The following is a 72089-nucleotide window of genomic DNA, read 5'->3' on the forward strand; positions in this document are numbered from 1 at the left end:
CAATATGTCATCCACATATAATATCAGAAATGCTATAGAGCTCCCACTCACTTTCTTGTAAATACAGGCTTCTCCAAAAGTCTGTATAAAACCATATGCTTTGATCATACTATCAAAGCGTATATTCCAACTCCGAGAAGCTTGCACCAGTCCATAAATGGATCGCTGGAGCTTGCACACTTTGTTAGCACCTTTTGGATCGACAAAACCTTCTGGTTGCATCATATACAACTCTTCTTTAAGATATCCATTAAGGAATGCAGTTTTGACATCCATTTGCAAAATTTCATACTCATAAAATGCGGCAATTGCTAACATGATTCGGACAGACTTAAGCATCACTACGGGTGAGAAGGTCTCATCGTAGTCAACTCCTTGAACTTGTGGAAAACCTTTCAAGACAAGTCGAGCTTTGTAGGCAGTAACATTACCGTCAGCGTCAGTCTTGTCCTTGAAGATCCATTTATTCTCTATGGCCTGCCGATCATCGGGCAAGTCAACCAAAGTCCACACTTTGTTCTCATACATGGATCCCATCTCAGATTTCATGGCTTCATGCCATTTCGCGGAATCTGGGCTCATCATCGATTCCTCATAGTTCGTAGGTTCGTCATGGTCAAGTAACATGACTTCCAGAATAGGATTGCCGTACCACTCTGGTGCGGATCTTATTCTGGTTGACCTACGAGGTTCAGTAGTAACTTGATCCGAAGTTTCATGATCATCATCATTAGCTTCCTCACTAATTGGTGTAGGAATCACTGGAACTGATTTCTGTGATGAACTACTTTCCAATAAGGGAGCAGGTACAATTACCTTATCAAGTTCTACTTTCCTCCCACTCACTTCTTTCCAGAGAAAACTCCTTCTCTAGAAAGGATCCATTCTTAGCAACGAATATCTTGCCTTCGGATCTGTGATAGAAGGTGTACCCAACAGTCTCCTTTGGGTATCCTATGAAGACACATTTCACCGATTTGGATTCGAGCTTACCAGGTTGAAGCTTTTTCACATAAGCATTGCAGCCCCAAACTTTAAGAAACGACAGTTTAGGTTTCTTGCTAAACCACAGTTCATATGGTGTCGTCTCAACGGATTTAGATGGTGCCCTATTTAACGTGAATGCAGCTGTCTCTAATGCATAACCCCAAAACGATAGTGATAAATCGGTAAGAGACATCATAGATCGCACCATATCTAATAAAGTACGGTTATGATGTTCGGACACACCATTACGTTGTGGTGTTCCAGGTGGCGTGAGTTGAGAAACTATTCCACATCGTTTCAAATGGAGACCAAACTCGTAACTTAAATATTCGTCTCCGCGATTAGATCGTAGAAACTTTATTCTCTTGTAAAGATGATTTTCCACTTCACTCTGAAATTCTTTGAACTTTTCAAATGTTTCAGACTTATGTTTCATCAAGTAGGTATACCCATATCTGCTCAAATCATCTATGAAGGTCAGAAAATAATGATACCCGCCGCGAGCCTCAACACTCATCGGATCGCATACATCAATATGTATTATTTCCAATAAGTTTGTTGCTCGCTCCATTGTTCCGGAGAACGGAGTCTTAGTCATCTTGCCCATGAGGCATGGTTCGCAAGCATCAAGTGATTCATAATCAAGTGATTCCAAAAGCCCATCAGCATGGAGTTTCTTCATGCGCTTTACACCAATATGACCTAAACGGCAGTGCCACAAATAAGTTGCACTATCATTATTAAACTTATATCTTTTGGCTTCAATACTATGAATATGTGTAGCACTACGATCGAGGTTCAATAAACCATTCACCTTGGGTGTATGACCACAGAAGGTTTTATTCATGTAAACAGAATAACAATTAGTCTTTGACTTAAATGAATAACCGTATTGCAATAAACATGATCCAATCATATTATGCTCAATGCAAATAACATTTATTTTAGGTTCAACACTAATCCCGAAGGTAAAGGGAGTGTGCGATGGTGATCTTATCAACCTTGGAATCACTTCCAACACACATCGTCACCTTGTCCTCAACTAGTCTTTGTTCATTTTGTAACTCACTTTTCGAGTTACTAATCATAGCAACTGAACCAGTGTTAAATACCTAGGGGCTACTATGAACACTAGTAAAGTACACATTTATAACATGTATATCATATATACTTTTGTTCACTTTGCCATCATTCTTATCCGCCAAGTATTTGGGGCAGTTCCGCTTCCAGTGACCATTGCCTTTGTAGTAGAAGCACTTAGTTTCAGGCTTGGGTCTAGCTTTGGGCTTCTTCATGGGAGTGGCAACTTACTTGCCATTCTTCTCGAAGTTCCCTTTCTTTCCCTTGCCCTTTTACTTGAAACTAGTGATCTTGTCAACCATCAACATTTGATGCTTTTCTTGATTTCTACCTTCGTCGATTTCAACATCACGAAGAGCTCGGGAATCGTTTTCGTCATCCCTTGCTTATTATAGTTCATCACAAAGTTCCAGTAACTTGGTGATAGTGAATAGAGAACTCAGTCAATCACTATCTTATCTGGAATATTAACTACCACTTGATTCAAGCAATTGTAGTACTCAGACATTCTGAGCACATGCTCACTGGTGGACCTATTCTCCTCCATCTTGTAGGCAAAGTACTTGTCAGAGGTCTCGTACCTGTCGACTCGGGCATGAGTCTGAAATACCAATTTCAGCTCTTGGAACATCTTGTATGCTCCGTGGCATTCAAAACGTTACTGAAGTCCCGGTTCTAAGCCGTAAAGCATGGTGCACTAAACTATCAAGTAGTCATCATACCGAGCTTTGCCAACGTTCATAACGTCTGCATCTGCTCCTGCAATAGGTCCGTCACCTAGCGGTGCATCAAGGACATAATTCTTCTATGCAGCAATGAGGATAGTCCTCAGATCACGGAGCTAGTCCGCATCTTTGCTACTATCATCTTTCAACTTATTTTTCTCTAGGAACATATCGAAAATAAATGGGGAGCTACATCGCAAGCTATTGATCTATAACATAGATATGCAAATACTATCAGGACTAAGTTCATGATAAATTAAAGTTCAATTAATCATATTACTTAAGAACTCCCACTTAGATAGACATCCCTCTAATAATCTAAGTGATCACGTGATCCATATCAACTAAACCATGTCCGGTCATCACGTGAGATGGACTAGCTTTCAATGGTGAACATCACTATGTTGATCATATCTACTATATGATTCACGCTCGACCTTTCGGCCTCAGTGTTCCGAGGCCATATCTGCATATGTTAGGCTCCTCAAGTTTAACCTGAGTATTCTGCGTGTGCGAAACTGGCTTGCACCCGTTGTATGTGAACGTAGAGCTTATCACACCCGATCATCATGTGGTGTCTTGGCACGACGAACTGTCGCAACGATGCATACTCAGGGAGAACACTTGTACCTTGAAATTTAGTGAGAGATCATCTTATAATGCTACCGCCGTACTAAGCAAAATAAGATGCATAAAGGATAAACATCACATGCAATCAATATAAGTGATATGATATGGCCATCATCATCTTGTGCCTTTGATGTCCATCTCCAAAGCACCATCATGATCACCATCGTCACCGGCTTGACACCTTGATCTCCATCGAAGCATCGTTGTCGTCTCGCCAACTATTGCTACTACGACTATCGCTACCGCTTAGTGATAAAGTAAAGCAATTACATGGCGATTGCATTGCATACAATAAAGCGACAACCATATGGCTCCTGCCAGTTGCTCAGAACTGTTACAAAACATGATCATCTCATACAACAATTTATATATGATCATGTCTTGACCATATCACATCACAGCAAGCCCTGCAAAAACAAGTTAGACGTCCTCTACTTTGTTGTTGCAAGTTTTACGTGGCTGCTACGGGCTTCTAGCAAGAACCGTTCTTACCTACGCATCAAAACCACAACGATTTTTCGTCAAGTGTGCTGTTTTAACCTTCAACAAGGACCGGGCATAGTCAAACTCGATTGAACTAAAGATGGAGAAACAGACACCCACTAGCCACATGTGTGCGAAGCACGTCGGTAGAACCAGTCTCATGAACGCGATCATGTAATGTCGGTCTGGGCCGCTTCATCCAACAATACCGCCGAATCAAAGTAATACATGCTGGTAAGCAGTATGACTATTCTCGCCCACAACTCATTGTGTTCTACTCATGCATATAACATCTACGCATAGACCTAGCTCGGATGCCACTCTTGGGGAACGTAGTACTTCAAAAAAATTCCTACAATCACGCAAGATATATCTAGGAGAAGCTTAGCAATGAGCGGGGAGAGTGTGTCCATGTACCCTCGTAGACCGAAAGCGGAAGCAATTAGTAACGCAGTTGATGTAGTCGAACGTCTTCGTGATCCAACCGATCAAGTACCGAACGCACGGCACCTCCGCGATCTGCACACATTCAGCTCGGTGACGTCCCTCGAACTCTAGATCCAGCTGAGGCCGTGGGAGAGTTTTGTCAGCACGACGGCATGGTGACGGTGATGATGAAGTTACCGACGCAGGGCTTCGCCTAAGCACTACGACAATATAACCGAGGTGGAAAACTGTGGAGGGGGGCACCGCACACGGCTAAAGATCAACTTGTGTGTCTATGGGGTGCCCCCTCCCCCGTATATAAAGGAGGGGAGGAGGAGGCCGGCCGGCCCTAAGGGACGTGCCCAAGGGGGGAATCCTACTCCAAGTAGGAATCGCCCCCCCCTTTCCTAGTCCAAGTAGGAGAAAAAGGAAGGAGAGGGAGAGGGAAAGAGGGGCCGCGCCCCCTCCCCTAGTCCTATTCAGACTCCCCTGGGGGGACGTGGACCACCTCCTCGCTGCCGCCCTCTCTCCCCCTAAGGCCCGCTAAGGCCCATTACTTCCCTGGGGGTTCCGGTAACTCCTCCGGCACTCCGGTTGTATCCGAAACTATCCGGAACACTTCCAGTGTCCAAATAACATGGTCCAATATATCAATTTCTATGCCTCGACCATTTCGAGACTCCTCGTCGTGTCCGTGATCTCATCCGGGACTCTGAACAACCTTTGGTACATCAAATCACGTAACTCATAATACAAATCATCATCGAACTTTAAGCGTGCGGACCCTACGGGTTCGAGAACTATGTAGACATGACCGAGACACATCTCCGGTCAATAACCAATAGCGGAACCTGGATGCTCATACTGGCTCCTACATATTCTACGAAGATCTTTATCGGTCAAACCTCATAACAACATACGTTGTTCCCTTTGTCATTGATATGTTACTTGCCTGAGATTCGATCGTCGGTATCATCATACCTAGTTCAATCTCGTTACCGGCAAGTCTCTCTACTCGTTCCGTAATGCATCATCCCGCAACTAACTCATTAGTCACATTGCTTGCAAGGCTTATAGTGATGTGCATTACCGAGAGGGCCCAGAGATACCTCTCCGACAATCGGAGTGACAAATCCTAATCTCGATCTATGCCAACTCAACAAACACCATCAGAGACACCTGTAGAGCATCTTTATAATCACCCGATTATGTTGTGACATTTGATAGCACACTAAGTGTTCCTCCGGTATTCGGGAGTTGCATAATCTCATAGTCATAGGAACATGTATAAGTCATGTAGAAAGCAATAGCAATATACTAAACGATCATAGTGCTAAGCTAACGGATGGGTCTTGTCCATCACATCATTCTCAAATGATGTGATCCCGTTCATCAAATGACAACACATGTCTATGGCTAGGAAACTTAACCATCTTTGATTAACAAGCTAGTCTAGTAGAGGCATACTAGGGACACTCTGTTTGTCTATGTATTCACACATGTACTAAGTTTCCGGTTAATACAATTCTAGCATGAATAATAAACATTTATCATGATATAAGTAAATATAAATAACAACTTTATTATTGCCTCTAGGGCGTATTTCCTTCAGAAATATCTTTGCAAATGGCTGACAAATCAATTGTCATACCTATTGGTACTTGTTAGGATGTGGCCGTTGTTGTTGCAAATGTTACTATCTTAACATACTTTGTTATACTTGAGATGCCCGAGGATGACAATATGTCGATTATCCTTGGTAGACCCCTTTTGCGTACTGCAGGTGATGTTATTGATTGCAGTAAAAGCAAGGTCACTTTTCATATCAATGGTAATGAGCATACAGTGCACTTTCCGAAGAAACAATTCCAAGTGAATGGGATTAATGTTATCAAAAAATTTCCGACACTCACTATTGGAAGTTTTCAACCACCTCTACCTACCGCCAAAAATAAATATGATATACTTATTGTCGGGGACATGCATATCCCCGTTCAGGTAACTTAGTGTTTTACAAAAGTTCTTCGCTTTCATGCTAATCGAAGGTGGTTGTTAATAAAACTTGATCAACCTTATTAATGGATCATTTTTGAGAGGTATGAAGTTGATGAATTTAGTAGGCGCTACCTTCTGCCCTTACTTATTGTTTTTTGTTTTCTTAGTTAAATAAAATGAAATGCCATGTTTATCCTATTTTCTGGATTTCCCGTGCAATAAAAAAATGACCCAAAAATAAAAGTGCCTAGAATGTCATAAAATTTAATACAATTTTTTCTGAATATTTCTGAATTTTTGGTACAAATAACATCAGGGGGTGCACCAGGTGGGCACAACCCACCTGGGCACGCCAGCAGTCCCAGGCGTGCCCTGGTGGTTTGTGGTCCCCATGTGGGCCCCCTCACTTATCTCTTTAGCCCACATGATCTCTTACCTCCAGAAAAATCACCATTGCTCTCTCTCTCTCTCTCTCTCTCTCTCTCTCTCTCTCTCTCTCTCTTTCTCTCTCTCTGTCTTTGCTCGAAGCTCCGTTTCCAAAACTGTTTTGGAGGATTGCTACTTGGTATGTGACTCCTCGATTGCTCCAATTAGTTTTTTCTTTAGTGGTTTGTATTTTTGAATAATTAGCTACTCTTGGTGCTGTTGTAGATGAGCTTGCATGTTGAATTCTTAGAGTTCTAAGTAGTTTGAATGCTCAATATAGCCTATATGCCTCCTTATGAGTAGTTGCAATCGTTCTTGTTATGTTTTGTTGACAAAATTTTGTGACCCAAAAATTTAAGAATTTGTACGCAAATAAAATGTACTTGTTTGGAAGGAGTTCTACGAGGAGGAGGTCCTCGGAGGCATCGTCTAGCAGTGGCTCAAATCGTCGGTCTTATGTTGAACCATGTGCAAGTTCAATACGGGATGCCACTATCAAATCGTGCTTATTGTCGTGCGACGATTTCATGGTGAGTGCAGGTATTAAAGAAAAATTTGAGCAATATGTTCACAACGCTGAGCTCGGTCCCTACATTGAAGATAAGTGCATCCGGCATCTCAATCTCATAGAAATGTTCACTAAAGAATTTAAATTCCATCCTCGTGAGTCTAGAATTTAGTTTATACTTTATGACCGTCCAATTACCATGCCTCTAGACGTGTTTAATGGTGTGTGTAAAATTCCATTTTAGGGTTCGCTGGACGAGCCACCAAGATGTGAGTATGAGTTATTCTTGATCAATCTTTGTTACGGCGAGGACAGAGGAGTGACACAAGGTAGAATAAAAACTATTCATTTCCCATCAATTCAATACTTTGCACTGTTTAATGGCAAGCATCGTAGGCAAACATGACTGTAGTACACTATGTGCTCCTGACTTGAGCCTCATACACACTATTCTCACCGGTATTAAATGTTACAACCTTGGAGCAATTGTTGCACGCAGATTGCAACACAACACTAGTAGTGGATATTTTTATGGTGGGATTTATGATTCATGTTTAGCAAAGGAGCTGGGTGTATCACCTTGGCCTAATGACCCTATCCTACCTACTCAGTACTTAGACTTTGACGCCATGAAGCTCCATAAGTTTCTTAAGGGCAAAATCAATGATTATACTTATAACTTGCGGTTCAATAAAGAATCCATCGTGCATACCTTTTTGCCTGCGCCTGCTCTCTTTGATTTTTGCAGCAAAGGAAGATATTATGTCTTTTAGAGCTAGGCCCGCGCGCACAACGCAGAGGTCGTGGCTGCTCGGTAGGCTGAGGAGGATGCACCAAAAGCCTATGTGCTCTACCACTCTGACTATTATGCAGGACGCGGGTAGTGATTACCAAGCTAGGCCAAAAGCCTAAGCTTGGGGGAGTGCCTATTTCCACCGACATTACATTCATGTTCACACATTTCATTTCAGTTGTCGGTGTTCATACTTTTTGTCGGTGTACAAAAGTAGGGGCCTTCTGTACCTCTTTACTTGTGCACGGGCAGTTGTAGCCACACCTGCGGCCACGCTTGGCGGGGCAGAGGAAGCAAAGATACAAGACTACTAGGGCAGCACTCAAGCGAGAGGCATGAAGAACAAAGGGGCGAGATGGGTCTCCCCCGGCAACACCCTTGCCAGGGCGGCCTGTGTAGCCCCGGCAAGAGCCTTGTCGGGGCAACCTTCCCAACACCAGCAAGGCCACCACCCTTGAGCTTGAGAGTTCCGACACCATCGACAACATTTGGAACCAAGGCTCGGGAGGCGCCAGCATGGTGGCATGCAGATCTTTGTGAAGACCGAGGCCTGAAAGACTAGATGAGAAACAGAAGACGGAGGCCCCCGGCAAGACCCTTGCCGGGGACGCCCACGAGACCCCCAGCAAGACCCTTGCCGAGGACATCTGTGGGGCCACAAGTAGGCCCGCACCTACCAAGATTTCGCTGCCCCATGGCCGTTCCAACACAGCGGCTAGCCTGTCAACTAGGCGCGCACCTACGTGGCAGCATGCAACTTCTAGGCCAACCAGCCAAGCACCTGCGTGGCGGCATGCAGATCTTTGTGAAGACCCTGCCACCGCACCAGCTCAGCAGCCAGCCAGCGTGGCACTGCATGCCTCGTCAGCTCGGACACTTGTCAAAGCGAGGAGAGGCGGCAACGGACGAGATGAGCTTCTTTGCCGTCCCCGATAAAGCAAGGGGACACATAGGCGGCGCATTAAATGCGCTTGTCCTATGATGTCAGGAGATAAACTTGTACACTGTAGATACTTTCCACCTCTTGTGTGCCACTGTGGCGACCCCTTTGACATATAAAAGGAGGCCCGAGGCGTACTGAGGAAGGATTCGGACTTTTTGGGCTAGGCATGCACCACAGCTAGTTTGAGAACTCAAGAACACCAAATATACACAAAAGCAGGACTAGGGTATTACGCATCGCTTGCGGCCCGAACCTGGATAAAATTCCCACGCATTGATCTTATAAACCCGCTCTTTACACAGCCCCGCGCCCAACCAACCATAGTAGGGATTCCCTGTGATCCCATAGGTGTCGTTTCCCCGACATCTTTGGCGCGCCAGGTAGGGACGCAAGCTGTGAAAATCCGGTTTTGAAGTCAACTCACCGACTCCTTCGTCGCGATGGCTCAAGAGAAGAAGGCGATGTCGATCAGCCACGCTCTGGTGCCATCAGCTAGGCGAGGCGGTGCTGCCCGCGACCACAACGACCCTCCGCATGACGATGGAACTCTAAGTCACGCAAAACCTTGAGCAATTTCTTCTTTTTACAAGGTTATCCTCCTCGAAAAACCTTGCCCCTTGTATGGAAAACTTGTACGCAATGGATCCCTTCCGCTATTGGCAACGCCCTTGTTCTGTTTCAAGTCCACTCAACAGTTCAAGCGGCCGCGCTGAGAACGGCAAGGTGGCTTGCCCGGCGGCAAGCGCCCCCCGGCGGGCTGCTAAGGATCCGTTCCTCAAAGTGCCATAGCATGGGTTTACGCACCGGCAAACCTATCCAACTAGGCGTGAGGTGTGTACATACAAGGAAAGATCGAACAGGAAGATATCATGCTTCATTTCAAAGTACTGCAGAGTTATATTACATCAATAATTGCCGCGGTTCTAACTTAAGATGAATTGTCTTGGGCATGAACCCGCAGCGGCAAGGAGAAACGGGGTGGCTAGTCCCGGCGCTGGCCCTCCACCCTCTGGACTCCGTCGATGCAGCTGATGATGGGCTCGATACGCTCTTCGAGCACCGCGAGGTCCGTCCCCTCCGGCAAGCTCTCCAGCGCGTCAGCGAAGTCGACGCTGGGGTTCCAGAACGCCACCTTGGTGAGCACCTTGGTCAGGGCGCCACGGCAGAGCCTTCGGGACTCATTGGCCAGATGAGTTGCTCAATTGGAGCAGAGCTGTTCCAGGGCGTCGAGTCCGCGCTCAAAGAACAAGGTCAGCCTGGCATTGGGGCTCACGTTCGGCACCTGGGAGTACCTGACATCCGGCATGCCCATGACGGCTAGCTGCGCGGTGATACTCCCCGCGACGTCGACGAGGCGGCTGATCCACAGATTCACGCTGCCCACATATTCGTTGTGGGCAGCGGCATCGTCCTTCCGCAGCTGCCTCTCATCCTCAAGGGTATTGTTCAGGGTGTCCTCACGGGCCCTGAGCTCTGAGAGCGTACGCTCCAAGCCGTCCAGTTTCAGCTTCAGGTCATTGATGGAGTCGTTGGCCTCGGAGAGCAGCTTGGACTTGTCGGAGATGGTGACCTGCGAATCCGCCAAGGTGCGGTTGGTCGTGTCCCTCTCTGCCGTCACTGCCAAGATCTCCTTCTTCAGCTGCCCCAGCTCCAGCTTCTCCACCTTGCCGGCATGGTCCAGGGCCTGAGCATCGAGTGCCTCCTTGTGCCTCTACTCCAGCTCCTGGGTCCGCTGCGCGACGATCTTCCAGATTTCTTCATCCTTGCCATGGAGCGTGGCGGCAAGCGCTTGCTCATGGGCAACGAGGTCTTCCTCCTGGCTGTTCAGCAGATCCTGCTGCTGCTACCGAGCAGCCTCGTCCTTGGCGGCCTGATCCTTCGCCACCTCTTGAGCCTTCTCGATATCGGCCTGCTTCAGGATGAGCTCTCGCTTGCGCTCATCCAGCTCACCCTGGGCAGCCCTCAGTTCATCTCGGGCCTCGCCAAACCAGACCTGCGTCTGAGCGACGCGCTCCTCAAAATCCACCTCCGCCTTGTCCACCGCCGCCATCCTATATTTCACTTTGTCTTGGCGGGCACGGTGGAGCGCTTGGAGCTTCTGGAAGTTGGCGCTCATGGCTCGGAGGAGCTGCTCTTCTTGGGAACCGCCGCTCCTGGCGCTCGGTTCATCGACAACCTGGAGCCCAGCAGTGGCGAGTGCCTCATCATCGAAGACCTCCCCCTCGGCAGGCGCCCTGGTGACTGCCGTCCCTGGGAGGCAGACAAACAGGTCGTCGCCCACCCTCAGGTACTTCCCTGGGGCAGGGGCTGCAGGGGAGGAAGGTTGGTCGTTTGCCACCTCCTCCTCGGCGGGCTCCGCGGCAGCCTCCCCGGCGGCGGCCTTGCCGGGCTCCTCGGCAGCGGCCTTGCCAGGCTCCCCGGCAGGCCCCTTGCCGGCCTCCCCGGCAGCGGCCCCACCGGTTTCCCCGGCAGGCCCCTTGCCGCCCCCTCGGCGGCAGACTTGGCGGCTTCCTCAGCCGCGATCTTGGTGGCCTCAGCTTCGGCATCCTTGGCGACCTCCTCGATGACATTGTCGATGTCCTCATGGTCCATCGAGGGAGGGTCTGGAAACCAGAAAGGAGAATGAAACGAGGCCAAGGACAAAGTTCAGAACAAAAGAAAAAAAGACAGGGACGGGAGGCAGGCCGCTTACCCGTGCCAACCTGAGAAGCGATTCCCTCCCCGCCAACATTCGTTGCCGGGACGGAGCCACCAGCACCCAAGCTCGCCTCCTCCTCCTCCATGTGTGTGGGCCTGGCGGTGGATGCCCTTGTCCGGGATGCCCCTCTGGGCGTCGTGGTCGATGGGGGCGGCGTGTTGGGAGTGGCCCTCAGCGGCTCCTCCTGCTGGCGCTCTCCTCCTACAATCCCGACAAGGTCAGCACCAAGGATTCGTGCCCCAACGCCCATCGATGGGGAGCGAGTAATGAACTATGCGGGGGGCTAGAGCGGGGGCTGCATCGAGGGCTGGCATCCGGGCCGATCTCCACCACCACCGGCATGCGCGGAGTGTTCGCCGGGGGCTTATCGCCCGTCGAAGCCTTGGCCCTCTTCGCCACCCTCTAGGCCAGCGTCTCCGTGTCGCTGCAAAGACAAGATCAAGTCAGGGAAAATGGCATAGGCTGAGGGTCAAAAATGATGAGGGGCAAGATACTTACTCGTCCTCCTCCGCCGGCCTCCTCTTCTTCTTTGGGCTGAAGGACCCAAGATCGAAGTTAACCTCTGGGCCGTCGTCCGAGGGAGGAGGGGAAGGCGAAGGCGTCCTATGCCGCTTGGACGAGGAAGAAGCGGTGGCCGCTGCCATCTTCTTCGCTACCGCGGCCCTCGTCTGGCGCACGGGCTGCGCCTGGCCCTGTTGCCGCTGCGTGGTCCTGCCGGGCTGGAACAGCTTGCCAGAGCTAGCACGTCGCAGGACGTGGCTCCTCCCCAGCAGCGAGGAGTCGTCTTCCTGGGTCTCCTCTCCGGTCGACTCCTCGACCTCGTCTTCAACAAGGGGGGCCTCGGCGCCGACGCCGCTGGCCTCCTCGGCAGACCCCGCCCACTCGGTGAGCTCTTTCACCTTTACGGCCGTGTCGGCCTCATCCTCCATGGTGCCGACGCTGTCGGCATCCTTGCCGAGTACCGCCACCTCCGCCCTGGCGGCAATGTATGCCAACTCCTCCCGAGTGGTGTCGTGGACGAGCAGTGGCTCGTCACGAACATACTGTTGGGGAACGTAGAAATTTCAAAAAAATTCCTACGCACACGCAAGGTCATGGTGATGAATAGCAACGAGAGGAGAGAGTGTCGTCCACGTACCCTCGTAGACCGTTAAGCGGAAGCGTTATGACAACGCGGTTGATGTAGTCGTACATCTTCACGATCGACCGATCCTCAGTACCGAACGTACGGCATCTCCGCGTTCAACACACGTTCAGCTCGGTGACGTCCCGCGAACTCACGATCCAGTAGAGCTCGAGGGAGAGTTTCGTCAGCATGACGGCGTGGTGACGATGTTGATGAAGCTACTGTCGCAGGACTTCGCCTAAGCACCGCTACGATATGACTGAGGTGGATTATGGTGGAGGGGGGCACCGCACACGGCTGGGGGAGATCAATGATCAACTTGTGTGTTCTAGGGTGCCCCCCTGCCCCCGTATATAAAGGAGCTAGGGGGAAGGCGGCCGGCCAAGGAGGAGGGCGCGCCAAGGGGGGAATCCTACTCCCACCGGGAGTAGGACTCCTCTTTTCCTAGTAGGAGTACGAGAAGGGGGAAGGAGGAGAGAGAGGGGAAGGAAAGGGGGGCGCCGCCCCCCTCCATGTCCAATTCAGACTAGAGGGGGAGGGGGCGCGGCCTGCCCTGGCCGCCCCTCCTCTTCTCCACTAAGGCACGTTAGGCCCAATATACTCCCCAGGGGGTTCCAGTAACCCCCCGGTACTCCGGTATATGCCCGAAACCTCCCGAAACACTTCTGGTGTCCGAACATAGTCATCCAATATATTGATCTTTACGTCTCGACCATTTCGAGACTCCTCGTCATGTCCGTGATCATATCCGGGGCTCTGACCTACCTTCGGTACATCCAAACATATAAACTCATAATACCGATCGTCACAGAACTTTAAGCGTGCGGACCCTGCGGGTTCGAGAACTATGTAGTCATGACCGAGACACGTCTCCGGTCAATAACCAATAGCGGAACCTGGATGCTCATATTGGTTCCTACATATTCTATGAAGATCTTTATCAGTCAAATCGCATAACAACATACGTTGTTCCCTCTGTCATCGATATGTTACTTGCCCGAGATTCGATCGTCGGTATGTCAATACCTAGCTCAATCTCATTACCGGCCAGTCTCTTTACTCGCTCCGTAATTCATCATCCCGCAACTAGCTCATTAGTCACATTGCTTGCAAGGCTTATAGTGATGTGCATTACCGAGAGGGCCCAGAGATACCTCTCCGACGATCGGAGTGACAAATTCTAATCTCGATCTATGCCAACTCAACAAGTACCATCGGAGACACCTGTAGAGCACCTTTATAATCACCCAGTTACGTCGTGACGTTTGGTAGCACACAAAGTGTTCCTCCGGTAAACGGGAGTTGCATAATCTCATAGTCATAGGAACATGTATAAGTCATGAAGAAAGCAATAGCAGTAAACTAAACGATCAAGTGCTAAGCTAACAGAATGGGTCAAGTCAATCACATCATTCACCTAATGATGTGATCCCGTTAATCAAATGACAACTCATGTCTATGGCTAGTAAACTCAACCATGTTTGATCAACGAGCTAGTCAAGTAGAGGCATACTAGTGACACTATGTTTGTCTATGTATTCACACATGTATTATGTTCCCGGTTAATACAATTCTAGCATGAATAATAAACATTTATGATGATATGAGGAAATAAATAATAACTTTTTTATTGCCTCTAGGGCATATTTCCTTCAGTCTCCCACTTGCACTAGAGTCAATAATCTAGATTATACAGTAATGATTCTAACACCCATAGAGTCTTGGTGCTGATCATGTTTTGCTCGTGGAAGAGGCTTAGTCAACGGGTCTGCAACATTCAGACCCATATGTATTTTTCAAATATCTATGTCTCCCACCTGGACTTAATCCCAGATGGAATTGAAGCATCTCTTGATGTGCTTGGTTCTCTTGTGAAATCTGGATTCCTTTGCCAAAGCAATTGCACCAGTATTGTCACAAAAGATTTTCATTGGACCTGATGCACTAGGTATGACACCTAGATCGGATATGAACTCCTTCATACAGACTCCTTCATTTGCTGCTTCCGAAGCAGCTATGTACTCCGCTTCACACGTAGATCCCGCCACGACGCTTTGTTTAGAACTGCACCAACTGACAGCTCCACCGTTCAATGTAAACACGTATCCGGTTTGCGATTTAGAATCGTCCGGATCAGTGTCAAAGCTTGCATCGACGTAACCATTTACGATGAGCTCTTTGTCACCTCCATAAACGAGAAACATATCCTTAGTCCTTTTCGGGTATTTCAGGATGTTCTTGACCGCTGTCCAGTGATCCATTCCTGGATTTACTTTGGTACCTCCCTGCTAAGCTAATAGCAAGGCACACATCAGGTCTGGTACACAGCATTGCATACATGATAGAGCCTATGGCTGAAGCATAGGGAACACTTTTCATTGCTCTCTATCTTCTGCAGTGGTCGGGCATTGAGTCTGACTCAACTTCACACCTTGTAACACAGGCAAGAACCCTTTCTTTGCTTGAACCATTTTGAACTTTTTCAAAACTTTGTCAAGGTATGTGCTTTGTGAAAGTCCAATTAAGCGTCTTGATCTATCTCTATAGATCTTGATGCTCAATATGTAAGGAGCTTCACCGAGGTCTTTCATTGAAAAACTCTTATTCAAGTATCCTTTATGCTATCCAGAAATTCTATATCATTTCCAATTAGCAATATGTCATCCACATATAATATTAGAAATGCTACAGAGCTCCCACTCACTTTCTTGTAAATACAGGCTTCTCCAAAAGTCTGTATAAAACCATATGCTTTGATCACACTATCAAAACGTTTATTCCAACTCCGAGAGGCTTGCACCAGTCCATAAATGGATCGCTGGAGCTTGCATACTTTGTTAGCTCCCTTTGGATCGACAAAACCTTCCGGTTGCATCAGATACAACTCTTCTTCCAGAAATCCATTCAGGAATGCAGTTTTTACATCCATTTGCCAAATTTCATAATCATAAAATGCGACAATTGCGAACATGATTCGGACAGACTTAAGCATCGCTACGGGTGAGAAAGTCTCATCATAGTAAACTCCTTGAACTTGTCAAAAACCTTTCGCAACAAGTCGAGCTTTGTAGACAGTAATATTACCGTCAGCGTCAGTCTTCTTCTTGAAGATCCCTTTATTCTCTATGGCTTGCCGATCATCGGGCAAGTCAACCAAAGTCCACACTTTGTTTTCATACAAGGATCCCATCTCAGATTTCATGGCCTCAATTCATTTTGCGGAATCTGGGCTCACCATCGCTTCTTCATAGTTCGTAGGTTCGCCTTTGTCAAGTAACATGACCTCCAGAATAGGATTACCGTACCACTCTGGTGCGGATCTCACTCTAGTTGACCTACGAGGTTCGGTAGTAACTTGATCTGAAGTTTCATGATCAATATCATTAGCTTCTTCACTGATTGGTGTAGGTGTCACAGAAACCGGTTTCTGTGATGAACTACTTTCCAATAAGGGAGCAGGTACAGTTACCTCATCAAGTTCTACTTTCCTCCCACTCACTTCTTTCGAGAGAAACTCCTTCTCTAGAAAGGATCCATTCTAAGCAACAAATGTCTTGCCTTCGGATCTGTGATAGAAGGTGTACCCAACAGTTTCCTTTGGGTATCCTATGAAGATACATTTCACCGATTTGGGTTTGCTTATCAGGTTGAAGCTTTTTCACATAAGCATCACAGCCCCAAACTTTAAGAAACGACAACTTTGGTTTCTTGCCAAACCACAGTTCATAAGGTGTCGTCTCAACGGATTTCGATGGTGCCCTATTTAACGTGAATGCAGCCGTCTCTAAAGCATAACCCCAAAACGATAGCGGTAAATCAGTAAGAGACATCATAGATCGCACCATATCTAATAAAGTACGATTACGACGTTCGGACACACCATTTCAGTGTGGTGTTCCGGGTGGCGTGAGTTGCGAAACTATTCCACATTGTTTCGAATGTAGACCAAACTCGTAACTCAAATATTCTCCTCCACGATCAGATCGTAGAAACTTTATTTTCTTGTTACGATGATTTTCCACTTCACTCTGAAATTCTTTGAACTTTTCAAATGCTTCAGACTTATGTTTCATTAAGTAGATATACCCATATCTACTCAAATCATCTGTGAAGGTGAGAAAATAAGGATACCCGCCGCGAGCCTCAATATTCATTGGACCACATACATCAGTATGCATGATCTCCAACAAATCTGTTGCTCGCTCCATTGTTTCGGGGAACGACATTTTAGTCATCTTGCCCATGAGGCATGGTTCGCAAGTACCAAGTGATCATAATCAAGTGATTCCAAAAGTCCATCAGTATGGAGTTTCTTCATGCACTTTAGACCAATATGACCTAAACGACAGTGCCACAAATAAGTTGCACTATCATTATCAACTCTGCATCTTTTGGCTTCAATATTATGAATATGTGTATCACTACTATCGAGATTTAATAAAAATAGACCACTCTTCAAGGGTGCATGACCATAAAAGATATTACTCATATAAATAGAACAACCATTATTTTCTGATTTAAATGAATAACCGTCTCGCATCAAACAAGATCCAGATATAATGTTCATGCTTAACGCTGGCACCAAATAACAATTATTCAGGTCTAAAACTAATCCCGAAGATAGATGTAGAGGTAGCGTGTCGACCGCGATCACATCGACTTTGGAACCATTTCCCACGCGCATCGTCACCTCGTCCTTAGCCAATCTTCGCTTAATCCGTAGTCCCTGTTTCGAGTTGCAAATATTAGCAACAGAACCAGTATCAAATACCCAGGTGCTACTGTGAGCATTAGTAAGTTACACTTCAATAACATGTATATCACACCTTTGTTCACCTTGCCATCCTTCTTATCCGCCAAATACTTGGGGCAGTTCCGCTTCCAGTGACCAGTCTATTTGCAGTAGAAGCACTCAGTCTCAGGCTTAGGTCCAGACTTGGGTTTCTTCTCCTGAGCAGCAACTTGTTTGCTGTTCTTCTTGAAGTTGCCCTTCTTCTTCCCTTTACCCTTTTTCTTGAAACTGGTGGTCTTGTTGACCATCAACACTTGATGCTCCTTCTTGATTTCTACATCCGCAGCCTTTAGCATTGCGAAGAGCTCGGAAATTGTCTTATCCATCCCTTGCATATTATAGTTCATCACAAAGCTCTTGTAGCTTGGTGGCAGTGATTGAAGAATTCTGTCAATGACACTATCATCTGGAAGATTAACTCCTAGTTGAATCAAGCGATTATTATACCCTGACATTTTGAGTATATGTTCACTGACAGAACTATTCTCCTCCATCTTGCAGCTGTAGAACTTATTGGGGACTTCATATCTCTCAATCCGGGCATTTGCTTGAAATATTAACTTCAACTCCTGGAACATCTCATATGCTCCATGACGTTCAAAACGTCATTGAAGTCCCGGTTCTAAGTCGTAAAGCATGGCACACTGAACTATCAAGTATTCATCAGCTTTGCTCTGCCAGACGTTCTTAATGTCGTCAGTTGCATCTGCATTAGGCCTGGCACCCAATGGTGCTTCTAGGACGTAATTCTTCTGTGCAGCAATGAGGATAACCCTCAAGTTACGGACCCAGTCCGTGTAATTGCTACCATCATCTTTCAACTTTGCTTTCTCAAGGAACGCATTAAAATTCAACAGAACAACAGCACGGGCCATCTATCTACAACAACATAGACAAGCAAAATACTATCAGGTACTAAGTTCATGATAAATTAAAGTTCAATTAATCATATTAGTTAAGAACTCCCACTTAGATAGACATCCCTCGAATCATCTAAGTGATCATGTGATCCATCTCATCTAAACCATGTCCGATCATCACGTGAGATGGAGTAGTTTTCAATGGTGAACATCACTATGTTGATCATATCTACTATATGATTCATGCTCGTCCTTTCGGTCTCAGTGTTCCGAGGCCATATCTGCATATGCTAGGCTCGTCAAGTTTAACCCGAGTATTCTGCGTGTGCAAAACTAACTTACACCCGTTGTATTTGAACATAGAGCTTATCACACCCGATCATCACGTGGTGTCTCGGCACGACGAACTTTCGCAACGGTGCATAATCAGGGAGAACACTAATACCTTGAAATTTAGTGAGAGATCATCTTATAATGCTATCGTCAATCAAAGTAGAATAAGATGCATAAAGGATAAACATCACATGCAATCAATATAAGTGATATGATATGGCCATCATCATCTTGTGCCTTTAATCTCCATCTCCAAAGCACCGTCATGATCACCATCGTCACCGGCGCGACACCTTGATCTCCATCTTAGCATCGTTGTCGTCTCGCCAACTATTGCTTCTACGACTATCGCTACCGCTTAGTGATAAAGTAAAGCAATTACAGGGCGATTGCATTGCATACAATAAAGCGACAACCATATGGCTCCTGCCAGTTGCCGATACTCTACTACAAAACATGATCATCTGATATAATAAAATATAGCATCATGTCTTGACCATATCACATCACAACATGCCCTACAAAAACAAGTTAGACGATCTCTACTTTGTTGTTGCAAGTTTTACGTGGCTGCTATGGGCTGAGCAAGAACCGTTCTTACCTACGCATCAAAACCACAACGATAGTTCGTCAAGTTAGTGTTGTTTTAACCTTCTCAAGGACCGGGCGTAGCCACACTCGGTTCAACTAAAGTTGGAGAAACTGACACCCGCCAGCCATCTGTGTGCAAAGCACGTCGGTAGAACCAATCTCGCATAAGCGTACGCGTAATGTCGGTCCGGGCCGCTTCATCCAACAATACCGCCGAACCAAAGTATGACATGCTGGTAAGCAGAATGACTTGTATCGCCCACAACTCACGTGTGTTCTACTCGTGCATATAACATCTACGCATAAACTAGGCTTGGATGCCACTGTTGGGGAACGTAGTAATTTCAAAAAAATTCCTATGCACACGCAAGATCATGGTGATGCATAGCAACAAGAGGGGAGAGTGTCGTCCAGGTACCCTCGTAGACCGTTAAGCGGAAGCGTCATGACAACGCGGTTGATGTAGTTGTACGTCTTCACGATCGACCGATCCTCAGTACCAAACGTACGGCACCTCCGCGTTCAGGACACGTTCAGCTCGGTGACGTCCCGCGAACTCACGATCTAGTAGAGCTCAAGGGAGAGTTTCGTCAGCACGATGGCGTGGTAACGATGTTGATGAAGCTACCATCGCAAGACTTCGCCTAAGCACCGCTACGATATGACCGAGGTGGATTATGGTGGAGGGCACCGCACACGGCTGGGAGAGATCAATGATCAACTTGTGTGTTCTAGGGTGCCCCCTGCCCCCGTATATAAAGGAGTTAGGGGGAGGCGGCCGGCCAAGGAGGAGGGCGCGCCAAGGGGGGAGTCCTACTCCCATCGGGAGTAGGACTCCTCTTTTCCTAGTAGGAGTAGGAGAAGGGGGAAGGAGGAGAGAGAAGGGAAGGAAAGGGGGCGCCGCCCTCCTCCTTGTCCAATTCGGACTAGAGGGGGAGGGGGCGTGCGGCCTGTCCTGGCCGCCCCTCCTCTTCTCCACTAAGGCCCATTAGGCCCAATATACTCCCCGGGGGTTCCGGTAATCCCCCGGTACTCCGGTATATGCCCGAAACCTCCCGAAACACTTCCGGTGTCCGAACATAGTCATCCAATATATCGATCTTTACGTCTCGACCATTTCGAGACTCCTCTTCATGTCCGTGATCATATCTGGGACTCCGAACTACCTTAGGTACATCAAAATATATAAACTCATAATATCGATCGTCACAGAATTTTAAGCGTGCGGACCCTAAGGGTTTGAGAACTATGTAGACATGACCGAGACACGTCTCCGGTCAATAACCAATAGCGGAACCTGGATGCTCATATTGGTTCCTATATATTCTACGAAGATCTTTATCAGTCAAACCGCATAACAATATACGTTGTTCCCTTTGTCATCGATATGTTACTTGCCCGAGATTCGATCGTCGGTATCTCAATACCTAGCTCAATCTCGTTACCGGCAAGTCTCTTTACTCATTCCGTAATGCATCATCCCGCAACTAGCTCATTGGTCACATTGCTTGCAAGGCTTATAGTGATGTGTGAAGGAAATATGCCCTGGAGGCAATAATAAAGTTATTATTTATTTCCCTATATCATGATAAATGTTTATTATTCATGCTAGAATTGTATTAACCGGAAACATAATACTTGTGTGAATACATAGACAAACAGAGTGTCACTAGTATGCCTCTACTTGACTAGCTCATTGATCAAAGATGGTTATGTTTCCTAGCCATTGACATGAGTTGTCATTTGATTAATGGGATCACATCATTAGGAGAATGATGTGATTGACTTGACCCATTCCGTTAGCTTAGCACACGATCGTTTAGTATTCTGCTATTGCTTTCTTCATGACTTATACATGTTCCTATGACTATGAGATTATGCAACTCCCGTTTACCAGAGGAACACCTTGTGTGCTACCAAACGTCACAACGTAACTGGGTGATTATAAAGGTGCTCTACAGGTGTCTCCGAAGGTACTAGTTGGTTTGGCGTATTTCGAGATTAGGATTTGTCACTCTGATTGTCGGAGAGGTATCTCTGGGCCCACTCGGTAATGCACATCACTATAAGCCTTGCAAGCATTGCAACTAATGAGTTAGTTGCGGGATGATGTATTACAGAACGAGTAAAGAGACTTGTCGGGAACGAGATTGAACTAGGTATTGAGATACCGACGATCGAATCTCGGGCAAGTAACATACCGATGACAAAGGGAACAACGTATGTTGTTATGAAGTCTGACTGATAAAGATCTTCATAGAATATGTGGGAGCCAATATGAGCATCCAGGTTCCGCTATTGGTTATTGTCCGTAGACATGTCTCGGTCATGTCTACATAGTTCTCGAACCCGTAGGGTCCACACGCTTAAAGTTTGATGACAGTTATATTATGAGTTTATACGTTTTGATGTACCGAAGATAGTTCGGAGTCCCGGATGTGATCACGGACATGACGAGGAGTCTCGAAATGGTCGAGACATAAGGATTGATATATTGGAAGCCTATATTTGGATATCGGAAGTGTTCCGGGTGAAATCGGGATTTTACCGGAGTACCGGGGGTTACCGGAACCCCCCCTGGGGTTTAATGGGCCTACATGGGCCTTAGTGGAGAAGAGGAGGGGCGTCCAGGGCAGGCCGCGCGCCCCTCCCCCTCTAGTCCGAATTGGACAAGGAGGGGGGGCGGCGCCCCCCTTTCCTTCCTCTCTCCCTCCTCCTTCCCCCTTCTCCTACTCCAACTACGAAAGGAGGGAGTCCTACTCCCAGTGGGAGTAGGACTCCTCCTGGCGCGCCTCCTCCTGGCCGGCCGCCTCTCCCTCCGTTGCTCCTTTATATACGGGGGCAGGGGCACCCCATAGACACAACAATTGATCTCTTGATCTCTTAGCCGTGTGCGGTGCCCCCCTCCACCATAATCCACCTCGATAATATCATAGCGGTGCTTAGGCGAAGCCCTGCATCGGTAGAACATCATCATCATCAGCACACCGTCGTGCTGATGAAACTCTCCCTCAAAGCTCGGCTGGATCGGAGTTCGAGGGATGTCATCGAGCTGAACGTGTTCTAAACTCGGAGGTGCCATGCGTTCGGTACTTGATCGGTCGGCTCGTGAAGACGTACGACTACATCAACCGCGTTGTGCTAACGCTTCCGCTTTCGGTCTACGAGGGTACGTGGACAACACTCTCCCATCTCGTTGCTATGCATCACCATGAGCCTGTGTGTGCGTAGGAATTTTTTTGAAAGTACTACATTCCCCAACAGTGGCATCCGAGCCTGGTTTTATGCGTAGATGCTATATGCACGAGTAGAACACAAGTGAGTTGTGGACGATATAAGTCATGCTGCTTACCAGCATGTCATACTTTGGTTCGGCGGTATTGTTGGATGAAGCGGCCCGGACCGACATTACGCGTACGCTTACGCGAGACTGGTTCTACCGACGTGCTTTGCACATAGGTGGCTGGCGGGTGTCAGTTTCTCCAACTTTAGTTGAACCGAGTGTGGCTACGCCCGGTCCTTGAGAAGGTTAAAACAACACTAACTTGACAAACTATCGTTGTGGTTTTGACGCGTAGGTAAGAACGGTTCTTGCTCAGCCCGTAGCAGCCATGTAAAATTTGCAACAACAAAGTAGAGGACGTCTAACTTGTTTTTGCAGGGCATGTTGTGATGTGATATGGTCAAGGCATGATGCTATATTTTATTGTATGAGATGATCATGTTTTGTAACCGAGTTATCGGCAACTGGCAGGAGCCATATGGTTGTCGCTTTATTGTATGCAATGCAATCGCCCTGTAATGCTTTACTTTATCACTAAGCGGTAGTGATAGTTGTAGAAGCATAAGTTGGCGAGATGACAACGATGCTACAATGGAGATCAAGGTGTCGCGCCAGTGACGATGGTGATCATGACGGTGCTTCGGAGATGGAGATCACAAGCACAAGATGATGATGGCCATATCATATCACTTATATTGATTGCATGTGATGTTTATCTTTTATGCATCTTATCTTGCTTTGATTGACGGTAGCATTATAAGATGATCTCTCACTAAATTATCAAGGTATAAGTGTTCTCCCTGAGTATGGACCGTTGCGAAAGTTCTTCGTGCTGAGACACCACATGATGATCGGGTGTGATAGGCTCTACGTTCAAATACAACGGGTGCAAACCAGTTGCACACGCGGAATACTCAGGTTAAACTTGACGAGCCTAGCATATGCAGATATGGCCTCGGAACACTGAGACTGAAAGGTCGAGCATGAATCATATAGTAGATATGATCAACATAGTGATGTTCACCATTGAAACTACTCCATCTCACGTGATGATCGGACATGGTTTAGTTGATTTGGATCACGTGATTACTTAGAGGATTAGAGGGATGTCTATCTAAGTGGGAGTTCTTAAGTAATATGATTAATTGAACTTAAATTTATCATGAACTTAGTACCTGATAGTATTTTGCTTGTCTATGTTGATTGTAGATAGATGGCCCGTGCTCTTGTTCTGTTGAATTTTAATGCGTTCCTTGAGAAAGCAAAGTTGAAAGATGATGGTAGCAATTACATGGACTGGGTCCGTAACTTGAGGTTTATCCTCATTGCTGCACAGAAGAATTACGTCCTGGAAGCACCGCTAGGTGCCAGACCTGCTGCAGGAGCAACACCATATGTTATGAACGTCTGGCAGAGCAAAGCTGATGACTACTCGATAGTTCAGTGTGCCATGCTTTACGGCTTAGAACCGGGACTTCAACGACGTTTTGAACGTCATGGAGCATATATGATGTTTCAGGAATTCAAGTTAATATTTCAAGCAAATGCCCGGATTGAGAGATATGAAGTCTCCAATAAGTTCTACAACTGTAAGATGGAGGAGAATAGTTCTGTCAGTGAGCGTATACTCAGAATGTCTGGGTATAACAATCACTTGATTCAACTGGGTGTTAATCTTCCGGATGATAGCGTCATTGACTGAATTCTTCAATCACTGCCACCAAGCTACAAGAGCTTCGTGATGAGCTATAACATGCAAGGGATGGATAAGACGATTCCCGAGCTCTTCGCAATGCTAAAGGCCGCGGAGGTAGAAATCAAGAAGGAGCATCAAGTGTTGATGGTCAACAAGACCACCAGTTTCAAGAAAAAGGGCAAAGGGAAGAAGAAGGGGAACTTCAAGAAGAATAGCAAACAAGTTGCTGCTCAGGAGAAGAAACCCAAGTCTGGACCTGAGCCTGAGACTGAGTGCTTCTACTGCAAACAGACTGGTCACTGGAAGTGGAACTGCCCCAAGTATTTGGCGGATAAGAAGGATGGCAAGGTGAACAAAGGTATATGTGATATACATGTTATTGATGTGTACCTTACTAATGCTCGCAGTAGCACCTGGGTATTTGATACTGGTTCTGTTGCTAATATTTGCAGCTCGAAACAGGGACTACGGATTAAGCGAAGATTGGCTAAGGACGAGGTGATGATGCGCGTGGGAAATGGTTCCAAAGTCGATGTGATCGCGGTCGGCACGCTACCTCTACATCTACCTTCGGGATGAGTTTTAGACCTGAATAATTGTTATTTGGTGCCAGCGTTGAGCATGAACATTATATCTGGATCTTGTTTGATGCGAGACGGTTATTCATTTAAATCAAAGAATAATGCTTGTTCTATTTATATGAGTAATATCTTTTATGGTCATGCACCCTTGAAGAGTGGTCTATTTTTGCTAAATCTCGATAGTAGTGATACACATATTCATTATATTGAAGCCAAAAGATGCAGAGTTGATAATGATAGTGCAACTTATTTGTGGTACTGCCGTTTAGGTCATATTGGTGTAAAGCGCATGAAGAAACTCCATACTGATGGACTTTTGGAACCACTTGATTATGAATCACTTGGTACTTGCGAACCATGCCTCATGAGCAAGATGACTAAAATGCCGTTCTCCGGAATTATGGAGCGAGCAACAAATTTGTTGGAAATCATACATGCAGATGTATGTGGACCGATGAATGTTGAGGCTCGCAGCGGGTATCGTTATTTTCTCACCTTCACAGATGATTTAAGCAGATATGGGTATATCTACTTACTGAAACATAAATCTGAAACATTTTAAAAGTTCAAAGAATTTCAGAGTGAAGTTGAAAATCATCGTAACAAGAAAATAAAGTTTCTATGATCTGATCATGGAGGAGAATATTTGAGTTACGAGTTTGATCTTCATTTGAAACAATGCGGAATAGTTTCGCAACTCACGCCACCCGGAACACCACAGCGTAATGGTGTGTCCGAACGTCGTAATCGTACTTTACTATATATGGTGCGATTTATGATGTCTCTTACTGATTTACCGCTATCGTTTTGGGGTTATGCTTTAGAGACGGCTGCATTCACGTTAAATAGGGCACCATCAAAATCCGTTGAGATGACGCCTTATGAACTGTGGTTTGGCAAGAAACCAAAGTTGTTGTTTCTTAAAGTTTGGGGCTGCGATGCTTATGTGAAAAAGCTTCAACCTGATAAGCTCGAACCCAAATCGGAGAAATGTATCTTCATAGGATACCCAAAGGAAACTGTTGGGTACACCTTCTATCACGGATCTGAAGGCAAGACTTTTGTTGCCAAATTTGGATCCTTTCTAGAGAAGGAGTTTCTCTCGAAAGAAGTGAGTGGGAGGAAAGTAGAACTTGATGAGGTAACTGTACCTGCTCCCTTATTGGAAAGTAGTTCATCACAGAAACCGGTTCCTGTGACACCTACACCAATTAGTGAGGAAGTTAATGATGATGATCATGAAACTTCAGATCAAGTTGTTACTGAACCTTGTAGGTTAACCAGAGTAAGATCCGCACCAGAGTGGTACGGTAATCCTGTTCTGGAGGTTATGTTACTAGACCATGACGAACCTATGAACTATGAAGAAGCGATGGTGAGCCCAGATTCCGCAAAATGGCTTGAGGCCATGAAATCTGAGATGGGATCCATGTATGAAAACAAAGTGTGGACTTTGGTTGACTTTCCCGATGATCGGCAAGCCATTGAGAATAAATGGATCTTCAAGAAGAAGACTGACACTGACGGTAATGTTACTGTCTATAAAGCTCGACTTGTTGTGAAAGGTTTTCGAAAAGTTCAAGGGATTGACTACGATGAGACTTTCTCACCCGTAGCGATGCTTAAGTCTGTCCGAATCATGTTAGCAATTGCCGCATTTTATAATTATGAAATTTGGCAAATGGATGTCAAAACTGCATTCCTGAATGGATTTCTGGAAGAAGAGTTGTATATGATGCAGCCGGAAGGTTTTGTCGATCCAAAGGGAGTTAACAAAGTGTGCAAGCTCCAGCGATCCATTTATGGCCTGGTGCAAGCCTCTCGGAGTTGGAATAAGCGCTTTGATAGTGTGATCAAAGCATTTGGTTTTATACAGACATTTGGAGAAGCCTGTATTTACAAGAAAGTGAGTGGGAGCTGTGTAGCATTTCTGATATTATATGTGGATGACATATTACTGATTGGAAATGATATAGAATTTCTGGATAGCATAAAGGGATAGAGTTTTTCAGTGAAGGACCTCGGTGAAGCTGCTTATATATTGGGCATCAAGATCTATAGAGATAGATCAAGACGCTTAATTGGACTTTCACAAAGCACATACCTTGACAAAGTTTTGAAGAAGTTCAAAATGGATCAAGCAAAGAAAGGGTTCTTGCCTGTGTTACAAGGTGTGAAGTTGAGTAAGACTCAATGCCCGACCACTGCAGAAGATAGAGAGAAGATGAAAGGTGTTCCCTATGCTTCAGCCATAGGCTCTATCATGTATGCAATGCTGTGTACCATACCTGATGTGTGCCTTGCTATAAGTTTAGCAGGGAGGTACCAAAGTAATCCAGGAGTGGATCACTGGACAGCGGTCAAGAACATCCTGAAATGCCTGAAGAGGACTAAGGATATGTTTCTCGTTTATGGAGGTGACAAAGAGCTAGTCGTAAATGGTTACGTCGATGCAAGCTTTGACACTGATCCGGACGATTCTAAATCACAAACCGGATACATGTTTACATTGAACAGTGGAGCTGTCAATTGGTGCAGCTCTAAACAAAGCGTTGTGGCGGGATCTACGTGTGAAGCGGAGTACATAGCTGCATCGGAAGCAGCAAATGAAGGAGTCTGGATGAAGGAGTTCATATCCGATCTAGGTGTCATACCTAGTGCATCGGGTCCAATGAAAATCTTTTGTGACAATACTGGTGCAATTGCCTTGGCAAAGGAATCCAGATTTCACAAGAGAACCAAGCACATCAAGAGATGCTTCAACTCCATCCGGGATGTAGTCCAGGTGGGAGACATAGAAATTTGCAAGATACATACGGATCTGAATGTTGCAGACCCGTTAGACTAAGCCTCTTCCACGAGCAAAACATGATCAGCACCAAGGCTCCATGGGTGTTAGAATCATTACTGTGTAATCTAGATTATTGACTCTAGTGCAAGTGGGAGACTGAAGGAAATATGCCCTAGAGGCAATAATAAAGTTATTGTTTATTTCCTTATATCATGATAAATGTTTATTATTCACGCTAGAATTGTATTAACCGGAAACATAATACTTGTGTGAATACATAGACAAACAGAGTGTCACTAGTATGCCTCTACTTGACTAGCTCATTGATCAAAGATGGTTATGTTTCCTAGCCATTGACATGAGTTGTCATTTGATTAATGGGATCACATCATTAGGAGAATGATGTGATTGACTTGACCCATTCCGTTAGCTTAGCACACGATCGTTTAGTATTCTGCTATTGCTTTCTTCATGACTTATACATGTTCCTATGACTATGAGATTATGCAACTCCCATTTACCAGAGGAACACCTTGTGTGCTACCAAACGTCACAACGTAACTGGGTGATTATAAAGGTGCTCTACAGGTGTCTCCGAAGGTACTTGTTGGGTTGGCGTATTTCGAGATTAGGATTTGTCACTCCGATTGTCGGAGAGGTATCTCTGGGCCCACTCGGAAATGCACATCACTATAAGCCTTGCAAGCATTGCAACTAATGAGTTAGTTGTGGGATGATGTATTACAGAACGAGTAAAGAGACTTGCCGGTAACGAGATTGAACTAGGTATTGAGATACCGACGATCGAATCTCGGGCAAGTAACGTACTGATGACAAAGGGAACAACGTATGTTGTTATGCGGTCTGACCGATAAAGATCTTCGTAGAATATGTGGGAGCCAATATGAGCATACAGGTTCCGCAATTGGTTATTGACTGGAGACGTGTATCGGTCATGTCTACATAGTTCTCGAACCCGTAGGGTCCGCACGCTTAAAGTTTGATGACGGTTATATTATGAGTGTATATGTTTTGATGTACCGAAGATAGTTCGGAGTCCCGGATGTGATCACGGATATGACGAGGGGTCTCGAAATGGTCGAGACATAAGGATTGATATATTGGAAGCCTACATTTGGATATCGGAAGTGTTCCGGGTAAATCAGGATTTTACCGGAGTACCGGGGGTTACCGGAACCCCCCCGGGGGTTTAATGGGCCTACATGGGCCTTAGTGGAGAAGAGGAGGGGCGGCCAGGGCAGGCCGCGCGCCCCCTCCCCCTCTAGTCCGAATTGGACAACGAGGGGGGCGCGCCCCTATCCTTCCTCTCTCCCTCCTCCTTCCCCCTTCTCCTACTCCAACTAGGAAAGGAGGGAGTCCTACTCCCGGTGGGAGTAGGACTCCTCCTGGCACGCCTCCTCCTGGCCGGCCGCCTCTCCCTCCCTTGCTCCTTTATATACGGGGGCAGGGGGCACCCCATAGACACAAAAATGGATCTCTTGATCTCTTAGCCGTGTGCGGTGCCCCCCTCCACCATAATCCACCTCGATAATATCGTAGCAGTGCTTAGGCAAAGCCCTGCATCGGTAGAACATCATTATCGTCACCACGCAGTCGTGATGACGGAACGCTCCCTCAAAGCTCAGCTGGATCGGAGTTCGAGGGACGTCATCAAGCTAAACGTGTGCTGAACTTGGAGGTGTCGTGCGTTCGGTACTTGATCGGTCGGATCGTGAAGACGTACGACTACATCAACCGCGTTGTGCTAATGCTTCCGCTTTCGGTCTACGAGGGTACGTGGACAACACTCTTCCCTCTCGTTGCTATGCATCACCATGATCCTATGTGTGCGTAGGAATTTTTTTTGAAATTACTACGTTCCCCAAAAATGTGCATTACCTAGAGGGCCCAGAGATACCTCTCCGACAATCGGAGTGACAAATTCTAATCTCGATCTATGCCAACTCAACAAGTACCATCGGAGACACCTGTGGAGCACCTTATAATCACCCAGTTACATTGTGATGTTTGGTAGCACACAAAGTGTTCCTGAGGGAGTCCTGGATTAGGGGGTCCTCGGACAGCCAGACTATATCCTTTGGCCGGACTGTTGGACTATGAAGATACAAGATTGAAGACTTTGTCCCGTGTCCGGATGGGACTCTCCTTGGCGTGGAAGGCAAGCTTGGTGATATGGATATGTAGATCTCCTCCCTTGTAACCGACTCTGTGTAACCCTAGCCCCCTCCGGTGTCTATATAAACCGGAGGGTTTAGTCCGTAGGACAACAACAATCATACCATAGGGTAGCTTCTAGGGTTTAGCCTCTACGATCTCGTGGTAGATCAACTCTTGTAACACTCATATCATCAAGATCAATCAAGCAGGAAGTAGGGTATTACCTCCATCGAGAGGGCCCGAACCTGGGTAAACATCGTGTCCCCCGCCTCCTGTTACCATCCGCCTTAGACGCACAGTTTGGGACCCCCTACCCGAGATCCGCCGGTTTTGACACCGACATTGGCGCTTTCATTGAGAGTTCCACTGTGCCATCATCATAAGGAAGGATGTCTCGTCTCGTTGTCAGGGACAACATCACCTCTGGGGTAGCCCTGGCTGTAGGCCAAACTCTCCGACTAGGCGGCTTCGTCATGACCGCCCGTTCGGCCGCTGCGCCGACGATGACTTCTCGGGTCATCGAAAACAACCTCCACATCGGCTCGAAACTTACCGAGTGGATGAATCCAATGGAGCTCTCCTCTTTGAACGAGCTCTTGGATCGCATCGCCGCTTTGGGAGTCGCTACGGACTATGATCGGATTGGGCTTAAACCCGACCAAAGGGATATTATCTCTCCGCCGGTCACCCATCAGATAGCGGTGGTGGAGGAGCAATGCGGCGATTCTTCCTCTATCTTGAGGACAAACTATGTCCGGATTCCCGAGCTCTCCGAGCCGGATACCCGTCTACGGGAGGACATCGCCCAAACCCTGAACCTAGAATCAGGCAGCAGGCCAGACCCTCTGGGCAACATCCCGGAGCCCGAACTTCCAAGATCGGAAACTCCTCCGCCCCTGGGTCTCAGATCGGGTCAAGGTCCGGACTTAAATCCACTCACCCACCCAGATATAAACAATCTTTCCCACATTAGGCAAGATCCCCAGGAGGCAGTACATCACTATTGGGCCAGATTCCTCCTTGTAATGAACAAGGTCAAGGACTGTCGCGAGGAAGACACAATTTCATTCTTTTGCAATAATTGCACGGACAAGGGAATCCTCAACACCATAAGTCGCCGTGACATAGCACACTTCGCTGACTTGGCGGCCATAGTACGGAAGTACTGTGCGATGGAAAGCGCCTGGAAAACCCAAACAAAATTTTGGGATAATCCGGCTCTGACAAAACCCCCAGTCCGAACTAAAAGGGTGCACGCTCATAAGTCGCCTGACTCAATTACAAAGAAGCAAAAGCCCACTACAGGGCGTGGAACCGTATTGGAGGGATGGCTTAATGGGCCATGCAAAATTCACAGTACAGCGGATACCATACCAACACACAGCCTTAGAGCATGTTGGGTACTCCGGCAGGTGGCCAAGAGTGGAGAGGATCTCCTCATTAAAAATACCGCAGAGCACCACCCCGTGCATAACAACAATACAGTATTGACAGTCTTCGAGACCTTCGCCTCAAATAATAGGCATAAGCGAGCACTCCGCAGCCTTGCCGAAGTCTGCCACATGGCAGCAATAAATCCATGGAGTGACACGGCTATCACCTTCAATGCTAGTGACGAACCTAAATTCCGAACAGCCCGAGCACCAGCCGCCTTGGTCCTAAGTCAAATTGTGGATGGCTTTCGGCTTACTAAAGTGCTCATGGACGGCGGCAGCGGATTAAACCTCATTTATGAGGAGACTCTTCAAAAAATGGAAATAGACAGAAACCGCATTGAGCAAAGCAGCACGACCTTCAGAGGAATCATCCCTAGTCGGGAGGCACGATGAGCTGGGAAAATCACACTAGATGTGGTATTCGACACGCCAGAGAATTATAGGTCCGAAGAAATTACATTCCAAGTGGCCCCGTTCAGTAGCGGATACCACGCCCTAATAGGGCGGGAGGCATTCATGATCTTCCAAGCCATACCCCATTACAGGTACATGAAGCTCAAAATGCCCGGGCCCATTGGAATCATCACTATAGCTAGTGATCCGGACATAGCACTCCGCGCCGAAAACAAAACATCCGCACTAGCCCTCGAGGCATTATCCGAAGCCCTCGCGGCCGAGGAATTAACTGCGCTGCGCTCCACAGTGGACAGGGACGATGTAATACTCGACAAAAGATCCAAGTCCACCTCTTTTAAACCAGCGGATGAAATAGTCAAATTCCAAGTCCACCCAACGGACCCTACAAAAACAGCATCCATCGGGGCACGGTTAAACCCCGCTGTAGACGCTGCACTACGGGAGTTCCTGCGCGAGAATTGGGACATATTCGCTGGCATCCTTCAGACATGCCAGGAATCCCACGTAGGCTGGCCGAGCATAGCCTTAACATTCTAAAGGGATTCAATCCGATCAAGCAGACTCTTCGGCGTTTCTCCGAACATAAGCGACAAGCCATGGGAGAGGAGCTAGCCAAGTTACTGGAGGCCGGATTCATTAGAGAAATAAAACATCCGGACTGGCTAGCAAACCTGGTGATGGTACCAAAGAAGGATAAATCATGGCGCCTATGTGTCGATTTCAAGGACCTTAACAAGGCTTGCCCCAAGGATCCCTTCCCCCTCCCTCGCATCGATCAAATTATCGACGCTACTGCAGGACACAAATCATTGTGCTTCCTCGACGCATACTCCGGTTACCACCAAATTAAGATGGCGGAGTCCGATCAAGCCGCAACGGCATTTATCACTCCATACGGCCCCTTCTGTTTTAATAGAATGCCCTTCGGGCTCAAAAACGCCGGTGCAACGTATCAACGCATGATTCAGACGTGTCTGGAAAAACAGATCGGCAAAATAGTGGAGGCATACGTAGACGATGTTGTCGTTAAAACCAGACACGTCGAATCCTTAATAGACGACTTGAGGTTCACGTTCGACAGTCTCCGAACATACGACATTAAGCTCAATCCGAAAAAATGCGTTTTCGGCGTGCCCGCCGGAAAGCTCCTGGGCTTCATCGTCTCCAGTAGAGGAATTGAAGCAAATCTGGCTAAAATCCGAGCTCTGTCACAGTTGGCTATCCCAACTGACCTCAAGCAAATCCAGAAGTTAACTGGATGTGTGGCGGCCTTAAGCCGCTTTATCTCCCGATTAGGAGAAAAGACACTACCCCTTTATCGCCTCCTTTGGCGCACCGAACACTTCGAGTGGACGGACGCGGCCACGGCCAGATTGGAAGCAATAAAAGCCATCCTGGCCACCAACCCAATCTTGGTCGCGCCAAATGTTGGCGAACCAATGTTGTTATATATAGCGGCAACTCACCAAGTTGTGAGCGCGGTGCTCGTCGTCGAACGAGAGACGGACGGACATAAATTCCCACTTCAAAAGCCAGTATATTATGTATCCACTGTCCTCACTCCATGCAAATCACGGTACCCACATTATCAAAAGATAACATACGCGGTATTTATGGCATCCCGGAAATTACGACACTACTTTCAAGAGTGTTCAATTACGGTGGCCTCGGAAGTACCACTCAATGACATAATAAACAACGGCGATGCCACGGGCTGGATTGCCAAATGGGCTATCGAGCTCCTCCCGTTCGACATAACATATAGACCACAGCGAGCCATTAAGTCGCAAGTACTGTCCGATTTTGTCGCCGAGTGGACAGAAGCCGAACTCCCTAAAGAGTACGGCGCGTACTCCAATTGGATCATGCACTTCGACGGCTCTAAAATGCTGGCTGGTCTGGGGGCTGGTGTCGTCCTAACGTCCCCCACCAGAGATACAGTCCAATACGTACTCCAAATACTATACACAGACTCCAACAACGCAGCCGAATACAAGGCCCTGTTACATGGTCTCCGGATGGCAGTTTCCATGGGAATTCAACGCCTGGAGGTGCGCGGGGACTCGAACCTCACAATATCTCAAATAAATGGAGACTTCGACGCCAAGGATCCAAAAATGGCGGCTTATCGCAACGCCGTCCTCAAAATGTCAGCTCGGTTCGAGGGGCTTGAATTCCACCATGTGGCTCGGGAAAACAATCAGGCGGCGGATATCCTCGCCCGTATCGGCGCTAAGCGTGACCCTGTCCCACCTAACATCTTCTTAGAAAGGTTGTTTAAGCCATCCGTGGTATGGGAAGGGGACACCGGTAACAATATCCCGGACCCGGCCACAACACCAGATACCGAACACTCAGACACAATCGGAGGCTCTGCCACCGAAATAACACCTTCAGCCCACGTGATAATGGCCGTCATCGCCCCGTGGACAGAACCATTCCTGGCCTATCTAACCAGGCAGGAACTACCCGAGGACCAAAATGAGGCACGCTGCATGGTGCGGCGGTCTAAAGCCTACAAGGTCCACGAGGGAGAGCTTTATAAGAAAAGCACTACCGGAGTCCTTCAAAGGTGCATCTCCGAAGAGGAAGGGCGGAAGCTTTTGGCAGAAATCCATGCTGGACTCGGCGGCCACCACGCCGCAGCCCGGGCCCTTGTAAGCAAGGCCTTCCGTACAGGTTTCTATTGGCCGACGGCCCGAGCAGACGCACAGGACCTTGTTCAACGTTGCGTCGGTTGCCAGCTTTTTGCAAACCAAAGCCATATGCCGCCTACCGCTCTCCAAACAATCCCCATTACTTGGCCTTTTGCGGTCTGGGGGCTTGATATGGTCGGACCCCTCAAAGGGGGAACCCATAAGAAAAAATACCTATTGGTCATGGTGGACAAATTCACCAAATGGATAGAAGCCAAACCAGTCAAAACGGCTGAATCCGGACCGGTGATAGACTTCATATCTAGGGTTGTACACCGTTATGGCATCCCCCATAGCATCATCACTGACAACGGCTCGAACTTAACAGCCGACGAGGTAAAACTTTGGTGCAGCAACATGGGCATCAAGCTCGATTATGCTTCTGTCTATCACCCGCAAACTAACTGTCAAGTCGAGCGAGCAAATGGTCTTATCATGAGCGGCATTAAACCCAGATTAGTGTGGTCCTTAAAGGAATCAAACACGCACTGGATAGAGGAGCTCGACTCCATACTATGGGGGTTGCGGACCACGCCGAATCGCACTACCGGATACACACCATTTTTTATGGTGTACGGCGCAGAGGCGGTACTGCCCTGCGACATAATTCATGACTCACCTCGAGTGCGCATGTATGAAGAAAAAGAGGTAGAGCTCGATCGGCAGGACAGTTTGGACGCCCTGGAGGAGGAGCGTGACGTGGCAAAAGCCCGTTCCACATTCTATCAGCAACAGGCTCGAAGGTATCAAAGCAGAGAAGTACGGGCCAAAGCTTATAACGTTGGCGAACTCGTTCTACGCCTACCGGAGAAGAAAAAGAACAAGCTCAAGCCCAAATGGGAAGGTCCCTTCATTATTGACCAGGTTCTAACCGGTGGAGCGTACCGTCTGCGGGATGCATCGGATAATCGACTCGAGCCAAACCCATGGAACGCAGCCAGACTCCGAAGGTTCTATGCCTAGTGCCGGACTCTATGTTCGTCTCCTTACCTCCGTCAATTTTTTACATATCCATTATTTGTCTTTTCTCTCTTTCCCTCTTCTTTTTTTCCTTTTCTTCAAGGCCTTAAAAGGCTAAATTGTGTCTTGACTACACAATCTTGACGCGCTAACCGCGCTCATTATACCTGGGGGCTTCTTATACAGAAGCTTAATATAACTATTTTCCGGGCTTTATGCCCCACACATGTGTTATTCTTCCACATGTACCTTTTTCGCCATTATATGCATCGATATGACTTAAGTTTTGGCCAAGATGGGTTGCCTGGCTCTTGTGTTTATGCTCTACGTTCCCGTTAATTCGGCTAGGGCATAAGGGGAGCACCTCTGCGATTGTTACTGCCGGGTCAGCCGGATGTGTACCTCAGACTGGGTGAAGCCGAAAGCTAGCGTTCTTAAGGGAATACTCGGTCGGTGAACAAAAGATGACTTTTATTTATTTTAATACATGCCCCCAGATGTTTATAACCTGCGTCTCTTTTCGCAGTTCGGACATGCACATTAGGGCATGCGTACCCAGGGAAAGGAACCCTTAACGAAACTATTCTCCCTGGAAGATGTTTCTTACTATCCATGTAATATAACATAGCTTGTTGGGTACTTGTCTGTTCAAGCACTTATGACCCCTACGCCTGGTTTCCACGCGTACCCCGGTTTTTACATAACTGAGCGGGTATTCGGATACACTCCGGACTATCGGGTCCAGAGGTCGAAGTGAAAAGGTCCACCATGAGAAATGCTTTACAATCCGGCTAGGGACAATATATGTCACTTGAAGTACACTGTCACTTAGACTGACTAGATTCTTCTTCTATACCATCCAACAGGCTGTCTAGCCTACAATCCTATTGGGAATACTTTGCGGCTAATTCTACTTGGTCATACACCAAACTAACGGGGATCTCTTTCCCATCAGGCCCCACAGGTCCGACCTCGGCCATGTGGTTTGGGTCAGCTTTGGTATATCGCATCTTCACCATGGCCCAGGCTTCCCTTGCACCTTGTCGGCAGGCTGATATCTTCCATAATCGGAAGCGCCGCCGCGCTCCCTTGAGCTTCTCTATAAGCTCCCCCATGCCTCCTGGCGGGGAGGCGGATGGCCACAAGGCTTGGGAAATACCCTGCATCACCTGCCGAACTTGTTCGTGCAGTTGTGAGAGCTCTGGTAGAAGATCACCCGCAGACCCGGGCATCTCCTCCGCGGGACGGCCCGTCAGCATACCTGCAGACATAACTCTGTTAGCCGGCTTCTTCGCCGAAGTCTTTCAAAAGTTCGTTCAAGCACTTACTGAAAATGTCACGTCGAAGCCGCTTATTCTCCTTCACGGAGTCCGCAAGCTGGGCTCGAACATCTTTCAGTTCCACGCCCAGCTGGATATTGGCGTCTTGGAGATCATTTTTCTCCTGCCTAACCCGCGTAAGCACGCGCTCGCCAGCATTTAGCTGTCGATTAGCACGTTGCGCATCCCCTGGCACGGCCTCCGAATTCACTCCGGAGTCATCTGCAACATCTATTGTTAGATTTGCATGCATGCCGCATACTATCTGGTACCTGTCATTCTTTGCAAGGGAAACAAGTGTTACCAGAGGGGGCCTTCTCGGACTCCTTCAACGCGGCAACTGTGGCCCATAGCTGGGCTTTGCACTCTTCCTGCTCTTGAGACAATTGGGTATTCTTCTCTGTAAGAACCTGCACAACTAATGATCCTTAAATCAGTTGTGTCAACTGTTTCAAGTCTCAGGGACTACTGATATATATATAATCATCAGATTTTCTTACCCGTATATCCTTTACATACTGGTCCGTGGCTCTGGCAAGACCATTTTGAGCGGCACGGATGTACGCGTCTCCTGAGTTGAAGGCATCAAACGCCTCTTGGGAGAAACAAGCGTCACGGAGTATGGCCCGGCGACGCCTGTGATTCATGGTGCTCTCCACTTCGGAATTTGTAGCGGATAATCTATCTGCATCCTCTGTAGGAGGAGCATCCGGCGTTCGCCCCGTGTTAGCTTCCGCCTCTATGTCTGGCCCTGGAGCCTGACTGGTGGAGGCGTGATCGGCAACCTCTTCGGACATAGTCCGGCGAGCGTTTTTCCTACTAGGAAACGTGGACGTTATTATATTTTAAAAGACGACAACCACGGAGCGAGGTTCTGTATCATACCTCTGCGACGGCGTCTCAGTCCTGACCGCCTTCTTTTTGGCCTACCCGGCTTCGGTGCCCCTTGTTGGCGAGTCACTGCGGGTTTGGCATGGCGTCCCGAGGGCCTTCCCTGTAAGACACCATATGTGTACGGTAGGTGAAGTGCGAAAAAGGGGATCCTTCTCGGAAGTTGGGACTCCGGTTTTACTTATATGCGATGCAGGGAGTAGCCCAGGATAGTCGGCTATGATGGCCACCATGGCATCATCGCAGCTTAATTGATAGAATGTCATGTCGATCAGCTCCACAAATATGTCCGGATCCTCTTCGAGTCCGGGATCGAGGGCCCGGTCAGGGTCCTCCGGTTGTGGAGGCGGGCTGTTGACCTCCCTTACAGCTTTTCGCAGTTCCTGCCATGAAATGGCAAAGTAAGTACTTATGATGAAGAATGCGGGAAGGCTGGGAGTAAAAAGTGACAACTCACCCAGCTTGGAGGGTTGTACATGGAGAATCCATCCCGTGGCTTAATACGGATGAACTCCTCTTCCTCTCCCTTGTACAAATCGAACAGAATTTTTGCTAGAGTAGCAACTGAGTCCGGTCCCTTACGCCCACAGCGGGTGGCATCATCTTCCCCGTTAAAGTGCCACATGGGGTGCCCTCGATATTGAAGTGGCTGTACCCCCCGCATTATACATATTAAAATAACCTCGATTATTGTCAGTCCTGATTGAGCCAGCATTTTTATCCGGCCCATCAAGTAAAGGACTTCTCCGTTATCTTCCTCCTGAGGGCTCCGAGGGCGCCAGCTGCGGCGTTTCTTCAGGGGAGCGTTGTCGAACTCAGGGAGGCCCATCCGAATAGGGTCCAGAAGGGGGACGTCCTCCATATAAAACCACTCCGAAGGCCAGTCCTCGGATGTCTTCTTTCGGGGTACCGGACAGGTATCCGGTCCCGGCGATGCGCCATATTTCGGCTCCGCCCACTTGGTACGGTGACCCCTCCTGTGTACGGGGTACGAGGCAGAATAGCCTCTTCCATAGCTCGAAATGAGCTTCGCAGCCTAGAAACAGCTCGCAAAGGGCGACATAGCCAGCAACGTGTAATATGGAGGCGGGAGTGAAATTATGCAGCTAGAGGCCATAGAACTCCAGGAGACCACGGAGGAACGGATGAATTGGAAATCCAAGGCCTCTTAATAAGTAAGGGACGAGTCATACCCGTTCCCCCATGGATGGGTTGGGAAAGATCTCCGCTTGCTCCCCACTGTTATAGGTGGCGAGCCCGGCTCGAACGGGGACCATATACGCTGGAGGAAGAAATCCCTGGGTCTGCAACTCTACTAATTGGCCGTGAGGGACGGAACACTTCTTCCAATTTCCGGGCTTAGGGCTACGGGAGCGAGAGGAGGAGCTGCGACGACCGGCCATGTTGGAATGGATTTTTTCCGGGCACGCTCCGATGGATACTCGCTGTGGGAGGATGGTGTGAGCTAGATCTGAGAATCCCCGTCTCTTTAATAGACGATTTACCCACATGGCCAGGGTGGCAATTGTAAAAATGCCCCGACTTCTCGCATTCGCTCGACGTGTGGGGAATATCCATTATTAGGCACGGAAGCCAAGGAGTGAAACATTTATGGGAAGCCGGACACTACTCAAACAAGTATTCAGAATTTGGAGAAGAACCCGCCTTGCAATGTCGAAGACAATCTGCGCGCGGGACTCATCGCCATTGAAGCCTGGTTTGGGGGCTACTGAGGGAGTCCTGGATTAGAGGGTCCTCGGACAGCCGGACTATATCCTTTGGCCGGACTGTTGGACTATGAAGATACAAGATTGAAGATTTCGTCCCGTGTCCGGATGGGACTCTCCTTGGCGTGGAAGGCAAGCTTGGCGATATGGATATGTAGATCTCCTCCCTTGTAACCGACTCTGTGTAACCCTAGCCCCCTCCGGTGTCTATATAAACCAGAGGGTTTAGTCCGTAGGACAACAACAATCATACCATAGGCTAGCTTCTAGGGTTTAGCCTCTACGATCTCATGGTAGATCAACTCTTGTAACACTCATGTCATCAAGATCAATCAAGCAGGAAGTAGGGTATTACCTCCATCGAGAGGGCCCGAACCTGGGTAAACATCGTGTCCCCCGCCACCTGTTACCATCCGCCTTAGACGCACAGTTCGGGACCCCCTACCCGAGATCCGCCGGTTTTGACACCGAAAGTTCCTCCGGTAATCGGGAGTTGCATAATCTCATAGTCATAGGAACATGTATAAGTCATGAAGAAAGCAATAACAGTAAACTAAACGATCAAGTGCTAAGCTAACGGAATGGGTCAAGTCAATCACATCATTCTCCTAATGATGTGATCCCGTTAATCAAATGACAACTCATGTCTATGGCTAGGAAACTCAACCATCTTTGATCAACGAGCTAGTCAAGTAGAGGCATACTAGTGACACTATGTTTGTCTATGTATTCACACATGTATTATGTTCCCGGTAATACAATTCTAGCATGAATAATAAACATTTATCATGATATGAGGAAATAAATAATAACTTTATTATTGCCTCTAGGGCATATTTCCTTCACATACCTCTCCGACAGGTTGTCGAAGAAGGCCTGCACCCGCTCCGCTTCCGGCCCGGCCCAGCTTAGATCAAGGCCGTGCGCGTTGAACTCCGGCGTCATGGCGATGATGGCGGTCTGGCAAGAGTTGTTGCTCAACGGGACCACTCCTGCTGGCAACCCGAACAAAGACCCGCCGGCCCTGACGGCCTTGCCAGCCTTCTCGGCCTTCTCGGCCTTGCCGGCCCTCTCGACCCCGCCGGCCTCGTCGACCTTGAGTTGGAAGAGCCTCTGGAAAATATGGGCATGCAGTAGCACCGTGAAATTGTGCTTCAAGCCAGGGCGAAGCCTCATGACATCGGCCGCGTTCCTGAAGTCCCATGCCGGCCTCCCCTTGTTGTGCAATGGGGCAATCCGGCGGCGGATGAAGTCAGCCCCAATCATCTCGAGGGTGAGCCTGGCCGAAGTGAGGCGATGGATCCTGGTGGTGGCGATCATGAGCTTCTCGTCATTGGCGTCGACATCGCACCAATCCTTCCTGCAGAACGGCGGCGCTCGACGGACCTGGCAGAACTCCTACGGATCTGCCTCCTCGATCCAGCACCACCGGCCCCGCCACTCGTCCCACCTCTCCTTCTGGGCACCCTCCGGATACGTGCCCCTGCCCTGGGTCCTCAGAATCCAGGTGATGCAGCCAGAGATGGCACCCCCTGCCTGGATGCGCAGAAAAGAAGTAGTGGCGGAAGTGCGCCGTGCTGGGAAGCACTCCGGCAAAGCCCTCGCGGAGATGGGGGAAGAAGGCCATGCACGCCACGACATTCGGCATAAGGTCCAGGAGATGGAAGCCGTAGGTGTGCATGATGTCATTGAAGAAATCAGAGAAAGGGGGGCAGAGCCCGCTGGAGAAATAATCAACGAAGAAGGGGTACCGGTTTGGACCGGCCTCAGCAAAAGCGACGGGGATGATGCGTGTGGCAGGGTGCCCTGACGTCTCCCTTCCCCACAGGGGCCTGAACATGTCCCTGAGGGTGAGCGCATCGACCGTCGAGGGGAAGAGGGCGCACTGCGTCCGCGTCTCCACCAGCTCGCTCTCCGGCGCCTCCTTCCCCCCGGCGTCCGTGGCCGTTCCCTTGCCCTTGCTCGACTTGGGCGCCATGGAGGTTGAGAGGGGGTGAGGGATCGAAGGCAATGGGGGCGCAGCGGCAGCGAGCGGGGGCGAGAGCTTCGACTTGCATCTGGAGAAGAAGAGGGGAACGGCAGTTTCCAAGATTGGAAAAGGCACAGAGGGTAAATGAGCAGCGCCCCTGCGGTTTTCCCTTTTTATGGGGAAGACGCGGGCCGCCTCTTTACTATTTACCACGACGTGACGCAAGCGTGTAGCAACCGCCCCACGCACGACCCCCACGTCACGCACTCAATGCGGGACGTGGGGAAGCGCAACTGGCGAAGGAGTTGCCGCAGTAAAACTCTTCCACGCGTGCCCGCGCACTTTCTGGGCCTGGCCCAACAATGCGTCGTGCTTATGTATTGCCCAGGCCCGGGGGCTCCTATCGGTGTACAAAAGTAGGGGCCTTCTGTACCCCTTTACTTGTGCACGGGAGTTGTAGCCACACTACGGCCACGCTTGGCGAGGCAGAGGAAGCAAAGATACAAGACTACCAGGGCAGCACTCAAGCCAGAGGCATGAAGAACAAAGGGCGAGATGGGTCTCTCCCGGCAACACCCTTGCCGGGGCGGCCTGCGTAGCCCCGGCAAGAGCCTTGCCGGGGCAACTTGCGCAACACCAGCAAGGCCACCACCCTTGAGCCTAAGAGTTCCGACACCATCAACAACATTTGGAACCAAGGCTCGAGAGGCGCCTGCATGGTGGCATGCAGATCTTTGTGAAGACCGAAGACCTGCAATACTAGATGAGAACGAGAAGACGGAGGCCCCGGGCAAGAACCTTGCCGGGGACGCCCACGAGACCCCTGGCAAGACCCTTGCTGGGGACATCTGCGGGGCCACAACCAGGCCCGCACCTACCAAGATTTCGCTGCCCCATGGCCGTTCCAACGCAGCGGCTATTCTGTCAACTAGGCGCGCACCTACGTGGCAGCATGCAACTTCTAGGCTAACCAGCCAAGCACCCACGTGGTGGCATGCAGATCTTCGTGAAGACCCTGCCACCGCACCAGCTCAGCAGCTAGCCAGCCAGCGTGGCACTGCATGCCTCGTCAGCTCGGACACGTGTCGAAGCGAGGCGAGGCGGCAATGGACGGGATGAGCTTCTTTGTCGTCCCCGATAAAGCAAGGGGACACATGGGCAGCGCATTAAATGCGCTTGTCCTATGATGTCAAGAGATAAACTTGTACATTGTAGATACTTTCCACCTCCTGTGTGCCACTGTGGCGAGCCCTTTGACGTATAAAAGGAGGCCCGAGGTTGATCTTCTAAACCCGCTCTTTGCACAGCACCGCGCCCCGCCAACCGTAGTAGGGATTCCCTGTGATCCCATAGGTGTCGTTTCTCCGACACTTTTTCATTGTATTATCCATGCCAAAAAAAATTTCTTGCTTTCTTCTTGTGTGGTTGATTTTTTTTTGAGAAAACTCATAAATATTTCTTCCTTATTTTTGATTTTCTTCTAGTTTATTTATTTGTAGTGTTAAAAGAAAACCCAAAAAGATTTCTCGATTCTTCTTCCTCTGCTGCTTGTTGGGAGCTTTCCCGTGTAAATAGTTTTTCTCGTTTTTGTTTTTTCTTCTTTCTTTTGCTTTCTTCAAGAAAAACTAAAAACTCCAAAAATATTTCAGTGTGTTTCTCTGAAATTCTTTTCTTTCTATTGAGCCGTACCCTAGAGAAGACCATGATGGAAATATTGAGTGGCTCTCATATGCATTATTGTTGATCTAACAAAGAGCCCAAATTACTTTGTCTTCTACTCTTGAATAAAATGTTTGCATATTCCAGCTTAGTCCACGACACTCTTGCACTATTATTATTTTCATATCATTCGGTCGTGCAAGTGAAAGGCAATAATGACGACATTTTGATGAACTGGTTGTGGCAGAGAGAAACGGGTATGAACTCAACTTGTTCTGTTTTTGTAAACATGTTTAACCTAGTATCCATGATTCAGCATATTATGATCAAACATGCTTGCAATGACAATTAGTTTATAGTTTCTCATGCCATGCTTAACTAGCTAGGAGTGGATAATGATTTATCTTGGGTGTCAACATTGCATTAAAATTGATTGTGATGTAGTATGATGATATGGTATCCTCCTCTGAATGTTTCAAGTGGCTTGACTTGGCACATGTTCATGCATGTAGTTGAATCAAAACCAACAAAGCCTCTATGATATTTATGTGCATGGTGTTCATATCCTACTCATGCTAGTATCCAATGTTCATTATCCATAATGCATGTTCATGACCGTTTTAGCTTTCTAGCTGGCTGCTTCCCAACCTATTTGCTAGCCGTCGCATGTACAAAGCGGGAATACTGCTTGTGCATCAAAATCCTAAAACCCAAGTATTCCAGATGAGTCCACCATATCTACCTATATGCGGTATTACCATGCCGTTCCAAGTAAATTTGCATGTGCCACCTCTAAAAACTTCAAATAAACTTCTATTTTTGTGTGCCTGGATTGTTCATAGAGCGGCAGGGGGTAGTCAGTATCTTCCATGCTAAGCAGATTATTCTCATGATGAATGTTTATTCACTCGTCGTTGCACGAGAGGGGCGGTAATAGGGATTCCCAGTCCTGAAATAAAAAATTGCAAATAATTAAACAAAACTCCCCCAGGAATGATGTTGGTATGGACGATACCGTGGAGTGTGATTGTTGGTGGAGGGGGAGTAAACCTTTACTTTTATCGCTTGGGAACCGCCACTAATGTGTTTAGCATGGAAGATATTGATAACTTTCGATCGTGACGTAAAATGGAAAGGTGCATTTCCCAAAATTTCATGTATCTCTGTTTTCAAAATCTGAGCTCTGGCACCGCTGCAAATCCCTCTTCCCTCTACGAAGGGACTATCTATTTACTATTATGTTGAGTCATCACCTTCTCAAATAAGCGCCAGATCTGAGAGCACTATTGTAACCCTCATGCATTGTGTATAGTTTATGTTGGATGCATCATGACCGGATCTTTTCTACCATGAATTACAAAGTTTAGTCGCTGCATGAACTTTGGAGGTGCTTTGATTTGCGGTCTCAGAAAGGTCTAGCGAGATACCACTGTTGTCATATTGTATCATGATTGTTTTGACAAAGTGTTGGCATTTGAGATATCTTATTATCGCTCGCTAGTTGATTATGCCATTGCTATGAGTTAATATAATTTCTAAGAGTTATTGTTGACATGGTTAGATATAATCTTTGCTAATAACCTGGGTGCTACTTAAGCTTATTTATCTAAACAAGAACAAAATAGTTCATAAAAGTTTTTTTTTCACTTTCAGTTTGTCAACTGAATTGTTTGGGGACAAGCAAAGGTTTAAGCTTGGGGTGTTGATACGTCTCTGTCGTATCTACTTTTCCTAACGCTTTTGCTCTTGTTTTGGACTCTAACTTGCATGATTTGAATGAAACTAACCCGGAGTGACGCTATTTTCAGCAGAACTACCATGGTCTTGTTTATGTGCAGAAATAAAAGTTCTCGGATTGGAATGAAACTTTTTGGAGATTTATTTCAGAATAAAAGAAAAATATTGGAGCCAAGAACCACTGGAGGGGGGCCCTCAGTGAGCACAACCCACCACGGCGCCCCCCCTCCAGGTGCGCCCAGGTGGTTTTGCCAACCTGGTGGCCCCGCAGACCCTGACTCCGACTCCTTAAATATCTATATTTGGAGGAAAAAATCAGGGAGGAAGATTTATCACGTTTCACAAGATGGAGCCGCCGCCACCTCCTGTTCTTTGTTGGGAGGCTAGATCTGGAGTCCGTTCAGGGCTCCGGAGAGGGGGATCTTTGATCTTTGTCATCACCAACCCTTCTCCATCGCCAATTCCATGATGCTCCCCACCGGGAGCGAGTAATTCCTTCATAGGCTCGCTGGTCGGTGAGGAGTTGGATGAGATTCATCATGTAATCGAGTAATTTTGTTAGGGCTTGATCCCTAGTATCCTGTGTTCCGAGAATGATGTTGTTATAACTTTGTCATGCTTAATGCTTGTCACTTTGGGCCCGGGTGCCATGATTTCAGATCTAAACCATTTGTCTTTTCACCATTATATCTATGTTCTAGATCCGATCTTGCAAGTCATATTCACCTACTACGTGTTATGATCCATAAACCCCGGAGTGACAATAGTCATGATACTTTTCGGTGATGATCGTAGTTTGAGGAGTTCATGTATTCACTATGTGTTAATGCTTTGTTTCGGTTCTCTATTGAAAGGAGGCCTTAATATCCCTTAATTTCCTTATGGACCCTGCTCCCACAGGAGGGTAGGACAAAAGATGTCATACAAGTTCTTTCCATAAGCACGTATGACTATTTATGGAATACATGCCTACATTATATTTATGAACTAGAGCTAGTTTTGTATCGCCCTAGGTTATGACTGTTATATGATTAATATCATCCAATGAATCCACCGATCCAATCCTACGAATTTCTCATATACTGTTCTTGCTAAGTTACTACTGCTGCTCTTATTGTTTCACTTGCTACAAAATCATTGCTATCACTGTTACCGTTGCTGCTACTGTTACCACTGCTATCAAAAATATCATACTACTTTGCTGCAGATATTTAATCTCCAGGTGTGGTTGAATTGACAACTCAGCTCCTAATACTTGCAAATATTCTTTCGCTCCCATTGTGTCGAATCTATAAATTTGGGTTGAATACTCTACCCTCGAAAACTGTTGTGATCCCCTATACTTGTGGGTTATCAGTCCTCGAACTCGTTGAGGCAGACGGCGCACTCGAGCACGACCGTGTCGTCGTCGCCCTCGCCTCCCTCGTCCTTCGCCCGAAGCGCCCTCGCCTCGGCATAGGTCATGGTGGGGAATGAGGCGACAACGTCCAGGTCGAGCCCGCGCGGTCGGGCCTGCTGCTGCTGCTACTGCTGCCGCGACGGCATGAGGAACGCCACGGCTGGGATGGTTGGGGAGTTGCCTTGGCTGCACTGACGGATGTAGATGGAGAAGAAGTCGATGAAGAAGAAGGTGGCAATGAGCGCAACGAGGAGCACCACCATGGGCACGCTGAAGCTGGGCAGCTTCCCCGCTTGCGTGACCGCGCCAGCCGCGAGGACAAGCACCGCGAGCAGCAGCGCATGGCGGCGAGACTTCGGCGTCGGTGTCGGCATCAGGGCGTTTCTATATTTTGTGACCGGAACGCGTCTTGTTGTGGGGGACAGGAGATGCACGTGGGTGGGGCCTGGGAGGAAAAGTATGGAGAGATGAGTGGGAGGCTGACGATGGGCCAATGACATGCAAAATCTTCTCTCTCCTCCCCCAACAGCCCCCAGTGCCCTGGGTTTCCCTGAGATCACCGGTTGTATTTCTGACCAAATCTGCAAAAAGTAGGGTCTTGGGGTGCGGCTGGGACTTTTTTTGAGCGCCGGTCCTAAAAAAGTGTCCTGGGGGTGTTCCTGGGGACTCGGCTAGAGATGCTCTTATGCTCTAGCTCTGCCACATTCACCCCACCTTCGTTGATCATTGAGTCTACATTATGTGAAGTTATTTTCAAACACTTGGTGGGCTTCCTTACCTCGGTTTCAACCAGTGGAAATTTCTCCTTTCTCTTTCCATTGATGTGGAGTGTAGAGGTGGATGATGCAGACATCACTTCCATTGATGAAATGCCAATGAGAGTGGTATTCTCTTGGTCCCTCATGAACTGTTGGTGGGAATTTAGGGCATAGTTGAGAGAGATATCAAATAGACAGGTGTCAGGAACGACAAATGGCATGGTAATAGAGCAATTTGTGCCTTGAGTAATGATTTCCTAGACTTTAGATGTTATGAACTTCTTACCCCAATCAAACTTATCCGGTGACAAAATTGTATCTGAAAGAAAATTAATCCAATCAATGGGTACCTGAATTACTTCCTTACTATCACTTTTAGGAGCAAAATGCTTCTGCCAAAACATAGCACCTTCTTGTCTTACGAGTTCTACATCGGATGCCTTTGAAGTTGTTGTGATATCCCTATGAGCCGGGTCCATTTCCGTCTGCAATCAACATATATCCTATCAGAATGTTGTGATCTGGATTTAAACACACAAGTACAAGAAAACCATGTGGAGCTATAGTATCAGATAAAGAGGTATCACCTTCAGTTCAATAAGCAACACATTGGTAGAAGAATCACCTTTGTCTAGGGTCTCTACCATTTCATTAGGTTGTTCTATTGCATTAGGACCAATGCCTAGCACGTGTTCTTTCAAAACTTGTTGATGAACAATTGACACTATCATGTTGGTCTCAGTAGTAGCCATAGGATTAGCTCGGTGGGCCAACTAGAGCAGATTCATAAGGAACATATGTGTCCGCCTTGTGCACATAGAGAATGTGAGAGTATACTTGCAGTTCTGTTCCATACAAATCAGCAGTGATTGACTGTTTCAGTATAGCAGAAAGGTTAAAATCTAACAATGGGTCAAGTTGCAATGATTGGAGGTACAATATTGGTAGATGCCTGAGGAGATTTTACATGGGCCACAACAAGCCCATTAGCAATGAGGTCATTCATTCCTTCCAGCCCGGCTTCAACATTCAAATCTGGCAGGCCCTGAAGAAAAGGCACCAAAGGACCATTAGCAGAGGCAGCAGTGTTGGCAATGTCATATGAAGGAACCAGTGATACAATGATCCTGTTGTTGGCATTGTCTCCGACACCATGAGCTACATCTTCATCCATAGGTGCCACTGGTCTACTACGCAACTTTATTCTTGTAGACTCGTGTTGGGCCTCCAAGCGCAGAGTTTTGTAGGACAATAGCAATTTTCCCTCAAGTGGATGACCTAAGGTTTATCAATCCGTGCGAGGCGTAGGATGAAGATGGTCTCTCTCAAGCAACCCTGCAACCAAATAATAAAAAGTCTCTTGTGTCCCCAACACACCGAATACAATGGTAATTTGTATAGGTGCACTAGTTCAGCGAAGAGATGATGATACAAGTGTAATATGGATAGTAAATATTGGTTTTTGTAATAAGAACAATAAAAAACAGCAACATAGCAATTGATAAAATGGAGCACAAATGGTATTGCAATGCTTGAAAATGAGGCCTAGGGTCCATACTTTCGCTAGTGCAATCTCTCAACAATGCTAATATAATTGGATAATATAACCATCCCTCAACGTGCAACGAAGAATCACTCCAAAGTTCCTATCTAGCGGAGAACATAAGAAGAAATCGTTTGTAGGGTATGAAACCACCTCGAAGCTATTCCTTCCGATCGATCTATCCAACAGTTCGTACTAAAATAACACCAAATAATTTCAGATTCATAATACTCAATCCAACACAAAGAACTTCAAAGAGTGCCCCAAGATTTCTACCGGATAAACAAAGACAAGAACGTGCATCAACCCCTATGCATAGATTACCCCAATGTCACCTCGGGAATCCACGAGTTGAGTGCCAAAATATACATCAAGTGAATCAAAAAAATACCCCATTGTCACCACGGGTATTCATATGCAAGACATATATCAAGTTCTCTCAAATCCATAAAAGTATTCAATCTGATAAAATGAAATCTCAAAGGGAAAACTCAATTCACAACAAGATAGAGAGGGGAAAACACCATATAATCCGACTATATTAACAAAGCCCGCGATACATCAAGATTATGACATCTCAAGAACACGAGAGAGAGAGAGAGATTAAACACATAGCTACTGGTACAAACCCTCAGCCCCGAGGGTGGACTACTCCCTCCTCATCATGGTAGCCACCGGGATGATGAAGATGGCCACCGGAGATTATTCCCCTGTCTGGCAGGGTGCCGGAACGGGGTCTAGATTGGTTTTCGGTGGCAGAACTTCTGATCTAGGTTAACACCGAGGGTTTTTGGAATATTTGGGAATTTATAGGGCGAAGAGGGGGTGCGGGAGGCCACCGAGGTGGGCACAACCTACCTGGGCGCATCTGGGCCCCCAGGCACTCCCTGGTGGGTTGTGCCCCCCTCGGGGCACCCCCAGGTGCTTCTCTGGCCCACTGGATGTCTTCTGGTCCATAAAAACTCCACAAAAAGTTTCACGGTGTTTGGACTCCGTTTGATATTGATTTCCTGCGATGTAAAAAACAAGCAAAAATAGCAACTTGCACTGGGTCAATAGTTTAGTCCCAAAAATGATATAAAGTTGCTATAAAATGATTGTAAAACACCCAAGAATGATAATATAACAGCATGAATACTTCATAAATTATAGATACGTTGGAGACGGACCAGCATCCCCAAGCTTAACTCCTACTCGTCCTCGAGTAGGTAAATGATAAAAGAAATAATTTAGGAAGTGTGAATGCTAGCAAAGTGCACAAGTTTGATCAATGATATCACTTTTCCTAGCATCATAACAGCAATTATTTCTGATAAAACTTCTCATGTTAAAGTAGCAACCAATTCACATGTTAAGGTTCAAACAATGAATTCTCTTGAAACTCAACAACCTATGTTCTCAGTCACCAAGCAATTGCAATTCAACTTATTCAACAGAGTCTAAGTAAGATCTCCACATACTCATACATCATATAGTCTTCTATGATTTCTAACACTCACCGCATACACATGAGCAAAACGTTTCAACCGGACACATAGAAAGATACGGGCTTATAATTTTGCCTTCCAACTTATTCACCTCAATGGTGATGTCAACAATAATAACTCATGCTACCCATATCCAACCGGATATATGTGCCTAGATCTTTCCTCACCACATGATGCTTGCCAAAAGAGAAAAATAATAAGGAATAGAGAGAAAAACTTTGACTCTTGCATGAAAGTAAATACATAAAAGTAAAAGGTAGGTCCTTCGCAGAGGGAAGCAGAGGTCGCCATGCACTTTTTGTTTGTATGCTTAATCCCTTAGTGCAAAAGAACATCACGCTATATTGCCCCTTATGATAGAAAAACCTTTATTATGCAGTCTGTCGCTTTTATTCTTTGCCATCACAAGTTCGTACAACGCTCAATTTTCTCTTACACTAGATGATCTAACACTTTTAGAAGCAATTTTTATTGCCTTATTGCACCGATGGCAACTTACTTGAAGGATCTTACTCAATCCTTAGGTAGGTATGGTGGACTCTTGAAAATAAGATTCGGGTTTAAGGGTTTTTGGATGCACAAGTAGTATCTCTACTTGGTGCGGAATTTTCGGCTAGCAAAGATGGGGGGCAAGCACCACATGTTGAAGGATCTATGACAATATAACTTCTATGTGAATATGAACAAACATAAATCATTACGTTGTCTTCCTTGTCCAATCTCAACAATTTTGGCATATAATATTTTGATGGGGGCTCACAATCACAAAATATTTCCAAGATAGTGTATTTGCATGTGAAAGTTCTCTTCCTTATAGTAATCATTCAGGAATTGCTTGTATGACCAATATTCTGATTGTCTAGCTTCAAAAGATTTCACCTTCTAAACCCAATGTGAAGCTACCACTAGGCATGATATATTTCAACTTCATGATATTCAATTCATTCAACAATTCACTCATAGGATATAAGTGAAGCACAAGAGTAAATGACAAGCTACTCCAAAAAGATATAAGTGAAGATCAAGTGAGTAGTTATGTAAATGGGTAGCTACTTGAGGACTCTCTCTTATTTAAAATTTTTCAGATCTAAGTATTTTATTGAAAACAGCAAGCAAAAAAATTACATTCTAAGAACAGCACAACTCATGTGAAGAAGCAAAAACTTAGGCTCAACCGATACTAACCGATAATTGTTGATGAAGAAAGGTGGGATGCCTACCGGGGCATCCCCAAGCTTAGATGCTTGAGACTTCTTGAATTATTATCTTGGGATGCCTTGGGCATCCCCAAGCTTGAACTTTTGTGTCTTCTTAATTCCTTTTATATCACGGTTTCCCTAAATCTTAAAAACGCCATGCACACAAAACTCAACAAGAACTCGTGAGATAAGTTAGTATAAATCAATGCAAAACCTTATCATTATCTACTGTAGCAAATCACCAAAATTATTCTTAAACATTGCATACTAAATGCCTCTGCATATTTAATAGTCTTATCCTCAAATAGAATCATTAAACACGCAAACATATGCAAACAATGTAAACATAACAGCAATCTGCCAAACAGAACAATCTGTAAAGAGTGCAATATTCATCATACTTCCCTAACTCCAAAAATTCTGAAAAATTACTGCACTGTAGAAAATTTATTATAGCTTACTATCTAAAAAGTTTCAACATTTTATCACATTCTGACTTTTCTAGAGAATTTTTGCAACAGCGATAAGCTTTCTGTTTTGAGACAGCAACATGTAGACTTGCAAACTAAGCATGGCAAAGGCTATACTTGACATTTTTATTGAAATAAAATATTCAAAACATTATTCTAAATAACAGAAAGCAAATACAAATAAAATAAAATGATGGTCCAAGAAAAATACATATCATGTGACGAATGAAAACATAGCTCCAAGCAAGGTTACCGATAATGTTGGAGATGAAAGGGGGGATGCCTTCCAGGGCATCCCCAAGCTTAGTTGCTTGGATCTTCCTTGAATATTACCTTGGTTGTGCCTTGGGAACCCCCAAGCTTAGGGTCTTGTCACTCCTTATTCTCCTCATATTGATATCTCACCCAAAACATGAAAACTTCAATCACACAAAACTTAACGGAACTTCGTGAGATTGGTTAGTATGATAAAGAGCAAATCATTTACTTTGGTACTATCAAGACAAGATCCATAATTGTTTCCACACAATGCCTACTGTAGCATATCATTTCTAAAATTTATATTGATCAATATAAGCCACAGAAACTAGGAAACAAACAAACTATGCATTGAAAACAGAACCTGTCAAAAACAGAACAGTCTGTAATGATCTGGAAAACAACCATACGTCTGCTACTCCAAAACTTCTGAAAAAATAGGACAACGGAGGGAATTTCTATATCTACCACCTGTAAAAAATTCAGATTAAAATCACGTTCCAGTGAATTTTCAAAATTCCTGGACTGAGCGCAAAAGGTTCTGTTTTTTCACAAAATCAAGTCAACTATCATCCACACTATCCCAAAGGCTTTACTTGGCACTTTATTGAAACAAAAGCAATACAATATGTTTAATACAGTAGAATAATCATGTGAACACGCAAAAACAGTAGGTAAAAGTGTTGGGTTGTCTCCCAACAAGCGCTTTTCTTTAATACCTTTTTAGCTAGGCATGATGATTTCAATGATGCTCGCATAAAAGATAAGAATTGAAACATAACAAGAGTATCATGAATCACATGGAAAGCACATTTAAGTCTAACCCACTTCCTATGCATAGCGATTTTGTGATCAAACAACTCATGGGAACAAGAATCAACTAGCATAGGAAGGCAAAACAAGCATAACTTCAAAACTTTCAACACATAGAGAGGAAACTTGATATATTGCAATTCCTACAAGCATAAGTTCCTCCCTCATAATAATTTTCAGTAGCATCATCAAGAAATTCAACAATATAACCATCACATAAAGCATTCTTTTAATGACACAAAATCATAGAAAACTTGTTACTCTCCACATAAGTAAATTTCTTCTCATCAATAGTAGTGGGAGAAAACTCAACAAAATAACTATCATGAGAGTGAAAATTAAAATCATGATGACAAGTTTCATGGTTATCGTTATTCTTAATAGCATACATGTCATCACCATAATCATCATAGATAGCAACTTTGTTATCATAGTCAATTGAAGCCTCATCCAAAATGGTGGATTTATCACTAAATAAAGTCATGACCTCTCCAAATCCACTTTCATCATTATAATCATCATAAATAGAGGGCACACAATCATTATAAAACAATTGAACATCAAATCTTGGGGGACTAAAAATATCATCTTCATCAAACATAGCATCCCCAAGCTTATGGCTTTGCATATCATTAGCATCATGGATATTCAAAGAATTCATACTAAAAACATTGCAATCATGCTCATCATTTATACCAAACATTCTATTGAATTCTTCTTCTATCAATTGAGCACAATTTTCCTTTCCATCATTTTCATGAAATACATTATAAAGATGAATAATATGATGCAACCTCAATTCCATTTTTTGTAGTTTTCTTTTATAAATCAAACTAGTGATAAAACAAGAAACTAAAAGATTCAATTGCAAGATCTAAAGATATACCTTCAAGCACTCACCTCCCCGACAACGGCGCCAGAAAAGAGCTTGATGTCTACTGCGCAACCTTATTCTTGTAGACTCGTGTTGGGCCTCCAAGCGCAGAGTTTTGTAGGACAGTAGCAATTTTCCCTCAAGTGGATGACCTAAGGTTTATCAATCCGTGGGAGGCGTAGGATGAAGATGGTCTCTCTCAAGCAACCCTGCAACCAATTAATAAAAAGTCTCTTGTATCCCCAACACACCGAATACAATGGTAATTTGTATAGGTGCACTAGTTCGGCGAAGAGATGATGATACAAGTGTAATATGGATAGTAGATATTGGTTTTTGTAATAAGAACAATAAAAAACAGCAAGGTAGCAATTGATAAAACGGAGCACAAACAGTATTGCGTTGCATGAAAATGAGGCCTAGGGTCCGTACTTTCGCTAGTGCAATCTCTCAACAATGCTAATATAATTGGATCATATAACCATCCCTCAACGTGCAACGAAGAATCACTCCAATGTTCCTATCTAGCGGAGAACATAAGAAGAAATCGTTTGAAGGGTACGAAACCACCTCGAAGCTATTCCTTCCGATCGATCTATCCAAGAGTTCGTACTAAAATAACACCAAATAATTTCAGATTCATAATACTCAATCCAACACAAAGAACTTCAAAGAGTGCCCCAAGATTTCTACGGGATAAACAAAGACAAGAACGTGCATCAACCCCTATGCGTAGATTACCCCAATGTCACCTCGGGAATCCGCGAGTTGAGTGCCAAAATATACATCAAGTGAATCAAAATAATACCCCATTGTCACCACGGATATTCATATGCAAGGCATATATCAAGTGCTCTCAAATCCATAAAAGTATTCGATCCGATAAAACGAAATCTCAAAGGGAAAACTCAATTCACAACAAAATAGAGAGGGGGAAACACCATATGATCCGACTATATTAACAAATCCCGCGATACATCAAGATCATGACATCTCAAGAACACGAGAGAGAAGATTAAACACATAGCTACTGGTACAAACCCTCAGCCCCGAGGGTGGACTACCCCCTCCTCATCGTGGTGGCCGCCGGGATGATGAAGATGACCACCGGACATTATTCCCCCCTCCGGCAGGGTGCCGGAACAGGGTGTAGATTGGTTTTCGGTGGCTAGAGAGGCCTGCGGCGGCGGAACTTCTGATCTAGGTTAACCCTGAGGGTTTTGAAAATATTTGGGAATTTATAGGGCGAAGAGGGGGCGCGGGAGGCCACCGAGGTGGGCACAACCCACCTGGGCGCGTCTGGGCCCCCAGGCACGCCCTGGTGGCTTGTGCCCCCTCGGGGCACCCACAGGTTCTTCTCTGGCCCGCTGGATGTCTTCTAGTCCATAAAAAATCCACAAAAAGTTTCGCGGTGTTTGGACTCCGTTTGATATTGATTTCCCGCGATGTAAAAAACAAGCAAAAATAGCAACTGGCACTGGGTCAATAGGTTAGTCCCAAAAAATGATATAAAGTTGCTATAAAATGATTATAAAACACCCAAGAATGATAATATAACAGCATGAATACTTCATAAATTATAGATACGTTGGAGAGGTATCAGCCACCAGATCATGAAGAGCCAAGCATTCACCCTGATGCTGTTCCAAGTCAACACGTGGATTGTCTTCTGGCATAGCGTAGTGCCCCCATGCTGGGAGATCCACCTGATCTTCATCATCCTCCAAATCCATGTTAACACCCCCGCCCCCATGATTAAGAGCAAGTTGCAGATCCAACTGAGGGGCTTGTTGTGCCTGACTTTCTTGCTGACCTTCATGTTCATGTTATTGGATGGGCCCTGAAACGTCTCCAACGTATCTATAATTTTTTCTTGTTCCGTGATGTTATATTACCATTTTTGGATATTTTACAATCATTTTATAGCAACTTTATATCATTTTTTGGGACTAACCTATCGACATAGTGCCCAGTGCGAGTTGCTGTTTTTTTGCTTGTTTTTTACTTCGTAGAAAATCAATACCAAACAGAGTCCAAACGCAGCAAAACTTTTTGGAGAATTTTTCTGGACCAAAAGACACCTGTTGGGCCAAAGAAGTACCAGGGGGCTCCGAGGGGAGCACAACCCACCAGGGCACGCCTGGCGGCCCAGCCGCGCCCAGGTGGGTTGTGCCCACCTCGGTGGCCTCCCGCATCGCCTCTTCGCCCTATAAATCCCCAAATATTTCAGAAACCCTAGGGGAGTCGACGAAACACAATTCCAGCCATCGCAAGTTCCAGAACCACGAGATCCAATCTAAACACCATCATGGAGGGGTTCATCATCCTCATTGGTGCCTCTCCGATGATGCATGAGTTGTTAAACATAGACCTACGGGTCCGTAGGCAGTAGCTAGATGGCTTCCTCTCTCTCTTTTGATTCTCAATACAATGGTCTCTTGGAGATCTATTTGATGTGACTCTTTTTGTGGTTTGTTTGTTGGGATCCGATGAACTTTGAGTTTATGATCATATTTTTTATCCATGAATATTATTCGAGTCTTCTTTGATCTCTTATATGCATGATTACTTATAGCCTCGTATTTCTTCTTCGAATCTATGGTTTAGTTAGGCCGACTAGATCGTTTTTTCTTGCCATGGGAAGAGGTGTTTTGTGATGTGTTCGATTGTGCAGTGTTCTTTCCCAGTCACAGAAGGGGCAGCAAGACACGCATGTATCGTTGCTATTAAGGATAACAAGATGGGGGCTATTCCTACATGAATAGATCTCGCCTACATCATTTCACCGTTCTTATTGCATTACTCTGTTTCCCCATGAACTTAATACACTAGATGCATGCTGGATAGCGGTCGACGTGTGGAGTAATAGTAGTAGATGCAGGCAGGAGTCGGTCTACTAATCTTGGACATGATGCCTATATATTGATCATGCGTTGGATATCTTCATAACTATTCGATTTTCTATCAATTTCCCAGCAGTAATTTGTTTACCCCATCGGGTGCTATTTCTTAAGAGAAGCCACTAGTGAAATCTACGGCCCCCCGGTCTATTCTTTATCATATTTGCTTTCCGATCTATTATTTGCCACTTTTATTTTCAGCTCTATCATTCCAAAAACCCAAAAATACCTTGTTGCTCTTTTTATTTAATTCTTTTATTTTGCGTTTTTATCGAGATCTATTTATCCAATCTATCACAATTTTATCCCGTCAACTTGACAATTTCCGGCGCCGTTACCGGAAGAAGGGATTGACAACCCCTTATACGCGTCGGGTTGCAACTATTTGTTCTTTGTGTGCAGGTACCGTTTACATATTGTTGCTTCGTTCTCCTACTGGATTGATACCTTGGTTTCATAATTGAGGGAAATACCTACCGTAGTTGTGCTGCATCATCCCTTCCTCTTTGGGGAAATACCGACGTAGTTCATGCGACATCAAAAAGGAATTTCTGGCGCCGTTGCCGGGGAGACATCACAAATCTCATCTCCTTGCAATTTACATTATTTGCCATTTGCCTCTCGTTTTCATCTGCCCCACTTCACAAAAATGAGCCCTTTTATTTGCCTTCTTTTTCGTTTGCCTTTTTTCTTGTTCGATCTTTTGTTTGCTTGTGTTGCCATGTGTCTCCTATTTGCTTGCATCTTCGCAAGCTAAAAATTTAATGATATGGATCCTCATCGAGTTGCTAATCTTTTTAAAAGATCCAATTATGATGAACCATGTGCTAGTGAATTGAGTTCACTAGATTATCTTTATGAAGTTTTGCTTGAGCTTCGTGAATCTGAAAATTGTGATGAAGAAATTTATAAAGTGATTCATGATAGCTCCTTGAATGAAAAGCATGATTGCAATGATTTTATTATAAATTCTATTAATGTCAATTGTGCTAATAATAAGCAAAACCCCAAGCTTGGGGATGCTAGTTTTTCTATGTCCACTACTTATTGCAATGATCATGATTGGGGTGATTTTTCTTATGGTCTTGAAAATTTATTTAAGCCTCAGGATGAGTATGTTATTTGCAATAATATTGAAACTGGGTTCGGAAGAGCGTCAACTTTAGGTAAGAATAATCCCACATATTTGGAGAGTGTTCAATACTATGAAATTTTTGATGAAAGTGGGTTCGCAGAGGTCATGACTTTAATTGATGTTAATCCCACTATCTTGGAAGATTATAAGACTTTTATGCATGTGGATCATGAAAAGAAAATTTTATATGATTGCTATATTGCTGAATTTGAGTATGATCCCACATGTAATTATTATGAGAGAGGAAAATATGGTTGTAGAAATTTTCATGTTACTAAACTACCTCTCGTTATGTTGAGATTTTCAATGTTTTATTCCTCTCCTTTGCATATGCTACATATTTCTTGTCTTGATACTTTGTTTGCTTATAAAATTCCGATGCATAAGAAATATGTTAGACTTAAATGTTTTTGCCACATGTTTCATGATGCTCTCTCTTTGTGTTTCAATTATTATCTTTCATGTGAGCATCGTTGAAATATTATGCCTAGTTAGGGGCATAAAACGATAGCGTTTGTTGGGAGGCAACCCAATGAATAAAATTTATTTTTGCCTTTTTCTTTCTGTTTTTTAGTGTTTGCACAATTATGCTACTGTTATGATTCTGTTTTTATGTTTTATTTAGTTTTTTTGCCAAGTAAAACCTTTGGGATTATGTCTGGTGATAGTTGATTTGATCTTGTTGGAAAACAGAAACTTTTGCGTCCAGTAAAATAATTCTCATAAATCACAAAAGTGACGAAAAATTCTGAATTTTTAACACAAGATTGATATACAAATTGCCTACATCGTCCTAATGTTTCAGAATTTTTGGAGTTACAGAAGTATACAAAGTTTCCAAATTGCTTCAGACTGTTCTGTTTTTGACAGATCATGTTTTCGTTGCATTGTGTGCTTATTTTGATGATTCTATGGATTGTATCGGGGACATAGACCATGGTAAAGTTAGAATACAATAGTTATAATGCAAAAATAATATATGAATGAGTTTTCAACAGTACTTAGAGTAGTGATTTGCTTTCTTATACTAACGAATCTCACGAAGGTTTTTTTGAGTTTTGTGTGATTGAAGTTTTCAAGTTTTGGGTGAGATCACGATGGATGAAGGAATAAGGAGTGAAAGAGCCTAAGCTTGGGGATTCCCCATGGCACCCCAAGTTGTTATTCAAGGAGAATCAAGTAACTAAGCTTGGGGATGCCCCTGAAGGAATCACCTCTTTCTTCTAACGACCATCGGTATTTTACTTGTAGTTATATTTTTATTCGTCACATATCATGAGTTTTGCTTGGAGCGTCTTGTATTATATGAGTATTTGCTTTTGTTGCTTTTTAGTTTGTGTCATCTATCCTTGGTGGACACACCTATTTGAGAGAGGCAAAATTACGCTATGATTTATTAGAATTGCTCTATGTGTTTCACTTAATTTTTTGAGCTATGGAATTGATGTGCTTCACATATATATTTTTGAGCATGGGGTGCCTTAATGTTTTTGAAGAAATGCTCTAATGCTTCACTTAGATTTATTTGAGAGTTAGCAAATTTTTGAAGAAATTCTCTCATGCTTCACTTATATTATTTTGAGAGATGAAAAATTTTATGCTCGTGTTCTTCACTTAGATTTGTTTGAGCTTGTCAAAAGCAACATATGAAATTAGTCCCAAAGTGACAGATATTCAAGAGGGATATAATAAAAACTTTCGTGAAGATCATTGGACAAAATAAACTTGATTCCTTGTAATAGTTCTGCGATATGATGATAGTGATATGTGAGTCATGTTGGTGAGTAATTATGCTTTAGTAAGAATATTGGTGTTAAGGTTTGTGATTCCCTATGCAAGCACGAAATTCAATAGTTATGCAATGAAATTACACCCTACTTGTGGTGCATTATTCGCTGTTAGTTATGCTTAATGCTTGCTTATGTGATTTTTCGTTTCTTGGTTGGATGCTTCTCAATCTTTTTGCTAGCCTTCACTTGTACTAAGTAGAAATACTACTTGTGCATAAAAAATCCTTAAACCCAGTTTTGCCATATGAGTCCACCATACCTACCTATATGCGTATTCCCGTGCCGTTCTAAGCAAATTTATATGTGCGATCTCTAATTTTCAAAATAAATTTCCTTTTTGTGCGCTCGTACCGCTCATGAAGCGGTAGGGGGTGGCCAATATTATCCATGCTATATGTGTTATTCTCAAGATGAGTGTTTATTCACTTGTCATTGCACGAGAGTGCGGCGGTAATAGGGATGCTCAGTCCCGAAATAAAAAAAAGAAATTTACTTTATGTTGTCAACTAATAAATTCCATGCAAAGTGTTGGTATGGACGATACCCGTGGATACGACCAGCCGTGGAATGTGAAAGAATGGTGGAAAAAGGAATAAAATTATTTTCTGTTTGGGAACCACCTATGATATATCTAGCATGGAAAGTGTTGGCAATTACTCTGTCGTTTTCGTTGACGGGAAAAGTATCAAAAAATTTATCTCTCAATTTAAGCTTTGAGCTTTGGCACCTCTACAAATCCCAACTTCCCTCTGTGAAGGGCCTTTCTATTTACTTTATGCAAATTTTTATTTGTTTTGAGTCTCCATCTTCTCTTATAAAGCACCAACTAAGGGGCGCTATGATCGTACTTGAGCGTTGGATGTAGCTAATATGCGAGTTTGTTTCATGAATGGATCAATGATTGAGCATGATGGGCTAGGGATAACTTTCTTTAGTGTTGATATTTTGAAAGACATGGCTGCTTGTTCATATGCATGAGTATTGAAATCTTCATGTCAAAACTAGACTATTGCTTTGAACCATATAAAAGTCCAAATGTACATCCTACAAAAGAAAATAATATCTGATGAACATGTTAGGCATCATTTCACATAAAAAAATTCTATTTTTGTCATTTACCTACTCGAGGACAAGTAGGAATTAAGCTTGGGGATGCTGATACGTCTCCAACGTATCTATAATTTTTGTTTGTTCCATGCTGTTATATTATCATTCCTGGATGTTTTACAATCATTTCATAGCAACTTTATATCATTTTTTGGAACTAACCTATTGACATAGTGCCTAGTGCCAGTTGTTGTCTTTTTGCTTGTTTTTACTTTGCAAAAAATCAATAACAAACGGAGTCCAAACGCAGCAAAAAATTTGGAGAATTTTTCTGGACCAGAAGACACCTGTTGGGCCAAAGAAGTACCAGAGGGGGGCTCCGAGGGGAGCACAACCCACCAGGGCATGCCTGGGGGCCCAGGCGCGCCCATGTGGATTGTACCCACCTCGGTGGCCTCCCGCACCGCCTCTTCGCCCTATAAATCCCCAAATATTCCAAAAACCCTAGGGGAGTCGACGAAACACAATTCTAGCCGCCGCAAGTTCCAGAACCACGAGATCCAATCTAAACACGATCATGGAGGGGTTCATCATCCTCATTGGCGCCTCTCCGATGGTGCGTGAGTAGTTCATCATAGACCTACGGGTCCATAGGCAGTAGCTAGATGGCTTCCTTTCTCTCTCTTTTGATTCTCAATACAATGGTCTCTTGGAGATCTATTTGATGTAACTCTTTTTGCGGTGTGTTTGTTGGGATTCGATGAACTTTGAGTTTATGATCAGATCTTTTATCCATGAATACTATTTGAGTCTTCTTTGATCTCTTATATGGATGATTATTTATAGCCTCGTATTTCTTCTTTGAATCTTTAGTTTAGTTAGGCCGACTAGAATGATTTTTCTTGCCATGGGAAGAGGTGCTTTGTGATGGGCTCGATCGTGCGATGTTCTTTCCCAGTGACAAAAGGGGCAGCAAGACACGCCTGTATTGTTGCTATTAAGGATAACTAGACGGGGGCTATTCCTACATGAATAGATCTCGTCTATATCATGTCACCGTTCTTATTGCATTACTCTATTTCTCCATGAACTTAATAGACTAGATGCATGCTGGATAGCGGTCGATGTGTGGAGTAATAGTAGTAGATGCAGGCAGGAGTCGGTCTACTAATCTTGGACGTGATGCCTATATATTGATCATGCCTTGGATATCTTCATAACTATTCGATTTTCTATCAATTTCCCAACAGTAATTTGTTTACCCATCGTGTGCTATTTCTTAAGAGAAGCCACTAGTGAAATCTACGGCCCCCCGGTCTATTCTTTATCATATTTGCTTTCCGATCTATTATTTGCCTCTTTTATTTTTGGACCTATTATTCCAAAAACCCAAAAATACCTTGCTGCACTTTTATTTACTTCCTTTATTTTGCGTTTTATCGAGATCTATTTATCCAATCTATCACAATTTTATCCTGTCAACTTGACAATTTCTGGCGCCGTTACCCGAAGAAGGGATTGACAACCCATTATACGCGTCGGGTTGCAAGTATTTGTTCCTTGTGTGCAGGTACCGTTTACATAGTGTTGCTTGGTTCCCCTACTGGATTGATACCTACTATAGTTGTGTTGCATCATCTCTTCCTCTTTGGGGAAATACCGACGTAGTTCAAGCGACATCAGGCCCTAAGACATGATTATGCTTATTCGGATGGAAATTTACTTGTTGAGGGATGGGGTGATTATTCCCATCAGCCTAAATAGGATCTTCATCTGGTGCCTCAACCCCCAGAATTTGTCATTGTAAAATGATAACAAGTATAGTCAAAGATTTAGTAATCATCTCCCTCCCCAAAGACAATACTAGCTAGGATGTCTACTGAATGCAACTTCTTTCTAATGGAAAACCACAAAGGTGGATCCACACCTCTTTGTTAAGAATAATCTTTCTCCAATTCATCTCCTTATTGTGCTTCTCGAATATGACATCAACATCACTAAAAGGGTGTGGGCTACTGGATACCAACTCATCTCTATCGAAAACTATCCAACTTGACATATGCTTGCCCAAATCGACAAGGCGAAATCTCATAGGACCCCACATGCTTGTCTGCGAGAAAATTAGATACTACCTCTCGAACTGTGTTGAAATCCATGGGAAGATTTGGCATTCGAACAATGGATGCCATGGCCCAATCTTCATGTGTGGGCAGCACGACTCCAGCCAGGACAGGAACCCTAGCAGGTCTACCCTCAATATCAATGCATTGGTGATTGGGAGGAAGAAATAGCATCCGGTTCCATCGTCCGCTGTGGGTTGGATTCGGTGGTCGCCATAGTACTGCTTGGTGTTGTGTTGTGTTGAGAGACAGAGGAGCGGATTCACATAGCATTGGAATTTAGAGCGGCAGGGTAATGGCGTATACCTACTTGGGATAGCAACATCGAGGAATTAGCATTGTTTCCCTAGTTGGTTGCCTGATTGACGTGCTGAATAGTCTTAATTGCGGGAATGGTGGAAACTTTCCCAGTATTGTTGGATGGCGATTGGTTTGCGGAGTGGGCTCAAAAGACTGGTTGGGCTTCACAGAGAAGTAATAGTCATGGGCTATGTGTCCCCATCTCTTCCACGCTCGACACTTAAATCGGTTGGTGCAAGCGGGGCTAAAATGACAACAAGGCAATGAACACAAAATGGGCTCTTGGATGAGTGTGAGGTGTGGCGCAAGATTTAAATTGTTGGTGTACCCACCCTGTGATTAGAAACCATCGAGGTTAATGCCGTGGACCCAAGGAGACGATTACACATCGAAGATGGTGCAAGATTTGAATTAGCAGCATGTTCAGAAGGCGATCAATGGACTAAAGGATTTGGATCTGAGTAGGTACGAGGAGATAGAATATTAGTGTGCGATCTATGGTCCAAATGTAGAAATAAATCGTTGGTGCAATCTACAAATGTAGAAAAAGAGACCTTTGAAAATGTGCGATCTACAAATGAATGGTTCAGTGCCAGGTCAAACAATACTGTTTGGTATAAGTATGAGCCTAACATGAAAACATTCAGAAAGTATAGATGATAATTCTTGGAAGGCTTTTGCTTCTTTTATTCATAGAATCTGGATGATTTATTCACATAGCACAGTTTTCAAGTGTAGTTTGGTAGATCTGCATGCCACCACTCAAACTGAAAGCATGAGAAAAATGCCATTAGCAAATAACTTATACTCCATACGTAAATAAATCATCTCAATTTAGGACATTTACATGACAGCTCGATTACAAAAGTGTTTCTTGATTTAGGCACCACTTCTCTTCAGTTTTTTTCATTTCATTCAGATATCCATGATATGTTTGACTGAACTTGATGTCTGCAATTAGAAATAAAGAGCATACAAGGTTTTAACTTTGTGTTTAGAGCTAAATATAGATAGTGCCATCTCTTAATTTTGGTCATCAGTATGATGTTGATACATGCGTTGATACATGCAGCAAGCATGTGTGTATTGGACTAGCATGTGCAACACAACCTGGGGCAATCTGCAGCCCTCATGCATTATGAACAGAAAAACTAGTCACCAAATAAGATAGATGGATCTAGGAATCCACTCTAGGATTTTGCAACATTCGGATTAGGAAGGAGTAAGAAATCATGAACTAAAACACCAAAGGTGCAGTGTTATATTGAATCTGTATTCAAGAACAACAAAAGCAAACAATAATTTAAGAACAAGTGAGCAATGAACCATGTGGTTCTCGCTCATTTTTACCGACATAGTCGTGGCTGGTGAAGGCAAGTTCATGGTGGGCCTGAATGTGAGGTGGCGTGTGGTGGAAAAGGAGGAAGAAATCACCTTGTTGCCTGCTATCCTTAGCAGCTGCCAGTCTCATGACACCGCCTTCAGATAAAAGGCCGACATAGCCGTGAATGGCGAAGGCACGCTCATGGTGGGCGTGAATATGAGGTGGCGTGTGGTGGAAAAGGAGGAAGAAATTACCATGTTGCCTGCTATCCCTAGCAGCCGCTAGCCTCATGACACCGCCTTCAGATCAACGACCGATATAGTCATGGATGGCGAAGGCAAGTTCATCATGGGCGTGAATATGAGGTGGCATATGGTAGAAAAGGAGGAGGAAATAACCCTGTTGCCTGCTATCCCTAGCAGCCGCCAGTCCTCATGACACCACCTTTAGATCAACGGCACGATGGGACGGTTAACGGAGTTGCAGAAGAACGAGCTATGCTAGACATCGAGGTGGCCGCAGGCAGTCCATGGTGGTGGGAGGTGGTGCGAAGTGTCGTTGGTGCAGCGGCTGGCAGCAAGGCGGCAGACGCTTGAGTGGGAGCGCCGGTGCGGGCTAGGGCAAGGGTGGTAGGGGAAGGATTGCTCAAGCGTGCGTGTGTGGGCGCCGTTCAATGAGCTGTTTTTTTTATTGTAGGTGCGTTTTTTTGTATCGTTTGGTTTTCTCGTGTGCTTTTTTGCATCTATAATCGTTGGAAGGGAGGGCGGACGAAGGTGAGCGAAATGGTTTTTCATGGGAAAGGAAACCTTAATTTTTTGAAGGTAGTAGAGACGATTAAAGAGTGATTTAAAGGTAATAATCCAATCTTATTTTTTTAGGGATAGTTTTTTTTTACAAAAGTAGCGCAGTCTCTTTGAAGAACCAACAAGTTGGTAGCACACTGATCTGATCTAGTGACAGAAAAAAGAATGAAATGGAGTGAAAGTGGGCGTACAAGTGTTAAGCAGAAACGATTAAAGGCCAAGTTGGGGGTGCATCGGAGAGTGTGTGAGCAGCGGAGCAGAGCAGGGCAGGGTGGTGATGTTGAAATGCGGTCAAAGGAGTGAAGTGGCGTGAGCGGATCACGCCATCCGCAGCTTTTTCCACCCATTGTCTGCACGCGATTCGGCTGCTGCTGCTGCTCGATCAATCGCAACCTCCTTTCCACCCACGCTTCCTATTCTCGCACTCTTTTACACCGTCTTTCGGCCCTAGTCTACCACTCTTGTTCTTCATTAGCTAGCTATACCTACTACATATACTTCCTCCGGTACTTTTTACTCTGCATATAAGAATTGTCTGAAGTCAAACTTCACAAAGTTTGACCATATTTATAAGAAAAAATATCAACATCTACCGTGATAAAGTTATATGATGCGGAACTTTAAGTCATGACGCATCTACTGGTATTGATTTCACATTGTGAATGTAAATATGTTTTTCTATAAAGTTGGTCAAACTTTAATAGGCTTGACTTCGGACAAATCTTATATGCGAACTAAAAAGGACCGGAGAGTACTAGTAGGTGATTGTAAGCGGGCCCGCGGAATCAGAGAGAGGGGGAGAGAAACCATGCAAAAAAAAAGAGAGTTATGGATGCTTGATCTCTACTAGTACGGCATGTTGGTCCTACCCGTCATCCACGGGGGGTGGCGCTTCGACCGTCTTGTTGGACTGGACTGGTGCAAGAGTGCAAGACAAGCATGTACAAACAGATGGCCGCTTTACTTGATCTGATGTGATGTATCCCTCTCCTCCCCTCTCCTAGTTTTGGCTGGACGTATACCTACCGTTGCCGTTGCCAAATGGGAGAACCTCTCCTTGGCCATTTCTTTCTATAGTTGATTGATAGAGTAATGCTGTTTTGGTCATTTTGTTTGACGAAACGCAAAACGTCTTCAAAATTTACAACAACATGTACCCCTACATAGGGATGTGTATGGTGTGATAAAATTAACTTTTGGGGCATCAGCAGCTGGCTAGGAGTAGCTAGCTATAGAAGAAGGAAGGAACGGACCGTGACTTGATGACATTGCTTTTTTGTGCTCCTGGCCAGTGCGCAAGCTGGGTGGCTGCAGGTACTTTTGGTGGCTGGACTGCGCTCCGGCCGGGCATGCAGTGGCTTTTCTTGTTTGCGAGGGAGGCCATGCACGCGAGCCTGACACACCGGAATCGGATGGATGGATGGATCGATCGCGTGGTGGCATTCTCCGGGTCGCCCATCGATGCCATCCTTTTGACGCCTTCCGCTTGTGCGCTTGCGACATAAAGGCCAAGGCCCCGTCTTTCCCTTTCCTTTCCTTTCCTTTCCGTCCCAATTAAAAGCTACAACTAGTATAGCTAGGCCGTGGTCGTCGTAGCGTTGCATGGCATGGCATGGATAGCATTAGCGCTTCGAGAACCGAATCAGCAGACCGGATTAGATGAGACCAGGCCACGCATGCATGGATGCACCCACGCTGACCGGCCGGCCCTTCATTATTTTTCCTTCTTTGGCTCCAGCATACGTTGCTTTTGGTCGCTTCCGCTTGGCCCCTTCTCCTTCGCCGGCATGTTGCAGCTACACATGCATGCGCGAGCTGCTGACCTCATCTCACCTTTGCATGTTGAAGCTTCACTCTGTTACGTTAATTAACACTCTAGCCCCTGTGCTTCATAAACGTCTGTTTTCTCAGACATAGCACCAAGCGGTTACAACTTTCTTTTACAAGGGTAAGGGCGTCTCCAACGCTAACCCGCAAAAAACCTTCCGCATCCATCCATGAATACGGATGCGAGAGGCAGCCATCCAGCCATAGCCGCACACATCCGGCCTTCTGGATTTTTTTCCCAGTCCGCACGAACAAGTAGCCACATGCAAAGGATACGAAAATTCAAATAGCCGCTTGCACCATTAGTTTAAATTTAGAAAAGTTTAAATATTTTACATCCCAACATTGTTGTCCCCTTTCACCGCCCATTGATGCTCAATCAGATCCTCCTTGAGTTGCTCGTGAGTTGGTCAATGCCGAATTTGTTGATGCATTTAAATAAACTCCTCAATTGTGGCCGGATTTTGGTCCGGAAGTTAGATAGGATCACCCATGTTCTCAAATTCCAGAGTTGTGGCAGCATCATCGCCCTCATCCTCGACGGCCATGTTGTCCATGATCAAACAATATGTCATCACCTCCCACAAGATCTCCGGATCCCATTATTTTATAGGTCCACGAACAACTGCAAAACGGTCCTCAAGAACTCCAAATGCCCTCTCGACATCCTTTCTAGCTGCTTCTTGTCTTTGAGCAAAGTTAGCCTTTTTCTGGCCAACTGGGTTTGAGATGGTCCTGACAAAGGTAGCCCATGAAAGATAGATACCGTTAACCAGATAGTAGCCCATATTGTACTCATGTCCATTGACAGTATAGTGGAAAGGAGGAGCTTTTAGTTCAGCCAGCCCCGCAAACAACGACAATCGTTGCAACACATTGATGTCATTGTGAGACCCGGGCATGCCAAAGAAAGCGTGCTAAATCCAAAAATTCTATGATGCAACTGCTTCAAGAATGATGGTGGGTTTTTTAACATGACCCTGATATTACCCTTGTAAAGCCTTCGGACAGTTCTTCCATTTCTAATGCATGCAGTCAAGAGATCCAAACAAACTTGGCCACCCTCTTACTTCTGAGATTGCCAGGAGCCTCTCGGTGACTGTCACAGTTGGTTCCCTCAGGTACTGAGGTCCGAACACCTCGACCATGGCAGTTGCAAACCTGACCATGGCATCCGTAGGTACTCGTCCCACGAATCAGCGGCCGTGCCATATGCAAGCATCCGGAGTGCGACCATGCACTTATGGTAACCAGATAAGCCAATTGTTCCCACGGCATCCTTCTTCAGGATGAAGTAGTCATCGTTGGACCAGACGCCATGGTATAAACGATCGAAGATGGTCTTGCGCCTCCGAAAACGCCGACAAAATGGTCAGCGAAGACTGCATCAGGGGCAAAGTAGACGACCATCAGTGTCAAATGCCCGCGCGCCTTGTTGCGGTCGAGCATGCGATGACCCTTAATCGAGTCCTTGAAATTGAGAACCTGCTCCTCCGCACGCTCCGCGTCGTCAAAGACCACCTGCATCACCGTCGTCTCATTAGAGTACCCTTCCTCGTCCAACGGGCCATCGGAGGACTCAACATACTGCTCGTATATGTACTCCAAATCGGAATCCATTGCTACAAACAAGAAGGGACAACTATTTTCAGCTCCGACGATTCATCGAACAGTTGCCGGGCATGGTAGATGATGGTACTTGGTGGGGCGGTCGAAGGGAAGGGGTTGAACGGAGACGGAGGAGAAGCGGTCGGGAGCCCTGCTGGATCGCCGGAGGTGACGGAGACGCATATTTCCGGCAGGGGTGTGGTGTGGTGGCCGGGGTGGTGGAGCGGCGGCAACGACAAGAGAGAAAGAAGGAATGAGAAAAAAATGGGGAGGATGGAGTCGCGGGGTCCGAGAAGGGTTTTGGGTGGGCCTGGGGTGTCGGATTCGTATGTTTCGCGTGTCCGGTCTCCTGCAAACCTCCCTCACTTTTGTCTCCATTTTGCGGGTGAAATCGCATCCGGACCGCCTCGAGGACCAATATAGGGCTGCGTTGGATGGCTTCCGCGGTCCGGACGGTTCTGGGAGGATTACGGGTCGCCTTGGAGATGCCCTAAAAGAGTTTATTCCATATGAACAGGGTTACAGTCAAAAGGCGGGAGTTCCTCTATACACGTGCTACCTCTTGAGCTTGTGTTGGTTTCCCTTGAAGAGGAAATGGTGATGCAGCAAAGTAGAGCAAGTATTTCCCTCAGCTTTTGAGAACCAAGGTATCAATCCAGTAGGAGACAACGCGCAAGCCACCGAATACCTCCACAAACAAACACCAACCTTGCACCCAACGCGATAAAGGGGTTGTCAATCCCTTCACGGTTATTTGCAACGTGAGATCTGATAGAGATGGATAAACGGTAAAGTAATATTTTTGGTATTTTTGGTTTATGGAACAGAAAGTAAAAGATTGCAAAGAAAGTAAATCGGAAACTGAAATTGTAGATCGGAAACTTATATGATGGAAAATAGACCCGGGGGCCATAGGTTTCACTAGAGGCTTCTGTCAAGATAGAAATTATTACGGTGGGTGAACAAATTACTGCCGAGCAATTGATAGAAAAGCGCAAAGTTATGACGATATCTAAGGCAATGATCATGAATATAGGCACCACGTTCGTGTCAAGTAGACCGAAACGATTCTGCATCTACTACTATTACTCCACACATCGAACGTTGTCCACCATGCATCTAGAGTATTAAGTTCATAAAGAACAGAGTATCGCCTTAAGCAAGATGACATGATGTAGAGGAATTAACTCAAGCAATATGATGAAAACCCCATCTTTTTATCCTCGATGGCAACAAGACAATACGTGTCGGTTACCCTTCTGTCACTAGGATCGAGCACCACAAGATTGAACCCAATGCTAAGCACTTCTCCCATTGCAAGAAAAAACCAATCTAGTTGGCGAAACCAAATCGATAGTTCGAAGAGACTTGCAAAGATATCAAATCATGCATATAAGAATTAAGAGGAGATTCAAATAATATTCATAGATAAGTTGATCATAAATCCACAATTCATCGGATCTCGGCAACCACACCGCAAAAGATTATTACATCGAATAGATCTCCAAGAACGTCGAGGAGAACTTTGTATTGAGAATCAAAGAGAGAGAAGAAGCCATCTAGCTACTAGCTATGGACCTGTAGGTCTGTGGTAAACTACTCACGCTTCATCGGAGAGGCAATGGTGTTGATGTAGAAGCCCTCCGTGATCGAACCTCCCTCCGGCAGGACGCTGGAAAAGGTCCCTAGATGGGATCTCACGGGTACAGAAGGTTGCGGCGGTGGAAAAGTGGTTTCGTGGCTCCCCTGGAAGATTTTCGGGTATTTGAGAATATATAGGAGGAAGATCTAGGTCAGGGGGTCACCGAGGGGCCCACAAGGTCGGGGGGCGCGCCCTACCCCCCTGGGCGCGCCCTCCACCCTTGTGGCCTCCTCGTGGCTCTTCTGACTTGCACTCAAAGTCTCCTGGGTGTCTTCTGGTCCCAGAAAAATCATCGTGAAAGTTTTATTCCGTTTGTATTCCTTTTCTGCGAAACTCTAAAACAAGGAAAAACAGAAACTAGCACTGGCTCTAGGTTAATAGGTTAGTCCCAAAATCATATAAAATAGCATATTAATGCATATAAAACATCCAAAACAGATAATATAATAGCATGGAACAATAAAAAAATTATAGATACGTTGGAGACGTATCAACACGTTGATCCTCTTTGTAGCCATACAACAGTAGTGCCGTTCCATCTCCTGCATAAGGATTAACTAGTAGTTTCTCTAACATACCCGAAGGGATCTCATAATAAATATTTTCAATAGGTTCAGTAGGTTGAGGGGCAACTCTTATTAATTCCGGTCGAGGTGAAGATACCCCAAACAAACCCCTCAAAGGATTATTTTCCGTAGTGAGAAGTGACAGTAAATTTCAGCATGTAATATAAATGTTTCCTTACCAAATTCCACCTACCAAAGGCGCTTCACTCTTTGACAACGGCGCCAGAAAGGAGTCTTGATGACACAAAAGTATAGGGGATCAATCGTAGTCTTTTGGATAAGTAAGAGTGTCGAACCTCATGAGGATCAGAAGGAAATGATAAGCGGTTTTTAGCAAGGTATTACAAGTACTGAAATTAGCGGTGATAGGTAGTTTTGTAGCAAGATAATTCATAACAAGTAACAAGTAGCAATTGTAACAAATGTGCAGCAAGGTGTCCCAATCCTTTTTATAGCAAAGGACAAGCTGGAAAGTTCTCTTATAACAAGCAAAGTGCTCTCAAGGACACATGGGAATTGTGGTCTAGTCATGTTCATGACGTTTGGTTGATTAACGTTCGCTACTTTGATAGTTTGATATGTGGGTGGACCGGTGGTTGGGTGTTGTTCTTACTTGAACAAGCAACCCACTTATGATTACCGCCTTTCGCAAGCATCCGCAACTAAGAAAGAAGAATTAAGATAAATATAACCATAGCATGAAACATATGGATCCCAATCAGCCCTCACGGAATAACACATAAACTAGGGTTTAAGCTTCTGTCACTCTAGCAACCCATCATCTACTTATTACTCCACAATGCCTTCCCTTAGGCCCAAGTATGGTGAAGTTTCATGTACTCGACATTCACATGACACCACTAAAGAAACCAAAAACATACATATCATCAAAGTATCGAACGAATAGCAACATCACATGATTACTTATAACAAGACATATCTCATGTCCTAAAGAACAAAAGTAACTACTCAAAAATAATATTCATGTTCAAGATCAGAGGGGTATTGAATATGCTTGAGGATCGGAACATTTAATCTTTCACCAAAAAAACCAACTAGCATTAACTACAAGATGTAATCAACAGTACTAGCAACCCACATGTATCAATATGAGGTTTTGGGACAAGGATTGAATACAAGAGATGAACTAGGGTTTGAGGTGAGATGGTGCTGGTGAAGATATTGATGAAGATTGGTCCTCCACAAATGAGAGGATTGTTGGTGATGTCGATAGTTCGATCCCCCCCCCCTCGGAGGGAAGTGTCCCCGATGGAATCGCTTCGCAGGAGAGCAAAAGTGCTCCTGCCCAGGTTCCGCCTCGAGACACCGGCGCTTCATCCCGAAAGTCTTCTTCTGAATTTTTCTAGGACAAATGGCTTCATATAGCAGAAGATGGGCACCGGAAGCCTGCCAAGGGGCCCACAAGCTCATAGGGTACACCTAGGGGGTGGGCGCGCCCCCTAAGCTTGTCGCTCCTTGGTGACCCCCTG

This window comes from Triticum aestivum, chromosome 2D (assembly GCF_018294505.1).
Source record: "Triticum aestivum cultivar Chinese Spring chromosome 2D, IWGSC CS RefSeq v2.1, whole genome shotgun sequence".
NCBI lineage: Eukaryota > Viridiplantae > Streptophyta > Magnoliopsida > Poales > Poaceae > Triticum > Triticum aestivum.